The 72,089-nt window shown below is 31.8% G+C and overlaps 4 protein-coding genes across 4 annotated transcripts; all 4 read right to left on the reverse strand.

Annotated features, from left to right (window-relative positions):
- Window positions 1–23,127: 23,127 nt before the first annotated feature.
- On the reverse strand, window positions 23,128–29,788 carry LOC119834353 (facilitated trehalose transporter Tret1-like). The gene is made up of 9 exons (XM_038358695.1): window positions 29,607–29,788; window positions 29,084–29,193; window positions 28,481–28,600; window positions 27,916–28,071; window positions 27,211–27,378; window positions 26,842–26,974; window positions 25,135–25,364; window positions 24,389–24,583; window positions 23,128–23,394 (listed from the first exon to the last, which is right to left on the reverse strand). The coding sequence occupies exons 1-9, from the start codon at window positions 29,668–29,670 to the stop codon at window positions 23,128–23,130; spliced, it is 1,443 nt and encodes a 480-aa protein (XP_038214623.1). The 5' UTR covers window positions 29,671–29,788.
- Window positions 29,789–31,406: 1,618 nt separating this feature from the next.
- Window positions 31,407–38,078, reverse strand: LOC119834354 (O-acyltransferase like protein-like). The gene is made up of 11 exons (XM_038358697.1): window positions 37,889–38,078; window positions 37,435–37,786; window positions 37,063–37,245; window positions 35,731–35,881; window positions 35,339–35,456; window positions 35,050–35,198; window positions 34,254–34,547; window positions 33,588–33,774; window positions 33,077–33,219; window positions 32,504–32,612; window positions 31,407–31,555 (listed from the first exon to the last, which is right to left on the reverse strand). Exons 1-11 carry the CDS (start codon window positions 38,076–38,078, stop codon window positions 31,407–31,409), a joined length of 2,025 nt encoding a protein of 674 aa, XP_038214625.1.
- A 3,212-nt stretch (window positions 38,079–41,290) lies between these two features.
- On the reverse strand, window positions 41,291–51,820 carry LOC119834355 (O-acyltransferase like protein-like). The gene is made up of 13 exons (XM_038358698.1): window positions 51,643–51,820; window positions 50,819–51,089; window positions 50,308–50,493; window positions 50,109–50,185; window positions 48,612–48,805; window positions 47,303–47,417; window positions 45,695–45,909; window positions 44,902–45,095; window positions 44,307–44,442; window positions 43,650–43,836; window positions 42,747–42,889; window positions 41,572–41,680; window positions 41,291–41,361 (listed from the first exon to the last, which is right to left on the reverse strand). The coding sequence occupies exons 1-13, from the start codon at window positions 51,818–51,820 to the stop codon at window positions 41,291–41,293; spliced, it is 2,076 nt and encodes a 691-aa protein (XP_038214626.1).
- A 4,452-nt stretch (window positions 51,821–56,272) lies between these two features.
- Window positions 56,273–70,581, reverse strand: LOC119834356 (O-acyltransferase like protein-like). Its single transcript, XM_038358699.1, has 13 exons — window positions 70,392–70,581; window positions 65,091–65,376; window positions 64,115–64,294; window positions 63,045–63,124; window positions 61,926–62,119; window positions 60,196–60,310; window positions 59,052–59,266; window positions 58,667–58,860; window positions 58,336–58,471; window positions 57,966–58,152; window positions 57,178–57,320; window positions 56,578–56,686; window positions 56,273–56,376 (listed from the first exon to the last, which is right to left on the reverse strand). Exons 1-13 carry the CDS (start codon window positions 70,579–70,581, stop codon window positions 56,273–56,275), a joined length of 2,133 nt encoding a protein of 710 aa, XP_038214627.1.
- Between the last annotated feature and the right edge of the window lie 1,508 nt (window positions 70,582–72,089).

The following is a 72,089-nucleotide window of genomic DNA, read 5'->3' on the forward strand; positions in this document are numbered from 1 at the left end:
CGAGTTTAAAATCTAAGCAATATTTCATCGAAATCCCGCGCTTGCATACTGGGCTTAACTTGACCTCCGAAATATGCGCTTCTCTAGTCCATCTAGTGAATATTTCATGAGCACGCAACCGGAGCCACGTAAAAATGCATCTAAAATATGATGAATTTATAAAATTTGGGCTTGAAACGGTGAAGTTGAAGCCATTTTGTTTAAATTTGCGTTCATGTATTACAATCAGATTACAAAGAAACAAATAAAAAGAGAATACAATCAGATAATTAGTTTATAACATAACAGATACTATAATGTAATAGATAACTCGCTCTATGTCATTTTGATTGCATGAAATTTTTGGTTTAAGGTAATTTCTATTTTGCCTGTATTGTCTTCTATACATAAGAAGTCGCATTTAAATCGATTAACAATTCTTCATAAGTATTTATGTCGTATAACAAGCAATAAACAGTTAAGAAAAACATGAAGTTTTCCTACATTTTTTTGTTCAAATTGTGGCGGTATGAATTTTAGTTTTTCGCCTACCATTTTCACGTTTATGGATGTATGGCATTTCATTTATACAGGATTTTCGTTGAAATTTTATTTGTAGATTTTGTACCGATATTTCGATAACCGATAGTGGCATGTATCGAATGCCTGTTCTGTGATCGATACCAATAAATATGTTAGCAAAAACTGCTAGCAAGTAGAGAATGCCTCTGAATGTTTACATTTTATTTCAGTAAAAGAAACCTTTACTTCTAGTGGGAATACGGTAAATTGTATTTGCGTACGTTTGAATATTGAAATACCGGTAGGCTCAAGCGTCAACAACTGTCAGGTATTACTGATTTTTTATCGGTTCTTTTCATCTATCTATAAAAAATGGAGCAAAAGTTATCAGACTTTAACGATTCTCAGCTATTTGGATCATCTTCAGACGCTTTCTATCATTAGTATAGATTTGTAGGCAGCCTTCCGCCCACGGATCCGCCTGTATAGTCAAAGATAAGTACAGACCCGGGGTTTTACCTGGATAGCTAACGTGACCGTGGGATTTCCGGGATAGTACTAACTACTATTTATGTAAGGTCTCAAACTATGTTTGTACCAAATTTCAACTAAATCAGTACTGTGGTTAAGGCGGCTAATGGGCAGGCTAGGCTTAGTAAAAATAAAAATCCAGTGTCATGATGTATGTTCCCAATGAACTCTTCACCAACTCAACCGAATTTGATGAAATTTTTTACGTGTAATTTGGTCCAACGTAAGATAAAGGATAGTTTTCATTTCGATTAATCATCCCAATAATTTATAATTAACAATAATTTTAGCCACAGCCGCGCAACGATCGATCAAGCTGAGTCAACTGTTGAGCAATTCGTTACCGCCGATCGCTACATTTTCCACTGCGGAACAAAATTTATTGATATCCCGCGTAACTGCGGTACCAGCCAGCGACATTTCACTGTATTACACTTTATTCCGTAGCAAATATTTCGGTTGTTGTGTTTTTATACTGGCCATTGAGCACGTGTTTATGGATACATTTAAACCAATTGCCTCTTCGAGGGGTCTTGTGGTGAGTCTGGTTTATTCGATACCCAATAATATCAGGATTTTGGTTCATATTTATGTTAAAGTAAGAGGTTTATTAATATAACAATTAATCAAGATTTTTAACAGATCATTTTCAAGGTTATTACAGAAATTCATGGAATACGTAAATCCTGGAACAATAGTTACAAATAAATTTATATATCTATAGTTGAAACCGCGGCATCGCGTGGTACACGGGTAAAGTAACCTATGTACTAATAAAGACTATTTATTTATTTCTATAGAACAACTTACAAAACATACACTTAAAGATTATTAAACCAGGAAAATATAAATAGATATGCCGAGTGTAGCTTTAATTACAAGTGTAATCTATCTCCGTATCAAATTTCATACATATACGATAATTTGTTTTCGCGTGAAAGAGTAACAAACATTTAAGAATCTGTCCATCCATCCGTACTTATAAACTTTCGCGTTTATAATATTGGTAGGATTAATCTAATCGTGTACTAAAAACTCAGTGCATTTAGTAGTACTAGCATATTAAATTACAAATTAGATCAAGGTTCCAAGTAGTTATGTAACACCTCAATCGCAGTTAAGTACCGATTAGCATGCAGTCAGATACTTAATTTTTTCCAAGGAACATAATTATACATATTTTATAATAGTCATTATTATAGCCATGCAAGCACGACAACCAATAAATATATAAAAATTACATATTTTTACAAATACATATATCATACTAGTCTTGCTATTATGTTGCTTGTAGTAGCTATGCCTTGCAGCTTCATTCGCATTTTTCTACCTGCCTCGCTGCTGTATGTAGTAGTGTGATGGTAGTTTATGTCCTATGACCGTAGCGACACATTTCTTAATCGTGCAAGCGAAATGTTTTCACTACAAAGACATATATAAAACTTTGCAACATCATATAATACCGGTCAGCCGGGTAGACTGGTCGAAGATCCAACTTCCTTTCTCCTATTTCAATTCGAATCTGTAATTGTGTGTTACATAAATATTTACCTACTACAAATGCGAAAAAAACGTGACATCAGAAGATCATAAGGGCTGGAGGCAGTTCCAGAGATTAGCGCGTTTACGCGTAAGTATAATTGAAAGATCTCATAATATACATAATGTTCATATATAAATAATGAACTATCCGATAAAATTCAAAGGTATGCTAAATTATATTAAATTGAGTCTTTTTTAACAAACTTATCTTCTTCGTCTTTCCCATTAGAAATCCCACAATTTAAAAGATCGACTCGCGAAGTGTGATATTTGATTACCCTTCTAGGTACTTTTCTCACACGCAATCTAAAAATATACTAAATAAAAAAATGTTCTAAAATACACAACCTAAACTGCCCCGACTTCGCCCGTGGTATATACATAGCCTATGTCACTCAGTGAAGGTGCAGCTTTGTAATGGTGAAACAATTTTGGAAATCAGTCGGTTTTTGAATGAAAACGTTACAAAAATAAAAAATAATAAGTTCCTCAGTATAATACCAGTATTAGTGTAGATGGACATAAGATACTTATTTATGTTTGAAACAGTTTTATAGATTTGTAATATCCACGTCTAGTAGCGATATTGCTTAATTATATCTTACAATATAAAATCTCTGTTTATCATACAATAATTCGTGCATTATGCATAAAGAACACATATTGAACTAGAAATTACTCAGTTAACATATTCGTTTTGTTGCATTTTACTGCCGCTCGTAAAGTTTTCATTTCCTTCGCATAATTGAATATATGAAAATTTCACGATAAATTCTTCAGTCTAATTATTAAATGTAAATAACAATATGACTAAATTTTTATAAAACATTTTCTTTGAGCACTGAATAAATGATTAGACTTCAAATATGTACCCATCTATTATACCCTTAAGCTTTGAAAATGTTAACCAAAATTGTTTGGTTCAAACACATATATTTTATATCAGTTTTCATTTTATATTTTAGGTGATACTTAAATACGTGTCTTTAAAGAAACGCTAACTCAACATAATGAGGAAGCATTGCCTATTCACGTAAGCAATTAATGTATACTAATATAATAAAGCTGAAGAGTTGGTTTTTTTGTTTGATTGAACGCGCTAATCTCAGGAACCTATCTCAGGATACTGGTCTGATTTGAAAAATTCTTTCAGTGGTGGATAGCCCATTTATTCAGACAGGCTTTAGGCTATATAACATCATTTACTATGTGGGTAACACCGCGGGGCACAGCGAGTGATTTTCTAAGAGAAAAGGCGCTGTTGTGTATGGGGCAGTGGTATCACTGCAGATTCAAAAATGGAACCAAATGACAATAATTTCCTATCAAACACAAAAATACAGTAGAATATAGAATCTCGGAACGTCAGTTAAAAATCTGCCTTTCCAAAAGGCGAAACTAAGCTTAAATATGTTGTATATTGTGTATATATTTAATTAGCTGGGTGGGTATATTCCGTAGTTTTCTATTTACGACTGAACCATAAACTATTTTCGCAACCTACACGCAAATGGAATACTAATAGCCAACATTAGTGTTGTTTCTAATATTTAACAGTTGGGTATTTCTTAGCCCTCCATGCTTCTGTGTCGTAAATCATATGTTCTGCTAATAAACTATGTTTATACCTGCTTTATTTGATTTTCATTAGGGAATAAAATGTTCCAGTTAATTAATACGTTGCTGTAAGTTGGTTTTTAAATTGTTTGTTTATGTGAGGTTATTAAGCCATTTATGAGTATTATTTGGTTAAGTGTTATTTGATATTGTTTATGAGTTTTTTAAACTCAATAATTAAATTGAAACATTTATTTATTCAATACGACGTCTTCTAGAAGCATTTTTAAACGTATGAAGCGTTGTAGTACAGTTTTATCACTATTCGCAAAGCAGTTTCTTCTGCTGGCAAAACTTGCTCTTTTTATGTCAATATTAATTTAAAGACTACGAATTTCATCATAATAAAGATAATAAAGAACTGTCCTGAGGTGATTAAGCGATAATATTCCATGGATTTTCGTAATTGCTTAAAACCTTTTAAAACCTACATTTTTAATATAGTTATTAGCATTTTCCTAAACTCTTTTAGACAATTTTTACATCTTTTTAAAAGTGAAAAACATTTGAAAAGTGCGCAGCAATTTTGAAAAAAAAAACACGCTACTTCTGCATAACATAGAAATAACTAAAAATCCTTGTTTCTCCATGTCTAAAGTGTATATGGAACAGACAAGACACAAAAGCAATGTAAAACAAAAGAATATTCGAGATACAAAAGTTGATTTCCGTCGCGCTGTTGAGAAACGCTGGTAAAAACCTAGTCATATTTTGTTCGCGTCCTTTGTAACGAATGTGAAAAGAACGGTAAATTAGAATATATCTCCATGTATCCATAAAGGGTAAATGGCTTTTCAACTGACTTCAAAAAAGGAGGTTATAATTAAATTTTTTTTTTTTTTGGATTTGTTACAACACCACTTTCGACTGGATAAACCGAATTTAATAATTTGTAAACGAGAGCCTCCCGTGAGGTCCTATTTCAATTTGGTCTAGTTATGACAATTTGAAAGAGGTTAAGTTTTGTTGTAAATATTTATATTTTCTTATGTATGCACAAAATAATATTTTACGGGCAATTAAACTAATAGAACTTAAGATTTTAGAAAAGTATGAAAATGTACTTCAGTTATAAAATGGATGTGGGCCAAACATTCAATTAATTCTTGTTAAGCTTGTTTGAATTTCAAAATTTATATTACTTACTTCGAGAGTCTTTAATCATTATATTTATTTAAATTTCTATTGAATCGTTCACAATTTACATAAATATATATTTAAGTAGGTCGGGAAGTGCCTGATACGAAACTTTTACAATGGATTTTAAAAATAACTGAAAGATACTGAAATCCTAAACGTTCCTTTACCTTTTTTGACCTCATCAATACCCCATCCCATACAGAAAATTAAATTCATTTCTCTAAGAGGGGTCAAACCACTAGAAGAAAAGGACTTTATCAAAAGAATAAATTTTTGTATGGCATTTTCCAATCTATTCACGGAAGCTTTTTATAGCATAAATCATTTCTTAACAACATTGGCATTTGACTGCACCGACAGAAAAAAAAATACATAGTAATATATATTATTAAATTGTTGCCAGATCAAAAACGTACTTACATATTTTTTATGACAAAACACCGACAAACCTCCTTGTATCTTAATTTTCTATAAGATACAAAAAAAAAACAAAGTTAACAACGCGCGTAATACAGGCAGAGAGCGGAAAATTCAAACTATTATTACGATATGCTATCTAGTTCTAGACTAACTTTTTCCATGTAGGTTTTAAAAATGTAGATAACGAGACGTAGGTAAAAAAAGGAATTCAAGTAAACCTCATTTATACGTTATTACGTTAGTATTCTAACAACCTGTTTTAAGAACAGATACAGAACAATCTTTATATGATCATTTATGCGATAAAATTGACAATTTATTCACGATTTTTTTTTAAGTCTTACTACAACATTTAATGTTATTTAAAACTGAATTGAGTATTCAAGATTTCACAATATTACACCGGGTGATGTTTTGTCTCCCAATGGCGGGAAATCCTATCTGAGGGGAGAGTACATATAGAGGAAGCTTTATTCAAACAGAACATTCCATTATTTTTGAAAAGAACGTAAACTGCATTCAAAGATTTTTGATAATTTACTTACTACTTTCAAGAATCGAATCGACTAAAAACTTAAAATTGCGCTTTTCGCATCAATTATTAGGGACAATTATAGGGATGAAATCTCTAACAAACTAGGTCATCAAAATCATAAAAGAAATTCTCCAGCTGTCATTATAAAATTATTAACAATAAAACAATTAAATCAATAACCATAATTGTTACATAGGAATGCTATTTGACTTGAAGACAAATTAAAGGAATAATGGCATATATAAGGACACTCAAAAATTCAATATAGGTACATAATTATAATATGTTTTTAAGCGCCTTTGTATTGTAGAGAGTACAAAAAAATTCAAAAAAAGTGTGGCTTTGAAATTTTCTAACAATGATATTTACTTTTCTTTTGTGTTTTTCCGTTAAATGTTAATATATCATGAACAAAATTTTTTTTCCTGATTTCCTGTAATTTTTTCCATGTCATTTTTCAGAGAAAATACACTGAAATGCTACGGATATTTAAAAACAGCTAAATTGATGTCAGTTTTTAAGTTTATTTTCAAAAGTATAAAATAAAACTTGTAACTAAAGGCTGATGTGCTTCAGGTCTTTTGTGTTTGTTACCTCATAACTTTTTACAGGATGAATCGATTTCTATGATTCTTATTTTATTTGAAAGGTGATGCCTGCCATGTCATCATCATCAGCCCAACCACAGGCCTCCTATGAGGGTTCAGGCCATAATCCACCACGCTGGCCAAGTGCGGGTTGGCAGATGTCACATGTCGTCGAACTTTTGATTCTTGGACATGCCGGTTTCCTCACGATGTTTTCCTTCGCCGTTTTAAGCAGTGGTGATGTTACCTACATGCGCAGATAAATTGAAAAATCTATTTATTTCCTGCACGCTCACCCGGCCTCGAGCCCCGACTTATCGATTTTGAAGTCCGAGGTTCTCACCACTGAGCCACCACTGCTTTTTTTGCCTGCCATGTAGTCCCATTTAAATTTGGCTAAGCTCTGTAATTTAAAGACGGTTAAGTTTTTTATTAAAAACTATTATAATTCTGTTACTATTTTATACTGGCTGCGCCCCGCGGTTTCAACCACGTAAGTCTGTATCACATATGAACATCGGGATAAAAAGTTGCCTATGTATTATTCAATCGGTTTTGCAATCAGTTTAGTAGTATTTTCGTGATAGAGTAACAAACAAACACATACTCATACATCCATCCTCACAAACTTTCGCATTTATAATATTAGCAGGATAGACCAATAACAAACACATAACTCACCATTTCGTATAAAAAATAATATTAACAATTAGTAAGTAATAATATAATGAATAAATCGCGTTTAAAATCCGTTAAAAAGTCTTTAATTTCTCAATGTATAATACTCGCGTAAACTCAAACACAAGAAAATTAGTAAAGGCTATAAAAATTAATGTTTAAAAAGTTCGCTCCAGTCAACTGTGGAGCAATCTATTAACTATATTGCTACATTTCTATTGCGGCGGAACAGAATTTATTGAAATCCCGTGTTAATGTATTAGAACCGTATATTTTGTCCACATAATGCCTTTATAAAACATTATTAGATATAAAACTGCATTTAATAAGTCCAAAAAAAGGGAACTATATTTATTGTTATATTTAGTTTTATATAATTATATAACTATGGTATTATTTAGTTTTATAATTTTTTAAAACATTTAAAAAATTACACTCATTAGATATTATAATAACGTTTCAACACCAAAACCAGTTTAGTTCTAAAGTCCCATTTTTGTGTAGCATTATACTATTTTAAAACAGTTACAAAAAATGCATTGAAGTTTTATATAATATATAGATCTATGGAAAGAAATTTCATATCTATTTTTTATGCATCGCAAAGACGCGTATAGCGTCTTTTTCTTCAGGAACGCATTGATAATTTTTGAAGTGGCACGTCTTTAGCTCTGAATGCAACCCTTATAATGCCAAGTATCTAAAGACCGCTCTATTTTCCTTAGAACACAAAATGTTGAGTTTATTTACCCAGCGAGTGTCTATCCCAGTTGCTAGAAAAATACTGCTATCCCAGTGGAAAATTCAAATGTTTTAGAAGCACTCATGTTATTGGAAGAGTAGAAAAACAGTCTGCTAATTTATGGAGTGGATACAATGCTATTATAAGCGTAGCCTACGGCATTATTATCATGTAATTTAGTACATATTTTATGTACCCGCTTTTGCGCTAACAAACATATAAGACTATTGTTTTTGTATTTGTGCACTTATAGTAAACTATACAATCATTAATCGCTAGCGGCTTAGTGTTTATAAACATAATATTTGAAGCTTAACTAGGTTAGACAAGGTTCAACCAATATTGGCATAAAATTTACTCCAAGTAACTCGAAATCTCATATGCCAAACAACATAGCGGAGTCGAGCCAAATATATAGTGACAAAAAAGGGAAGCATCTATCAAAGAATACAGAATGTAAAAACTTACACAAAATCATAACTCCCTTGGGTAAGTGAAATATAGAAAAGGATCGTAACAGGGGATACGAGGGGATAACTGGTGCATGATTTAGTCCCTAGCGCTACACAATGAAATGGTATCAAACACGCACCTAGAATACTAAGTATTAGGGTTCCAATATTTATAACAGTAAGTTTTCGTCGGCAATTTGTAGGATCTGTACCGAACTAGAGCAGTTAGTAAATCAAATAACTTTCTGCTTTATGTGCTATGTGTCTGGATTTTAATCAAACATATTGTTTTTATATGCTGCAGCATTATTTTAGTTAGCACACAGATAGGACTATTTTGGAAACGTAACTTACTATAATTATCGAGCAAATTAAATTTAATAATAGAAATATGTGTTCATGTTTAATTTGAAATTAGTTTACGTTATTATCCTTTCTTATATATCTTCTTATTATTCTTTCTGTTATTCTACTATGTAGAGTTTTCTTCGGTGAGTGGGTTAGCCACAGGCCTGTATCCTTTTCCTTACCATTCCCAAACCTTTCCTTTAATTCCATCAATTCTTTTCTCATTGCTTATCCAATAAAATTTCCAATCCCTTTGCAGACGCGTAAGGCTTTTACAAATTTATTCGTGCTGTTCGCTTACCATCACGCGACCCACCAGCCAGTTCCTTTACCAATATCACATAAAAATCTGTTCCCTAAATTTGAAACTGAATTCTGTACAACAATAATAAATGAACTTGCTTTTCTTTATAATACATATAATAAGCTGAATACATCAAACATTAACAAAACTGCTGTCTGTTTATCAGGTTGTTGTGAGTAAATAAAGCGAGGGTGTATAATTTACGGTAAGTTAGGCAAGTGTTTATTAGCTGTTACCTAAGTTAGGTGTTTAACTAGGGCTCTTTAAGATCCTCACTGCCTGGTAATGAAATCTCGACGCTTAGTTAATTTTCGGTGTAATAATAAATTGTAAAAATTGTTAAATAAATTAAGTGTTGGTAGTAGTTATTGCTTTACTGAGAAATAAAGATATTGAAGCATCACTACATAGTATAAAACAAAATCTCTATATCTGTCCCTATGTATGCTTAAATTTTTAAAACTACGCAACGGATTTTGATGGGTTTTTTTTAATAGATAGTGTATACATACAATAACATCTATTCAACTACACCGAATTTAACTCGTGCGAAGCTGCGAGCAAAAGCTAGCGTATGTATTACCTAATTTTAGGATTCTATGCTTACAAGGTTAGTATCATATTATTGAGGACTCATTGTCCGTCAGTCCGTCAGCAAGCCTGTTACAAAATTCGGTGTCAATCTATCCGTCTGTCTTATGAACCGTGTTGATTATGTTATGTTGCCGCGATAACAACAACAACATTATAAACAATTGATACTGAGTAACGGTTGGCACGGTCATAAATCGGATGGTTGACCAATTTTTGTATTTATTTTTCGCTTGTTTGTGCTCCACCAAAAGATTTTCGCTTAATGTTGCGAATTTGCCTAGTAATTTTTTTTTTATTTATGAATTTATTACAAAAATATGGTTACTTAGTTTTACATTAATTTAATCGTTGTTATATATATATTGTGTAATATTACCCCAGTGAGTTAGCTCTATGTCATTCTATTTTAAATCTAAACTGTATTCGATACTCCATAATTAAATTCTAATCAAGAATATTATATATTCAACTTATATAAATATTTACCATAAACTAACTAATAAAATTATTACATCAGCAACATTTGCACGCAATCTTAACTTATTCTAGGAAAACGTGGAAATTTGATAATAAAGGAATATACATTACCCAAAGGAACCTCTTCCTTGGATATTATTTGAAGTTGAAGAAAAAATCAGCCCTTGTCTTTATAACAAGTTCCCTGGGGTAGCGTAGGATGGTGATGTCATCATTGCTTCAGATATTCGACACTTTTAAACCTTATATTCTGAACAATGTAATTACGTTTTTCTTTTTTCATCCCAAAGATTTTTTTTTCCTAGTTTCCAAACAGTATTAGATCACAGTAATATTGACCATTTGTATCGTTTTAGTCTGCTCCACGCTTGTCTGAGTCCAGATAGTACTTATAACGGTAGCTCTAATCTATATATTTCATGTTATTATCATTATTTATGTTTACTTCCTAATAAGACGATTCATTTAATAATTTCGTACATTCAACTTCTTTATTATAAAATTACAAATAAAGCAATATCTTCTTTATACCATAAGAATGTCCTGCTATCAAGAATTTTGTTCAGGTATTCCAGGATAAGGTACAATAATGCTTATCGTTAGTTAAATGCAAATGCTAACACTCAAAGGAATTACAAATCAAAACGGAATATCGTTGTAATGTACGACGTTTGAAAGCGAAATAAAATACAAAATATCGAAATTTCCATCTTTATTTAAAGTCTGACGAATCTCTCAACTGTAAACTAACTTATTAATTATTCAGTAATAAGACTTCTTGAATTTGAATAACGTTTTAATATTAAAAGGTCTATTAAGTCTCTTAACTAGGTTTATAAAAATGTTATCGGCCTACGAGATCTCTATAAGGGAAAACATATTTAATAAAATGATTATAAGAATCCATGTTATTGTTTTGATAATGACTCCTCCAGCGTCTGACACCGTCGTTTAAAATCATAAATCTTTTGTCGAAGTCAGCATTCAGCGAAATATTGAAAATTTAAGCGAAATAATTCGACAAGTTGCTTATTCGACAAAACTTTGGTGTTTTACAAACGACGGAATTTTCAAAGAACGCGGGCACTGAAGAGGCCAATTTTATCTTTGATGCGGTTTCATTTGAGCCCTCTGTAATATCTACTCGGACATTTTGCTTTTAAGCATTTTAAGGTAGAAAATGTTTGACTATCAACATAGGTAATAATTTAATGTAGAATACATCCAAAAATCAAATGGTCTAAATTATCTAATACTACCTGTTCGTCCCAGCTTCGCCCGCTGTACATTTATAACTCACGCCATTGAGTAAAGTTGCAGCTTCCGAATGGTGAAAGAATTTTTGAAATCGGTCCAGTGGTTTTTGTGTGAAAACTTTACAAACATACAAAAAAAAAAAAACAAAAGTTTCCTCGTATATCTATATTAGTGTAGATTGTATTTTTCATTGGTTGCGTAAAAAGTTTATCATTATATTGTGGATAGTTTATTTTCAAATTTATGTATTTTTTCACAGCTCTGAAATGAAAAAAATATGTAAAATGTTTATATTTTTTAAATAGCGAGCCCCATAATTTTTTATACACAAAATACAAATCAAATTTGTGGTATTTGTTAAGGAATACGAATTTATTTATTGAATAAATTTTTATATATTATAAATAAATAACAATTGATGATTGTACTTCTGCCAAGCGCAATTATGATATAACTAACAACTATTTGGATAAGATAAGGTTTCCTTAGAAGCATCGAATATCCTAGCCAGAGATAATACATTTAATATACACCCTAGCAAATAACATAGCATACAATCGCAACTGTGTCAGTAGTTTTATAGGAACCGGAATTTAATTTCGCGAGAGCGTTTTCTTAATTCGGTTCGTTTTCCCTTTATTCTCATCAACAACACGATTGTTAAATACATTAACAGACAATTAGAATAATAAGTTAATTACAAAAAAGGCATATAAATAAAAAAATAAATGATAATCGTTTATTGAACATAGATACACTGAAATTACGCAATTTAATCACGACGATCGCCTCGCTTTTTTATAGTAGTGATGCATAGAAACCCACATACCAAGGGGAAGAGGTCGTGGGTTATGTCGGATTCTTACTGACTGTGTTTCGTCGAGCCACATAAAGCAGGTGCTACGGGTGCTTGTTAGGTATATTGTCTAATATTACCCCAGTGAGTTAGCTCTATGTCATGGATATATATATATATATATGGATGTACTAATGTTGATCAACGCCTTCCTCACTAGATAATATAATACCTAAATTGAACAATATCACAAAAAAAGGAATCGTTTGTGACACAGGCGACCTTACTGTTTAACACGAATCTCTAGTACCCAAACATTTACGAAAGGAAATGTATTTTGTTCATGCTATAGTGCAAAAAATAATAACTTTGATTTTAATATTTTATTTTGATTGATATTATTAATATTTAGTTTAGCAGAATTGTCGGCCAATAAGTTTACACCCAGCTTCGTTTGTGTAGACGTTATTCGTTTGTGTGTTACTTACTGCAATGTAAATTTAACCCATACATACGTTGATTACTCTTTGCATTTTTGATTAATGTAATGATTGAACGATACTTACTATGTTTTCTCTTATGAATATAATTACTACATTGCCAATATTATCTTAAAATTCATATATTAAGTTTCGATAAAATGTAAACATGTAATATATTTCATACAAGCCTACCCACGCTTTAGTATCTCCCAAATAGTTCCACATAATTAAGTTCGCTAACATTGTGACAAGTATCAACTTCCGATTACATAATTTATTACCCCGGGGAGTGCCCCTGAAATTTGTATGCGCAGGCAGCGTTCAGTCCTATCTATTCGACACCGTTTTCGTTTGATCCGAGTTCATGTTACTTTCTGATATACATTGCGTATTATATTGCACTAATGGGTTCCATAACTGATCTATACGAACAATGAATACGAAGCTATTCAAAAATTACTGAAGCCCCCATATTACTTTTGGGGACGGAACCAGTTTTATTCTCTAGCGAATGTGGTAGAGCGGAGTGGATACTTATGGGCGACGTGGGTCGTTTAACACCAGGCGACACGTCTGCTCGTTGGCTATCCTTCATCATAAATAGTATCTGTGATTCTTCACATAACAATGTTTCTTTGGTAATTTGGACGGTCATGACTACCTGCTATGTTTATTCACTACAAACTTGTATTTTTATTAAATATATGTTTATTCAATACATGCTTAAATCTTTTAAACCACGCAACCGATTTTGATAGATATTTTTTTTAAATCAAACTACGTGTGCGAAACCGCGGGCAAAAGGTAGTTTAGTTATATGTCAGTTAAAATCATAAGTCAAGTAGACTAGAAACATGATCAGTAAGCGATTACATCGGCCTGTAATTTTGCAATGATACAGTCAAGCATTGCAAAACATCACGTCATTATCATATCTTATTCCCTGATTCAGTTATATCACAAACTAGCTTCGCTCCGCGGCTTCACCCACGCAGCTCGGTATCCCGTATGAATATCAGGATAAAAATTTGCCTATATGGCATTCCAGTTGTCCAGCTATCTACGTACCAAATTTCATTGCAATCGGTTCAGTGGTTTTTGCATGAAAGTAACAAACATACATATACACATATATCCAACCTCACAAACTTTGTCATTTACATTATTATATATATGATAACATAATACTATTCTAGGTTATATCTAGTCAAACCACGTTTCAAATATATTGGTCCCATGTCCAGATCCTAAAATGCCAAACGCTAGTTGCGACTAGGGTACCCCACATGGGAACACCTTAATCAAATCAAACCTAGGACCTTAGAATAATAGTTATGACATCAGTTATTATGACAAAAGAATAATAAGAATATAAATGAATTGTCCGTACAATATTTTTAACGTATTCTAGGAAGGTAGGTATTCTTGCAATGATGAATGATGCCCTGAAATGAGCTAGTTTTGCAATCACGTAGCTTTCCGCCAACGGCTTTGCCTTCCAAGTCAAAGAAAAACTCGCATATTTACCGGTCTCGTGGGATTTCCAACATAAAACCAATATCCTTTCTCAGACCTCAACCTCAACTCACACCATAATATGTCAAATATGGTTGAGTGATCAAGAATCAAACGGACAAAGTTTATTTATCGTTTACAATAAATATCACCAGGGATATTACTAATTGTTTTAAAGTCTTTGCACATTAACTATATGATCCCATCACTGTCCTAAACTACCATCATCTATAAATACCGCAGCAGGAATCCACACAACCAACCATTTAGTCAGCAATAACTCAACAGTGTCATAAACGGTCCATATCAAAACCGCTATAACAGGAGATAGAAGGTTGATCTGATGCGATTACATATTCACCCACTCCGCTGTTCAGGTTTGAAGCTTATAACTCGGCTACAACTCTTCGTACGTGCTTTGAAAACTTATTTGATTTATGGGCTACGGTATGACGGTAAGAAGGTTAAAAGATCAATACCGAATGCCTCAGAATAATATTCTTGTGTATGATGTGTTTTGAGGTAACCATTTCAATTTTCAGCTGTTTTTTACGACGTTTTTGTTGATTTTGATTTGAGTGCAATTCTGTTGGCATTGTATGGTTAATGTGTAAGTGGGTGAGTAGGGTATCATTATTTTAAGTTCAATGTAGTTTAATAGATCATGTGGTTTTATCTTTTCTTCAACAGTAAATGTCGACGAAATTCAATAAATGTAATAGGTACACTTACCTCTTAAAAGTACTGCAAAATAACTAAATAAACAAAAACACATTTATATATTACCAAACAACAACATTTCACTTTTTGTAGTATGATGTAAATGTAAGAACAGTAAATTTCGTATTATTGTTCCAAAAACGATTCTAAATTTTATGCAGTTATTGTTAAAAATCCGAAATGTTTATTTGATTTCAAAAATAGAAATTGTGAGGCGTTTAGTAGGAAATAGCACATTTCAAAAACATCACAGAGAAAAAGTAATAAAGAGCCGTGAATAAATTATTATTTTTAAAAAAACATCGAATTCTTCAAACAAGTGTCCCTTAATTTATACGGACTCATTTAGAAAATCAATTATAAAGCAAGCCCGTTGCTTGGATGTTTAAAAAATTTCATTCACAGCTGAGAGAATCAGAACGCTATCAGCGTAACAACTGCAATATTTTTTTCAGTTTTAATTTTCTCGTCGAAATAAGAACTCAAAGAAAGTTAATGGATTTCATAGTAAGAATTGATGATCGGTATGCTAATCATTGCGAAGCAATTAACGCGGGCAGCGTTTTAATATTTGTATTAATTTGAGAAAATAATCATAGCATTTAATGAAATACACACATATATACGATTCGTTCAAAATTAGTATTCTGATTTCAATTGCAGCTCATTGAGATTGTATATAACGTGGGTTTAGAACTAGAGCAGAAGAGCTTTTCAGTTTTGTTTTCATCATTATTTAAAATCCGATATTTTCATGTGCATAAAAGGAATGTAGATTGCTTAGTTAATAGTACAAAAATAACAAACACATATAAAAGTATTTTTGTTTATAACCTAAATAAAGTGTTTCTGGCATTATATAAACGTGGCATTGTATTGTTAATATATGAGTAAAAAAACGAAACTCGATTTACAGGGCGAATAAGACACAATTATAACTTGAAGTGATCGCTCAAAGACAATATAGTGTCATACGTTTTAAACGCTGAAGGTTTGATGTAGCTTAATTTTGTTTCATGCAAAATAAGTGTAGTACCGTAACTGCTCTAGAGTCCTTATTTCCTAATTTATCATCAGCATCATAAACCGTCAACAGTCATCAATATCACCTTTTAGTATGAACATCCATTGGCGTTATCATTGTGGTTTGTTTTTTAATTAACCACAGTCTTAACAAGCCATAGGTAATTGCAATACCCAGTTAGAAGGAACATTGTGAATCATAAGGTTGCTAACTTTATGTTCTGTAACCTCTGTACCTTTAATCACGGAGCAGCTATTTAAAGTTTAAAGACCCTTTCACGAAACGAGTTATTTTCGGTGCGTATTTACACTTGTGAACCACTTGCGTTTAAATAAGGCTCAGACCTTACCCTTGCGCGCAGGGGCGGATTCGAACATATTCATAGTGGTATTATTTACGAGGCCATGTGTAGGTATATACCCAAATACCCGTGAATTGTTTGTATTCCGGTTTTTTATTAAGGTGTTTATTGCACAAGAAATTCCTTAAGATTAAAAAAAATGGCCATTCAGCGGGAATTGGAACCGCGTCACCCGCTATGTTTATAGGCACTTTGTCAAAAAGTTGTTTTTTAAATGATTTTTTTAAATTAAAATTTTGTTCGGAGTTGTAGACGATCCAAAGTGTATTACATGGAAACAATATTTATTTATAAAATCCAAATTTTTTAGACGTAAAATTACTTATTATTTTATAGATGTTAAAGATTTTAAGCCTTATTTCAAATGAAATGAAATATATCATATGAAAATTCGCAATATCGTTCAAGCAATTACTATTATAGCAACTAACACAAGCATTAGAATGCATGCATGCATGCAAGCTATACATGAAGTATCTTTTATATGGTATTGATTTTATAACATACTTATTAATTTATCAAGTTCCTTCCTGTGCAATAACTATATTAAATTACCTACGTTTCATTTTGCCGAATCTGGCACTGTCCTTCGTAAATCCGTTATCCCGTTCAAATACGTGAAAGGTATGTGTTGACTTACAAATGGACTTACTTGATATTTATTCGCTACTCCAGTTGCACGAATCTGTTGATCTCGATATTTGCTCTTTTATATAACAGCTATATGAAGTCTGTGGCGATATTCAATTTGCTTTGTTGACTTCAACTCAAAACGACCGCTTTGTTGTAAAACTTTACAGGTAGAAATTTACATTATGTGGTAGTCGAGCACTGTATTGTGGCCAGCTTTGTATGAGCACTGAATTGTAGCCAGCTTGCATCGGGGCAGTACCACACCCCCACAGAAAGCCGCCATGAAATAGCTTACTGCTATATTTCGTTCGGTGAGCGGGGGAGCCGGAGGCCAATATCTTTTCCTTACCCTTCCTAGTCCTTTCCTTTAATCCTGTCGTCAATCCTTTTATTAAACCTTGTTCAATTTGAATTCGGCAATCCATTTGTAGAGGCGTGAGGTCTGCAATGGACCTTATGCCTCTCCTAATGTTCATGGGCGGTGGTAGCGTTTACCATCAGGCGACCCACCAGCACCATTGCCAACGACGACACAAAAAAAAACACCTAGCAAGCTTATTTGGTGGGCACCAAATATAGTTCCCTCTATAGATGCAATTTCATAAAGCATCTTTAAATTAAAGTTTTCTTAGATCTATTCTATCGTTGAGTCATATTATTTTGCATTCAAGATGTATTATAATCATTCAGTAAGGTCATTGTTTCTGGTCAATTAACATTGTATACGATTTTACTGTTGATCAAATACTCTGACCTATATATTACGAGGTATATATGTAAATAAATGAACCGGTTGGTCAAGAGCTTTATTAATTACTTGTTATGCAGCGGCATTCGTCAATTTCAGTGATTTCCCGGTAACATGTTTAATTGCAGACCATTACTACCTAGCCCCAATGATTGGCCTAGTTAGATAAATTATTGTATTTGGATGGAAACAAATTGTTTCATTTAGGGAATTAGCTGTCGCATAGAACTTAGATTAGTCACTATTTACTATGTAATAGAGTTTAAATCGAATAAATTTGACTCTGTTTTAGGTTACCTCGCAAAACTGTGATGTTAGAAGTGATGAAGGTAGTTTTAAAGATTGATATGTAACGATCAGTAGTAATTAGTTAAAATAAAAGGTACCTAATCTAATTTAAATCTTTTAAGAATACGAGCTTTCATAATTCTTTTTAATATATTCAACTTTATTGATGGGTAACTACTTAGGTTGCAAATAGTAAAACTTTACTATTTTAACAATATGAGCAATCCATATTGTTAAATTGTAAATACATACATTTTGGTCATTAAATATATAATTAGTGATATAGGTAAAACGAAATGCATCCATCCATAATTTTACGTTTATCGCATAAAGAATGCATCATCTGTTGTTATGTGGAAAATGATTTTGTTTCGATTAATTTTGATTATAGCAGTGTTATTTGATTTTGACATGAAGTAAATACATTAAGTACTTTACAAAGCGTGGTTTTGGTCATCGCTAACCAATAAATATAATGTACAACTATGACTAAATAAACAGTTATGTTATACCACTAGCAATGGGTCATGAGTTATATTGAAAAAAGTGATAAACGACTGTCGATATAATACCAGGTACTAAATTCCAGCTCGCAACTGCGCTCTCTTGCTCTTTACTCGTGTCATCCCCTGACAGTCGATCACGATACTGCCAGTTTGGTTTGGTATGGTTTGGTTTGAAACAGTCTGCTGCTATTCACCAATATCGCATCCGTCTAAACAAATATCGGCGTTTCGTGTGTGAAAACGTAACAACACACGGACAGATTCGTTGAAATAGAAATTTATTGCAATAGTTTTTGTAGTTACTATTTAATGTGCTTATATTTTCAATAATCAAAAATGCAAAATTTACATTATGTTGTAATAGACGCTCGTCCCGGCTTCTCCCGGATATCTCGACTCAGGGATAAGATCCCAAGGGAGTATTTAATTGGGATAAAAAGTATCCTATCACCCAAGTCAGCTCATACCCTCACTCTATACCAAATTTCATCAAAATCCGTTCTCTAGGTGCAGCGTGATTGACCGACAAACATCCAAATAAACAAACTTTCACATTTATAATATTAGTGTGATAAAACATTATTAGCAACGATATTCAACGCAATCATCATCAACAACAAAGTAATGTTCAACTCATCCGTGCCCCTTTGCATCTTTCCTTATTTAGTAATCCAACTTATGCCTTTTGTTATGGTAATACGTAATCCTAAGACCCTAAGCTTACCCAGCCCCTCAGTGAGTTGTAATCTCACTCCTGTTATAAATAAACCTTATTGCATTACTTGCTCGTTGGTCAACTTGAGGAGTTGAGAATAAATCAAATTGTGATTGTCTTAATTTTATTAAAACAACATTCTACTCGACGGTTTTGTTTTTGTTTGAATGTGAAGAAACGTTTAATATTTTATTGTATTTTGAATCTTAAGAAATACGAAATAATCTAAGAATAAAGGTTCTTCAACTCGTATATTATTTATTTATTTAATTAAACTCCAAAACGATATATGGATACGAATGACCGGATGGACATGCAAGTAAAGGAATTTTTCATTCATTAAAAGCCTGTAAACACCATACTTAAAACTGATTAATATCTCTCAAATTTAAATACTTATCCACCGACACTGTACATTTCAGGGGAGGTTTCTCATATAAACAACATGTTTTATCGAAATTATGTAGCATATACAAAGATATATAAATATGCCAAATTCATTCCTATTAAATTGATTATGCTACTTCTTACTAATCCTACTAATATCCTACTTAATATTATAAATGCGAAAGTTTGTAAGGATGTGTGTGTGTGTTTGTTGCTTTTTCACGCAAAAACTACTGAACCAATTGCAATGAAATTTGGTACGCAGACAGCTGGAGAACTGGAAAGCCAGCTTTTTATATTCCTACGGGATACGGACTTACGCGCGTGAAACCGCGGGGCACAGCTAGTCTTGTATAGTTCAGAGAATCGACTCGACATACCTACCCATCTGTAGTCTACAAACGTATGAAAATGCGAGTGTGACTTAACTTTAAAAATACGTGATTATGGGCCATCCTCATTTCAAGGATTAAGAGTATATTCTTAGAGTTATGATATAACTCTGGATTTATTTATTTTGACTAGGGAATTTGTCAAACAATCAAGCGCATTAATATAGTACAGTATAAAAAACAGTATCAAAAATATGAACACAATATGTAAGAACAGAGGCTCTGATATTTCACGGTTCGATGAACAAAAGCGAAATATATTTGACCGTTAAAGTGGCTTTTAATAGTCGTTCGAAGTACCAGCTGTCGTTGGAATAAAACATAAATTGGAGCGCAGAGCCGATTTGGCAAGTGTGATTCGACGATTCTTCGTACAGCCATCTGAATACGCTATAAGTTACAAAATATTACTATTATTTTAAGCGTTTTAACTAACGACACGCTTAACACGCGAATGAGTGTCCATTTTGTATGTAATGTAAAGTATAGACCAGTGTGAAACTCAATGAGTTCGATTTACTGATAACGGCCATTGACTTTTACTTTAAATTCTGTTTATAGCAAATGTTTTTTTTATAAATAAATTACGGTTATTTATGACAAAGCTGTTAACATTGTCTGGTAGGGATGGTTCATATGCACTTAACGTATTTAAGTTGCTTGTTAATTAAATCTGTGGAGTATTTATTGTAAACAATAAGAAATAAATCACACTATCACACTAATATTGTTATGAATGTGAAAATTTTCTTTATTTGGATGTTTGTCCGTCAATCACGTTGAAACTACTAAACGGATTTTGATGAAATTTAATATACAGACAGGGCATGAGTTGACTTGGGTACGAGGATACTTTTTATCCCGATTAAAGGCTCCCTTGGCATGGCAGGGATCTTAATATCCTGGCGCAGTACTAAATTAAGTAAACATAATACAAAATCAAAAATGGAAATGCGATCGAAAATAAATTGCATGTCAATTTATCACAATAACATTCCCTGTAATAAAATAGCCTTCATATTTTATTTCGGTCTGCTTAGGTTATTACTTTAACGCTTGATACGTATATCTAGTAACCAACCACGACTATAATCCCCTACTAATAAAAAAGAAAGATCTGCCAGGACACACAAGACTGATCACCGACAAGACAAAACAGAATCGATGTATTAATTTAAGTACATATCCACCTGTCATTAATAATGTTGTATCTATAAATAAATTGTATCAACTAACATCATGACAATATTTTTCACAAATGGCAAACATTTTTCTAAATAACAGACCGTAAAGCATCAGAGTTCTACCACTGAAATATAACTTAGATTCAACCATTCAGGAGTATAGTATAATGATATATGTGGCTCAGGATATTAGCTAATAAACCTTTTACCAAAATTTATAAAACCTTTTAAAAAAATGGGAGACTTACACCATCCGTATACCACAGCACCATCTATATGCCTAACCTAACAACTGACAAAATAACATGCTAATTTTTATTGTTGTAAAGCTAAACATGCATTTTTCATTATACAAGAATCAACGTTATCTGTAGAGGCATGTTCTCGAAAATGCAAACTCATTGTGATAGAATCCATCGTATTTCCGTCCTCTTTTTAGCAGGAGAGGAAACGCATTACCCTTTGTAACATTTGAGAGCTCTGAACCCTTGTTTGAGGCTTTTTCCATACACTTAAAAGGACGATTGAAGTTTTAATGGACCGTCCTGCCTTTGTCTTCGAAGGATTTAAATGTGTATTTAGTATAAGGGTTAGGATTATTTAAGATACACAAATGAATAAAGAAATAAAAAAATTGGTTATTGATAATCTTTGGCGTATCTCTAGTGAATTTAACCTAGTGTGAGATTATGATTAATTGGCTGCGCCCCGCGGTTTCACCCGCGTAAGTCCGTATCCCGTAGGAATATCGAGATAAAAAGCTGCCTATATGTTATTTCATTTGTCCAGCTATCTGCGTACCAAATTTTATTGTAATCGGTTAAGTCGTTTTTGCGTGAAAGAGTAAAAAACACACACACATCCTCACAAACTTTCGCATTTATAATATTAGTGTAGGATAGGATAGGATTATAATATTAGTAGGATAGGATAGAATTAGTAGGATTTACTTCGTATAAAATGTTTACTTAAGAAATTTTGTCTTGTACCTATCTGTATCTAACTATTCCAAGCAAAGGACCTAATTAATATCTATTTAAAAAAATTCCTAAAAAATAGATTTTATATGTTCTTCACACCTATTGCGTATTCTTAAGCATGAAATTATTATTCTGCTTAAATTCTCATGCGGTAATGAAATATATAATTTTTATCAACGCCATCTACCTGAAAATACAGCAACCTCTGTTGCTGTTTTAATTTGTGTTACGACACAAAACGTCCAGCGGGAGATTCAATGCCACCCTATAAGTTTCCATGATACCTTAGCAAATGCCTAGAGGGCGTTAATAGCAAAGAATAAACCACTTCGGTTGAACTAGTATAGTATTATGTTAAAATCTATCATCGTACCAAATTATGATAATGTTATATACTGTCATGTATTATATAAAATATACCCACATAGGAGGCCTGTGTCCCAACAGTGGGAACATATATATATGGGCTGATGATGATGATGATGATGATATAAAAATAATAACCAATCACAGAAAATTATTGTTTAAACGGGTTCTTCATATCATACCTTATACGAAATAATTTTATTATTATAACCAAGAAACCTAGTTGGAACTCTAAACTTTAACAAAATACAACGAAAAATTCATATAGTGAATAAACACACACAAATATTAAAAGATTTATTTTTTTACAATCTGTATTCAGCGCACGACGAATTATCTTTCCGTTTCGATTTCACTTTATTCAAATCACTGTAAATATCGTCTAGACATCTTGCTTTTGTCTCTGGCACCCAAAACAGAACATACACGGCGTTCGCGACACAGATAAAGCCAAAGAAATAGAACGATGCGTATATGCCAATTGCATTTGCTATAGGTTTGAAGAAAAGCAATTGTAAGAAGTCCGCGAATGATGCTGCTGACATTGTTGCGGCCATGACAGTGCCACGGTACTGAAACGGATAATGTTTTATTAGAACATTAATAATAATCTGTGGTGAAATATATTATATTTTGATTTTTGTTTGTTTCTTTGTACCAAGTGAATTACGTTAAATTAAAATTTAAAAACCCCTGACTAGATTTTGTTTTGTCGGCCAAATTGAATTTGAAATTAGGCATATATGTGTATCCTACTAATATCATCAATGCGAAATTTTGTAAGGATGTGTGTGTGTGTTTGTTGCTCTTTCACGCAAAAACTACCGAACTGATTGCAATGAAATTTTGTAGGTAGATAGCTGGACAACTGGAATAACATAAAAGCAACTTTTTATCCCGATATTCCTACGGGATACGGACTTACGCGGGTGAAACCGCGGGGCGCAGCTAGTACAAAATAATAGTATTTTATTTGTCAAGCTCTTTCGTTTGATATCTACGTTGAGGGGTGTGTAAAAGCTTAATTATGGCGTTAAAGAATTGCTAAATGTGTGAATACATAGTACAGTATTAAAATATTTATTATCTGTGGTGGAGACCACTGTCCTTTTTTAGGATGTGATCTAGAGCAAGTTTAATATTGACCTGTTAGAATAGCTTTGTCTTTTGTTTTTTTTACAAAATTTCATAAATACAAACAGTAATGACTAGAATCTATACTAACACTAGCTGCACCCGGCAAACGCTGTTCTGCCTTACTCTTATCATTTAGGGGTATGAAAAATAGATGTTGGCCGATTCTCATAGATACCGGATAAACACAAAAAATTTCGTCAAAATCGGTCAAGCCGTTTCGGAGGAGTATGGCAACGAAAACTGTGACGCGAGAATTTTATATATTAGATTATAAAGCTGAAGTGGTTTTTTGTTTGTTTGAACGCACTAATATCAGGAACTACTGGTCCGATTTGATAAATTCTTTCAGTGTTAGATAGCCCATTTATTTAGTTGCCTATTGGCTATATACGGACCGTTTTAAAAATAACGATCTATATCATCGCTCACCTTAAACGAAAATATTTCTCCCAGTATCACCAGTGTCATCGGCGCCAGACCGGCTGAGTCGCAGAAGATGCATAAACACAGAGTCACTATGGGAAGCCAGTTCGGCAGCACCAAGGAATAATCCGTTGCGAGAAACCATGAAGCTAATGCGAACATGCTTAACCCAGATATTAGTGATGTTGTGAAGAGTACAAACTGAAAATAATATAATCTTCATCTGTAGCCCTATTAATACGATAGTGCGATACTTTGAAGGTGGATGTATATACTATGTCTGATATTATTATCTATCTGATACATTGAACGGAATTTGGCTTTAGAAATACTTACTTGCTTTTGTTTTTGGTTCGTCCGCGGGTTACTGCCTAATGTTATGAAAGAAAGAATTGTCTCTAACTGAGCTCCAAAGGCTCGAATTTGCTTGGCTCGCCGGTAGATGGCTACATTATTCCTATGTGACATAGATTTTATTTCAGGCGGTTTGATAAGTACCTATGTATCAACTTCTCTCATATAAAATCAAAGATATCAAAATAGTAATATAGTTAGACAAGTCACATTTATTTATCAATATCCTAAATTATAAAAAATCCTATCCAAAGGTGGCAGAGATCGCTTATAAGCGATAAGGCCGCCTATTTAATCTTTAAATGTTTCTTTCCTTTCTTGATTTCTTCATCTTCGTTTGTTCATATTCCTCATTTATATGTGTTAAATAAAGTACATTGTATTGTATTGTATCGTACCTTTCTTCCAGTTCTTTCGATGATGCAAGAGGCCAAAGCCGAACCAGCTACTTGTATAGCACCAAGAAGCATTGCTTGCTGATTCGGCGTGAGAACAAGACTGTTTTCCTTGGAAGCGATTGAGAATATTCCACCAGCAAAATTTAACACTGGGTTTGCTCCACATACTTCGCGCGCTAAGCTGAGTACCATTGCTATACGGAACGCGTGGAAAAGCGTCGTGTCTTTAACTGAAATGTGGGATAATTAATGATATTTAGATAGATAAGATGATAAAAATTACAACTTCTGGTTATTGTTCTATTGTTCTTTTGATTTAGCTCAAAATCGAGAAACAAAATTGTAGGAAATTTCGCAACATTTTCACAAATCTGGTGTTGGTTAAGGCATACACCCCATTTTTCTAAGGCGTAAGTTATTTAAGAAAGTATTCCAAAATAACGATTTCAAAGAAGATAATTTGTCTTTTAATTTTGTTCCTGTATTTTCTACAATAGAAAAAAAAAACTTTCGAAGAAGGTCGGATCCGCTTGAAATCGGGTACCAATATGAATCTATATTGGTTCCCTATTATAAGCCTACATTACTTAAGCGATATCATTATTACTCTGGTGTTTTAAGTATTAAATTTTTACGAATACAATCTACTATACACAAAATATGTACCATATACTATATCTGCTTATTTATTTTCATAAAGCACTGTTAATCAGTTCTTTATATCATTCGGAATGTTAATTAATTAAATAACTATAATATTTGTCAAATTAATATTTGCATGTCGTTGTGTAACCGTGTTATCAGACATTAATCCTTGTGTTGATTTAAATGTTTCGCTTGAAATAGAAAATATACGCAAAACGGTTGTTAATTTATCATTGGCTTAACTTTTATTGCCGTAATTTCCTCTGACTGTGTTGTGTGATGTGTATTTATGAATGGGTCACCTTTCGACATCGTAACCCTACTAGAACTCTACCAGTTTTCTGTAGATAATTATAGTGAATCCATGTGTGGAGTATGTAGCAGACGATATACACCTGTATCTCTGGTCTATTTTCTTACACGCGTAAGTCCCGTTGCAATATCGGGATAAAAAGTTGCCTATATGTTATTCCAGTTGTTTAGCTGTCTACGTGCCAAATTTCATTGCAATCGGTTTAGTAGTTTTTGCGTGAAAGAGCAAAAAAAGCACACACATCCTTACAAACTTTCGCATTTATAATATTAGTAGGAAGGATTAGGTGATCAGCCTCCAGTGTCCTGCAGTACGAGACATTCTTTTGTGAGTAATCAAACCCAGAACTTCTCGATTTTACGCTTAAGCGGTAACCACTATACCGAAGACGCGGTCAAAGTTCTTTGACTGACGTTTACGATAAAATTTGTTGGGATCTTCGTTAAGAACAAATCGCCAACTTCTGTTAATTTCATCAGTCAGATAATGTATGAACGTTAAACGTAACACGTTAAGTAATGTTTAATATGCTATCAGGATGAATAGCCGAATTGCTCTCCAGGAAAGCAATTGTTGAAATAAAATAAAATTTTGTATCGTATCCTATAAGACTATTCCAGTAGTTTTTTCCGTATCCTTAACCCATTTAAGTCAGGCCTTGCGTTTGCACTGGCCATTCCTCTGCAAATTTTCATGGGTTTCAGCTGGCTATTGTATAAAAGATGATGGCGTATAAATGAAATACTTACAAATTGCTTTAATAAGAAACTTGTTGCTGCCCTCGTCATTTCTCTGTTCCTTCTGTAGCAATTGAATTTCGTTTGTTATTGATGAATGGGTCTCCTTTCTACCTCGTAACCAAGCTAGAACTCGACCAGCTTCCTGTTGATGGTAATCATTTTATAATTTTTATTTTAGTACTTATTTTACACGCTTCGATGACAGAATCAACTAAATTGTTTCACTTGCTAGAGTTTAAAGTGTTTCAACATCGCGCCTGAAGGATTTAACTATATATAAATATACGATATTGTTATAATAGTAAAAATATAAATGAAGTTAATAAAAGTGTATTAAAAATAAATGTAACAGACAAATCACTTGTTTTAAGCAATTACCTCAGTTTTTCCGCGTTTGATTAAATATGAGGGAGTTTCTGGCATCATCATGAACACAATAAGATGGAAGGTGGGTATCATGAGACATATCCATAGAATAGTGTTATAGCTCAATATATCACCTATGATGTATAAAAATAAATTGCCGGTTGTATGGAAAAGAACCACCTGGAAAATCAATTATAGACATAACAAGAATTGAGAAAAAATGGCATAAAGTGACTTCATTTGAGTTCAATTTTGTTGATAACGCAACGTTGTTCGCAACGCTTCGGCACGAATTGGCCCACCCGGGAAGGTACCCCACTGCCACAGATGGGAATGAGATAGTAGCATACTACTGACTCGTTTGGTGAATGGGGGAACCGGAGGCCCGTATAATTTCTTAAACCCTCCCAAGTCTTTTCTGTAATTCATCTCATTAATCCTTTCTTTATCCCTTTTCATTTAGAAACGGCAATCCATTTCTAGATGCATAAGGTATGCAAACTCCCTTACGCCTCTGCATATGTTCATAGCAATTACCATAAGGCGACCCAGCTCCATTGCTGACTATGAAATACAACAACTACCATTTATCTAAACTTTTCCTTTGTGTTGTTATAATACATAATTTCTGCGATCGAAATTTGTGACACCCTGTATATATTCGGTATCAAATCACAGTTACATTTTTGATCTCATATATAATCAATTTTTCCTTACCAAGGAACCCAAAGCACCTCGTATATTGTCGTCACTGATCTCCTTCGTATATATGGGACAAGTGACAAAACACCCTGCCATTGAGAACCCAACCAGAACCCTGGCTAATATAAGAGCCCATACTTCCGTTGATGATAATAGTACAATCCATGTTAACTAGAACATAAAAGAAAACATAACAATCCTACTCCTGTTATATAATATTATTAATTTTTCTTTTTTTTCCTATTATTAATTAATTCTACTAATATTATAAATGCAACAGTTTGTAAGGATGTGTGTGTATTTGTTACTCTTTCAGGCTTTTCAGTTACTGAACCGATTGCAATTAAATTTGGTACGTGGACAACTGGAATAACATATAGGCAAGGGCGCAGCTAGCTATTTTGTACAATCAAGCGATCAAGGGAAAATGCTTTAGATTTTAGATCGAATCATTTTAAAAACAGCAACTGGCTTCACATCACAATCAAAACATATAGAAATATACATTAGAAGCTACAATGACAAGCATTTGCAATATCAATGCATTTAAATTTGCTTTATTATAGTTCTTGGAACTTACAGCATTAGCAAAAGAAATCAACATTAAAGTTCTCTTTCGTCCGATATGGTCTCCCAAGAATGCCATAATAAAGTCGCCCGGGATACAAACTAAGTAGGCAACCGCAGCCATCCATGATACCTGAAAGAGAGAGAGATAAGAGTACCTAACGACTTATGTCATAGTATTTTCTTGTGTTTGATTTTACGCGAGCATATATTTAGAAATTAAAAACTTCTTAACGGATTTTACGGGGATGGAGGAGACTGCTCCCGTGACCACGCTCGCTGTAAAGTGTTCGAAACGTCGGGTTAACAATATAATGAATAAATCGCGTTTAAAAAAAAAAAAAAAATGAGAATATTTTATTGTGCTGTCCGTTATTGACAGAGAAAATCGATAATAAAGCTCCTATTATATTGTATTAGCCTAGGCAATATTTTAGAAAAAAAATCACATACTGTTTTCGACCACCAGATACTAGTAATACATTAATTTATTATCATTTTACATTCTAATGTGTGCATCCAGTTCATTATAAAAGTATTGTTATAGTTACATCCACGAGACTGAGCTTTAATAATGGCAGGCTGAATAGAATTTTAAATAATCAATCTAAATTACCTCGAGGTCCGTGAGAGGGGTACCTCTGGGAGATTTATCTGACTGCAAAAGCAGAGTCATTGGGGACATCCATCCTATACTCGCTCCGTACGCGAATACAGGTAGGTTTACTAGAAATACAAATATTTTGAATGTATGCGAAGCGGATAAAACTTCTTTAGCTGTGAATTTATGTGATGTAAGTAAATGGTGTCTGCAAGTAACAGGAACCATTAAAGTATCCGCTATAATATGGGTTTGTATTGTGGTGGGTACTTGCATTTTAATCCTTTGTCTCGCACAAATTTGAAAAAACAATTAATTATGGTTAGAAAGCAAATTAACTACCATTTTATCCATCTGATATTACGCAGGTGGTGTGGTATTTCTTATTACTAAATAAAAAAATATGATTTTCAGTTTTAAATCGATCATTTTTTTTGGTAATGGCTTCAACATATAAAATTTTTCGTATCCAGGTATTGCACAATAAAAGCATGTGATTTGTCGCTTCCAGGGATTAATATAAAAAAAAACTACTCACTGAATAATGCGCATATTACTTGATTGATTTGACTCCCTTCTCTGAATATTCCATACATTCTCATATTTCTCACGTGTAGTTAGTACATAAAAAAAATCTGATTCTTTTTTCGAAATATCATCTGTTTTGATAACTTCCTTACATTTCTATAACCGATTTGTACGTGTATTGAATGGAGCTCAAACAGAATGATACTACGCAACCATATTTAGAATAAAGTGATCTTAATGAACGCAATAAAGACGCGTACACAATAGATATTTGTCATGTAATTTATTTGGTAAATCTCAAACACACAGTTATTATCTAAACACGTGATTCAATATTTATATTAATGAAATATTTATTTATTTGTTAGCTATACATATATGCATAATATTTGCAGCCTTCGGCACTCACGGCGGTCTAATAGATGAGGATATGATAAGCTCTCTTCGAGATAGTATATCTTATTCGTGTGTCTGCAGACTCATATGTATATTGATTGTGGCTGTATAATTAACAGGTTTCTACTCAAATTCGAGTCGTTCTCGTACGATTTTAATTAACTAGTTTTGTCAGTTAAAATTATCTATACATTATGCATAATACTAATATTATAAGGAGGAAACGGCAGTTTGTGAATTTGTGACATTTTAGACCGATTTTTAAATCCTCAAATATAAAAAAATATGTATTAATAACATTGTGAACACCATAACAATAAAATAAGTTTTGACACTTTCATCAGGTAAATACTTCGGAGACTTGGTCTGTAACAATTGTACTGTACATAATATACAGATGTTCTATTGTCCCTACTGAATAGTGTGACCTTCAATTTACTTAGTAACGACTGAGAAAACATTGACTTCCCTTGAGCATTTCTTTGGTATATCTAATTGTATGTGAATTTTAAATTAAAAACCATGTGATTTCTTATAATTTCTCGTTTCTTACAATTAGCCCAAATGTTTGCACCACATCCAACAAAAATATTTAATAGTTTATGGAAAAGCATTAATATAGATAATATGTAATTTCATATTCGCATATACATTTAAGTCATTATTCGAAATAAAACAAATATTACACAAATAATTGTTTTAATAGTGAAATCTTACAAAATATTATAAACACAATTTCACAATGAAAATTATCACTATCAATATAACATTAACTATCACTACATTCATTATGTAAAGTTATAATGTTGCTAACTTGTATTATCTACTAACTAATAGGCTGGTAAAATGTATATAATATTTTTATGCCATGAGATCTATATAAACGATTCATAACTTATTATATTTATATGACAATAAACATATTATTATCAGGAATAAATAAGATACATTTATATTATTCAATATTTACAATTATAACCTGATATTGTATTCTTTAAATAATTGAAACAATAATGTATAGTTTATAGTAGGGGAGGCCAAGATGCAAAATGTGGAATTAATAGAGCGTCTCGGAAACACGAAGTCCAAATTGTGTTAATCTGACGATTTCAGCGTAAATTTAGAGAATTGTCTATTTTTTTTTTTATTTTCTGCGACTCGTCTGAACAAACCCACCAATATTAACTGCTCATACTTTCTGGACGTACTAAATAATAGGTAAGTTACCTTCCCTTATAAAAATTATGAATTTTTTGAGTATTATTATGGGATTGTAATAGGCATATTCCTATTTATTAACTCATAAAGTATAGATATTTATATCTCGATGTATTTAAATTGGCGATTGAAGGTTTCCTCATTTTCAATTCAATATAGTTTTGATTATATCTAAATTAACATTCAGTTATGCCATTCAAAGTTTACTATTTTCCATTTTAGACTTTTCAGCTTCATCCACGACCACACCGTTGCTATTTGCGCCGTTTTTATTAATATGTTTTTCATTTATTTCACTATGAGGTATTATTGGTTCTTGTGATTTTGGTGGGGGTTTTCTTTCGCCTGTAAAACAATTTTTCGATATGCATAACAATGGTAACAAAAGTTTAAAAATTTTAATCATTAGAACAAGTAATATAAACAAATCTATAGCATATTCATTATTGAATTCTTATGCACATATGAATAAATAATATTGTCGAACTTGCTACCGTATTGACTAAATTCAATTATATTACAAACTCAAATCTAAGTAAAAGATGATTTCGTGACCTATGAGCATGTTTTATTATGTCTTAAACTAAAGGGAACAAAAAAGTGTATAATAATTATAAACGTAATACTACAAATTTGATGTGATATAAAAAAATCAGAAAGACTTAAACGTCTTTTAGGTACGCAAAATCATGTAATAGGAATAAATAAGTTTGTTAAATATGCGCTAGCACTATTTTCATAGAGATTTTAATTTTTTTTATTTCATTCATTATTAATTATAATCGTTCATGTAATGTACACAAATCTACGTCACAAAATTTCTGGCCGATTAAACATTTCATATCTGATAATGAATTAAATAACACCGCCATAAAACATATTGTTAATGAATATTATCATATATAAATTATTTGATAGCGTTTTATTCATGTACGCCTGACCAAATTTCTATTGTGGTAATTAAAAGGGAAAAATTCGATGTATTTTCTACTACCTTCGAAAAAGTAGATAGAAAATTGACTATATTGTTTTGCCTGTAACCTCAGAACAATAGACTGAGCGATACGATTTCAATAATTCATTTGCCATTTGAATGTTGGTGTCTCCCGTGCAATCTCTATTAAATTGAGTCAAGTTCTGAATCATTGACAGAGGTTCAGTTTTTGTTAAATAAAACAGTTAATTCAATTTGTTATATGTGTTTAAGATAAAACCCGAATAAATAATGGTGCAGTATTAATGAATAAATGAAACCGAATAATGCAATAAAGATATACATATATATCTTATTACCTCCTTCAATTATAAGTTTGAAGATCACCGAAATTGGTACATCAACAAGGGCGGTGATAAAAATAGCTAACACTATGGTTATTAAGAGAAAACCACAGAATCTAAAGAGCTGAAAACAACAACATCAATATTAGAACTCACCAACAACAAGTCATCAAATAACAAAGCAACAATCGTTGTAGTACGTTTCATTATATATCCATTTCACAAAGAGATAAGAACTTTATGCAAATTCTAGGACGATGCACTGATTTTACAAAAAAAAAATGATAAGCATTTGTTATCAATACTGAGAAGTGTACATTTGTACCATTGCAACATCAAAACAATTTTTTTTTTTACAACAGACTGAAATATTATGGACATCAGAGTTGACATTATATTGAAAAAAAAAAAATCCTTTAAAATAAACTTCCTTTAGAAGAAAATTTTTAAAAACCTTTTTCAAAAAGTTTTGTCAATTTTATCCTTATATGCCACAGTATGCCACTGAATTTTTATTTTCTTACATATAAACTTTTTCTACATGTATACAATTCTCCAAGCAAATGTTGCATTATTTTTAAATCTTACCCCAGAACTGATACTAAAGTAAACCGGTTCCACTTCAGATGCATAATATGCGATCATCATAGAAAAATGCACTAAATACATTCCATAGGATATTCTGGAAGGAATCTTCCATAATCCCATACTTAGAATGAAATTTATTGGACCTGTAAACAAAAAAAATTGAATATAATTAATGTTAACATAAAGAGATAGCAAGTAGTTTTAACATTCATTTAATATTTTCTTGATGTTTTGAACATGTCTCAAAAGACACTATTATCCAATATTTAATCTATGGTCCAATATATTCTATATTGTAATCAAAATAAAGCATTAAATTTCTAATTCGCTTTTTCGCTTAGTCATTAATATCCAAATACGAGATGATTCATACAACAACAACAGCATTTTACAATGAGTAATCAAAATAATCATAACAGCGATTTACCTAGACATTGAATTAAAAAAAACAAATAATAAAGATAGTCCAAAATATATGTGTATAGGTTAATATGATATAATTATTATTTACCTCCATATCCATTAACACACGCAAATATGATCCAGCCCAAGCTCGCGCACCACACTGAGCGAGAAAATGCGTCGATCAAATTGCCAAATACTTCGTGATCCCAATCGCTTAAGCTTTTCAAGAAATTCAAGTACATAGCGACAAACGTTAAGCCGATTGCGATAATTGTGATGATAGCACTGAGTATCTAGAATTGATGAAGAAATATCACAATCTGAAGCTTTGGGTATAGACTATAAAGTCGCTTTCCCTGTCTTTCCCTAACATGTCTAAGTACGCTTAAGTTTTTAAAACTACGCAAACAACGCAAGGGATTTTTTAATAAATAAAGTGATCTATTAAGCTACTTCGAATTTAACGCGTGCGAAGCCGCGTGCAAAAGCTAGTAAAGTATAAAGTAATCGGTCTTTACTATCACAACTCTGATGTATATGCATTAGTTCATACAATGGCCTACAAGATACGAAAACATTTATCTTTATTTTTTTCATATATTGTGATTAACTTTCTGCTTCTACTAGATTAAAAAAATTCGAAAATCTTCAAGAATTCAACCTAAACTTACAGTTATTCAGAACCACATAAACCTCAAACTGTCCTTACCAGAATATAACGCTGTTCTATTATATTTATTATCTACAATAACTTAACAATCATATCACTTACCGCTGACATTTTGAATTCTTTATTCCGATACACACGCAAGCAATATCCAACAATCATACCCACAAAGAACGGCGGGCATCGGGTTAGAATATTCACATAGTATTCCGTGTAATAATCTACATAAATATCCACTAAGAAGATATAGCAGATAGTTATAGTCAAAGATGCAACCATGGCAAATATAAGGGCTGACCAAGTAGACCGTTTACTGCTTCCTAACATCCAATACAAAACTAAGGGTGATATTATATGCAGTTGCATGTCAATTGCTAAGTACCACGTTACTCCCACACACTGAAAGGTTAAACAATGTTATTTATTTCTATATCTGAATTTATTCTGTGAAGGAACTTGTATTGATGACATTTTAATGATCCAAGAAAAGACTAAGAAAATGTTTTGATACCAATAGAAGGAATATAATTCCATTTCATTCCAAATTCATACCAAGGAATATTATTTATTTATTTATTTATTTATTTATTTATGCTTTATTGTTTTGGAATAATTACAAATTGAGACTTAACCTAGGGAACATTATCACAAGTGGCGGTCTTATCGCTAAATAGCGATTTCTTCCAGACAACCGGTTGTACTGAGAGATTATTTCTATTTTATGAAATAATAATAAAAATTAATGTTGCTAAAATATATTAAAAAAACTACAGCTGTGTGTGTTACGATCGGTATTTACTTTCTCTATATTTTATTACGTGAATTTTTTGGGTTAATCATATTGGAAAATGTCCAATTACGTTATTTATAGCAATAAAAAAAAGGTTGGATAAATACTAACCGTCTCGTGCGGATTAACAAAGTTCTGTACATACAATAACGTCGTCCACCAAAATTCCCTACACCTGTGTACATTAGTTCCAGCCAAGTCCCATAAAGGACCATCTGATATTCTGTTATACAACGATGCTTCGAAAAGTATCACTGTCGCTAATATTGGAAACATACGTATTAACCTATTTAAGTAAAACACATGGAGATTCTTTAGTAATGCCACTGAAAAGAAAATTCAATTATTTCACAATAAAACAAGAGGTAAATCATGGGTTTTGGGTTTATTATATACTTACCACCATTCTTAAATTTGGCCACACTAATATAAACTAGAAGGAGACCACTGAGCATAAAGAATGTGTCTACTGTATGAAGAGCGCCTGTTACCCAAATACCTTTAATATTCTCTTGCCACTGAAATAAATATAACAGTAAAAATTAATAATATAAGAATAAAATTTCTTCTGACAACAAATCATTTTTTTGTATTTATTGGAAGTAACTAACTTATTTCATAGATTAGTGATCACATACTCATATAATGAAACCAACTTGATAAACTCAAGAATCCACGTAGACTTTACGAGTTGTGTTTGCATAGTTATTACTGAGTAAGCATTAATTGACTTCGAAGTGATTAAACGACAGAAAACAAAACGTATTTTCTAAATAAATACTACAAGTTTACCTCAAGCAGATCTAAAAGGTTGGATCCAACGAAGGGTATAATGTAGAATGTATGCCCAAGAAGCACCCAAAACATAGCCAGAGCCCTGACTCCATCTAGACATTCTAGTTTACCTGGCTTATCGGAAGTGTTTAACAAAGTTGCTATATTGCTGTACGCAGAAAATATCCGTAGTGGATGCATTTGTTTTGGATCTGGAATGTTAGTAAAAAAACTTGATTTTAAATATTTCTAATTTTATAAAGCCTCATGGCAAACATTCGTTTAGCAATAGATCATGAGCGGCGATATAACAAGATTTGAAATAAATTGGAAAATGGCCCCTTGGGCGAGACTTTTTCATATGCGCTATCACACACGTTATTAACTTTGTTGCTAAACATGTTTTTCCACACAGGATTTAAAGGATATAGATTTTGATAATGAAGAAACTGATTGCTTACTTTTTTTGAGGTAAAACAGATGGTGTATATCGTAACATGTGCTGACCAAAATTATAAATCCAAGAATTGAAAAAAGGGCTCTGAAAATAATTAATATTATTATTGCATATTTTTAATTTTTTAAGCTGTTGTTATTCTATCTGTTTCTAAGATATATAGGTGATAAGATTAGAAAATTAAGTATATCCAATTAAGGATCATAGATAATGTCAAGTTGAAAATGTTTGATTTACACTTTAAAGTAATATTCTGGGTCGATATCAGAACACTTCATCTAAGTTGTATTGTGTACTTTACTGCAGTTGACCTGATTAACAAATGCTTCCGTGAAAAGGTTTTATACATGAATATTTATGGCTTTTACAATAGGTTTATATATAACTTTCAGCAATAAAAATACATTTAGGATATTGAATTTGAAATTAGTCAGGATCTGAATCAGGATCTTTAAGAGACAAACATTTTACAATTCAAAAGACATCGAAATAAGAAAAAATATCTCAACCAAAAAAAATTACAACAAACTATTATTAAAAAAACAAATTAGTAGCAACGACGAACTTTTTTTTTTTGCTGACCCGAATATGAAAGGCAGATATAAGAGTTTTTTTATGTAAATTTAACCTCAGTACCTACATATTAAATTTGGAACAAATTTCTTCGAGCTTTCCTCGTCACAGGTATACTAATAAATAGTTTTGCGAGAAAATAGATGCATTATCTCCGATTATTTGATGACTAATAACTGGTAATGTATTGATACTAATTATCCAAGTCCCATTTTACCAATGAAGCCAATATGATATTTAAATTGAGCATTTATATGGTATAACATCCGCGATGGTTATGGATATTTTTACATGTCGAGAGACGCTTAACTGGAACTCACATTGCAACATAATCTGCAGTAACCCAGTTCTTATCGTTTGGAAGACGACATAAGTTCTCCTTATAGTGTATGATGCTGCTAATATTCACAATACTATTAATTGCCTCATCTACAGTACAAGCTTTTGGGATACATATTCCCAATGTAAATTGTAAGCCAGCCAGTGCACTTGAGTCACCAAGCCTAAAAATAATTTTATAGGATATTATTCTGCATAATATTGTCAAGAAAAAGCAAATAATTTAGTTCTTAGTTACTTAGGAGAAAAAGAAAGATCTAAAATGAAGCAGTTAAAATCAGGTAGGTTATAAATACTATGGCATTGTACTCTTCTGTTAATATATTTGATATCTTCTTCATATTAATACATACCTAGAATCTAGATCATTTCTTGTTGATCCTTCAATATCAGGCCCAAAAAATAAATAATGTTTTAGACTTGATTGCTTTTGTACAAAGTCTTTTAAAAACTCTTGATCGTCTAATAATAAGGTTTGACCATAAATTTGCCATTCTTTAATCCTCTCCTGCAACCAGTCAATTTCTGGCACAGAAATAGCATTAACATTCTGTTGCAGGCCAACGTTAATTGAGCAATACTTTCCATCAATTGTCGTCGCTTCATCTATCGATCGTCTGATTCCCAAGCATTGGTAGTAATTGCCCAAACTTTTCAAATTTCCAGTCAATACACCCTTTGGTATTCTTGGGCCAGCATCAAAAACTAGAATGACGAAAGTGTTGAAGTGTTTTTAGACAACGGATATATCATAAACAAAACACTTTTATTTTAGATTTATAGAAAAGAATCAACACATCAACTTACACTGTAATAGCAAGGTGGTATCATCAAACAGTATATGATTCAATTGTTTTCTGCACAATTCTGAATCCAAAACACTTTCATGTAACTCTCTGTCAAATGCATAACCGCTGGGATAGTCACTTAAATGTAATCGAGCGTGTGATTCAGAAATAAATAATAAACTTAAAAAAATAATATGGAGAGCCTCCATCGTACACGCGAAATATTCACTACTGGATTAATTGGCGATGCCCCGTATCGAACGAGATAAATTATTTATTGAAGTGCTTAATTTTTGTATTGCGACAGTAATACTGACCGTATCTTATCATTCATAATCGTATGGTATACAGCTGTAGCACAATTTTTTAATTTTTTATTTAAATACATTGATTTTATCTTACTAAAATGAGGTGTTTCCTCAAGTATTTCCCAGTTTGAGAAGGTCAATTGTAATTGTTAATATAGACTAACTTCTTCGGAGCTAAAATATTTGACACAAACTTACTTATAACGTAATAATCGTTTACGCAAATATCGTTACGTATTTATATTTATCTGTCTGCAGCATTAACGTATAGCAATATCATAATTATTTCCGCCCAATTATCTTATTCTATATTTCAGTCTGAATGGCAAATACTTTTTTCTTCTGTTCTTTATTAAATTACGGCACCTGTAAATTTTGTTAGAGACGCTAAATAACAATAACCATACCTGCGTTTTCTCATTTAATGAGTTTAATCCATAGAAATTTCATAGATAGGCTACATTGAGCAATTTACTAGTACATATTTAGAGATAAGCAGTTCGCCCCGGCTTCGCCCGCGGTAATAGAAAGCCTATGTCGCTCAGTGAAGGTGCAGCTTTTTAATGGTGAAATAATTTTTGAAATCGGTCTAGCGGTTTTTGCGTGAAATCGTTCCTAACTTACAAAAATACAAAATTTTCCTCTTTATAATATTAGTGTGGACATAGAATTTAAATACTATGGAAAAATACTGTTACCAAACTAAAACAATGACTATTTTTTTTAATCAGTTAGTTCTGATTGTCCGTTCGATAAAATATTCAAGTAATTATTATTAATCCTTAGATAAGGCAGTGATTCTTTGTTAAAACTAAAGTATTACCGGACGTGATTAAGTTGTTTTCGTTTAGTTACAACAACAGTTATTGGGAAATGATTTCATAAATGATAACTAGCTTGCTGGTAGACTAAGATTAGACAATGTATTAGATAGTATTTAATTAAAAGAAAAAAAACTCAAAATTTAGGGGTTATTTTATATTCAAGAAAACAGATGGCTGTTTTTATATGTAGCCAGTTAAATAATTAGCTATTCTATATGTATTTAATGTGTAGTTTTTGTGAGCAATTTAACAATAAATTATATACCATAAGGTGTATCCACCATATGGCTCTCATTTTCTTACTATGAAAGAGATGTTTTATTATTCATCTATAATATAAAAATTTATTATGTACACGGAAAAAAAATGTGAGTGAACTACCAAAATATCTATAATATTATACTTGTTACTAAATTAAAATAAGTACCGACCAATTTAAACAGTATTTAAATTTGTGGTGGGCAGATAGATTGATTTTGTACTAGCTAACATACCAATATTTTTTAGAATTTGTTAATGGTCTATACAATTAAAACAACCTTTCGATTTAACAAAAATAAGCAACCTACAATAGTAGTTCACAAAGAATAATCTAGTAGTTTGACACTTATAAAACTGTCTGATTATTTGACATGATAAATGTTATTCGTACAGTAGGCGCAGTTTACACGTGTTTGTTTGTACTCGTATTCAAGTATTGCCGATAAACATTGTTAATGCAAAGATTACTACAAGAGGCCATTAATCGTTAAATAGAGCACCTCTTTTAAAAGCTTTATTTATTAAAAATAAGCAGGATCTCCTTGAACAGTATTGAATAAATACTGTACGGATAATACGGTCCGTTAAGATGACCATCTTTCGCTTTCATAAGAAGCTCAAGTGGCTCCCAATCCGCTTTCGGCGGAATGTTCATTACCAACAACTATTATATCGAATCCTTTTCAACACCAAAACTCCTACATGTCTAAAATATCTGTCAAATTGTTGCACTATGATAATTCTTTGCGATCTGTGGATTAAGTAAGTACTATCTTCGCACCGCATACACTTCTATGGTAGCTCATTTTCTGTCTAGCCTTGGGTTTGTAGAACCCTCTGCCAGGTAGCGTTCGACAGGCACAAAGTTTTTCTATATTTGCTTAACTAGAATGAAATCACTATTTGAGCACTATCGAGTTCAATCCTGGAAATACGAAATATAAATAATATTCTAATATTTATTTGCGTATTTGATTAATTTTATTGGGCTGTGTTTTCTATTCTTTTCTGTGTCTTTAATTATAATATAGCTGTATTTTCTGTTATTATGAGTGCAATTTAATTTATATTTGTATTAAAAATAAATTCCACTTCTTGTACTTAAGCATACATGTATCCGTATTTATATTAATTAATTGTTATATATTGATATTATGTTATATATATATATATATATATATATATATATATATATATATATATATATATATATATATATATATATATACCTATGTGAGTATATTTCGTATTTATCTACCTACCTTGTTACCTACTTCCTCCTTTATCTACTACTTACATATAGTAGTTTGCTTGGAAGAGATCACTCTTAAGTGATGAAGGCACCAGACGTGCTGGTTTGGGTGAGGTTGTTTACGGTAGCACCATAAAGTGTAATAAAAAAATAATAAATATGTAAATAACAGTAGGAGAAAATATATTAATCATACCACAGAAATGTAAAAAATAGTGATAATGTGTTTTGTTAATGTACTACATAAATTATATGGAAAACATTTTTTAATGCCATAACAGGCAACCGAGCTGATGGTTCGCCTGAGAGTAAGTGGATCACTTCCCGCCATGAATATTTTCAAATGTAGGGCCTCCGCTAATGCGTAGTCTATTATCAACGGGTAAGGGATCAGGAATAGATTGAAGAAGGGAAAAAGGGAAGGACTGGGAAGTGTAAGGAAATTCGGCCCAATTCGTATCGAAGCCTGCTCGACTCATATAAACTTATTATTATAAATTTTCTTTCAACGTTTTTACCAAATTATTCGAACTATTGTGATGCCGTAAGTATGTAGGTTGTGTAGGTATATTTTAAGAAGATAAAAAAGAACTTCTGATTAAAAATCAACCTTATTCTATGATTGATTGATAAATATATTTAAATAATCTACTAAATGTTTGTCTGTATATTCAAGTTGTGGTGTACGTAGCTCATTTTTGAATACAAAATGAAAGTTGATGATAGGATGTTCATACACAAAATAAAAAACAAATGAATAAATATAAACATTTTATTCAGTCTAAAGTTTTATCATTTTTGGTGGAGTCCGGTTTCAAGGGTTCGACATTGTTTTTCTTTGGCATTCCTAAAAAAATTATATGATTACATTATCAAATTTTTGTTTGAAATTTAAACAGAAAATAATAAAAAATTGGGTTAAAAATCAATTGATAAAGTTAAATATTACGTGAAATCTTGTCAGAATTACCTAATTCGTTTTTATAAAATCAATTATGAATAATGTCAAAGGGTTTTTGAGCTTCAGAAACCTGAATAATATCGATAATCGACTTACCTCCACTTAACATAATTCTAAATAATATAGAAAACGGCAGATCTACGAGAATACATGCGACAATCGCAACAAAAACACATAAGGCTAGATACCCAAAGAAGTAGAACATCTGAAATTAAAATGTACATACCATTAATATTTTCAAATATAGCAACCCATACTTTTTGGCATAATTAGCAGGAAAAACTATTTCTTTAAAGATGCTTATTATTTTAATCATACTCTCCTTGTAGCGTAATTTAAAATTAAATAATTAATGTACAAACTAAAGAAAATAAACCCTTACAAAATTATTGCCATAATGTAGGTATTTTTTTTTTCACTTAGAAACAAACATGTGTGATTCTTAGTATTTTCTTGTTTGATTTAACGCGAGTATTATACATTACCCGGGACCACGCTCGCTGTAAAGTGTTCGAAACGTCAGGTTAATAATATAATGAATAAATCGCGTTTAAAATCCGTTAAAAAGTTTTTAATTTCTAAATGTGTGATTCTTGCTAAAAATATAAATACGTAACAAAAAAGTTAATATTCAAAAACATCACGGTATCTTAATTCTGTTATAATCTTCGGATGTACTTTCTGTAAGGCAATGATTATACAATATAATCCTATAGTTATTGAAAAACCTATTATTGGTATATTCGTAATGATAATAGCAATTTAATATGTCACAAAAATAACTAAAGTGAGATAAAGAGACACTGCTATAATACTTTCTTGAAAGTTTTCAAGCTATAGGAAGCATCGCTTTTTAAACCATCATGAAATACTAGCTAAACTGGTCAATTTCCGACAAATTTTAAAACCAATCTTAACAGCTCCTAGATATAAATCTAAAACTAGTGGTTTACGCGGCTTCGACAGAGGTACTAAAATGGCCCTTAATTCTCAGAAATCACGTAAGAAGGAAATTATTTTTGAATGAACTGATTTCCAGATTAGGATGATCAAAAAGCAAACTCAACCTTACATATAAATAATGATCAAACACTTCTGTAACTAAGTTAATAAATAAATTAGCGATTCCTGCAACTCCCTTTCATTTCCCCCCCTTTCTACGTCGCTGGTACATTTGATATATTACTGCTGTGTTACTAAACTAATATAAGTCGTTCATTTACTACGCTTATTAGTTCAGCTATTGAATAAATAAAATAAAATTAACTTACAATATTTCCAACTGTAAAATATATCGGGGCCACTCTGCTAGCATTTATGACGACCATAATTGAATAGTGCATTATGTACAACGCATACGACAAACGGGCTGGTATCTTCCACATTCTTAGAGATAGGAACCAATTTATTGGTACTGCAATTTAAAATTCTTTAAATGACTAATATATGATATGAGTATAAATATGTGGTAGTTGCGCACGCTTCGGCACGAATTGGGCCAGCTCATACCGGAAAAGTACCACAACCCCACAGAAAACCGGCGTGAAATAGCGTTCTGCTGTGTTTCGTACGGTGAGTGGGGGAGCCGGAGCCGGAGGCCCATTTCCTTTTCCTTACCCTTCCCAGTCCTTTCCTTTATTCCTATCGTCAATCCTTTCTTAATCCCTTCCTAGTTTAACGTCGGCAATCCATTTGTAGAGGCGTGTAAGGTCTGCAATGGACCTTATGCCTCTCCAAATGTTCATGTTGTTGGGCGCTACCACGTTTACCATCAGGCGACTCACCAGCTCCATTGCCGACGATGACGTAAAAAAATAAATAATAATAATTGTACTCTTAGAATCAGATGAGTTGACTATTACATTGACCTATATATAATGCTCCGACTATAACATATATAGTCATATGAATATATGAGATACCTATTACTGATGCTTCGTATATCTATTAAATGATTTTTCCCTCACAATTTTCCGGAAAATCTTTGAATGAAAAGAAAAAGAAATATGAACAATCCTACCAAGATATATTCATAGTTACTTATATAACCATTAGCTAATTCTTATTCTGACTAAAACTTCAAAATTAGCTACCGTTACGAACTCTTAAATGCAATCATGCAAATATATTACACTAATTACTCTTTGTACACATGAATAATTAAATTATCCTACCTGCATACCCCTGAACACAGGAAAATATCACCCATCCCAAACATAAGGCCCACGTTGGTCTAACAAAGGAATTGATCAAGCTATCAGCGGTTTGATTGTCCCAATCCATTTGCATGATTGGATATGAACTATAGATGATTAATGATTGAGCAGCTAGTACTAACATCCAGATTATTAAGTTTATAATCTGTGAAATAATAAAAAAATAAGTGTAAATAATGAATAATATTTTGCGGAAATAAACATTTCAATAAATATTTGAATTAAACCCACCACCAGGTAAATGTACTCAATTTGTCCTTAAAAATTTACAAACATATGAAACTATCTCATTACACAACATAAAAACACTGGAAGTTTATTCTGAAAGTATATTAAAGAATCTGGTTTCATATTCATTGGATAGTCATCAACTTTTCCCTAACAAAACGTGACGCATTGGTAGGGATGGTGTCTTAGTGTTTATACGTTGTTTATTCAATATTCGACCTAACTACCCTCAATTTGTTAGTAATTTTTGTGACTGGCTGTGGCTGAGATTTATTATCAATTGACCACATCAATAGAGCAGTTTTGTAGAATCGCTGTACTTTCTTAATACAAACAAACTAATATACTCCACCCCATATTGAATCTTAAGCCACTAATAATCCTTACCTTTGATATTTTCAATTTATCTTGACGCCACACATGCAATAGATAACCGAACACCATACCCACAATAAAGGGTGGTGCTCTTGTTAGCGTATTCATATAATAATATATCATGTAATACATGAACTCGTTACCACGACTGAAATATATGACGTATACGTAAATTCAATAATATATTTAAATTAAAAAAATATTAAATAAAAGATAAATTATTATTATTTATACGCCAGGCCTCTTTGTGAAATTAAAGCCAATCACACTAATATTATGTATGTGAAAGTATTGTTTGGATGTTTGTCCGTCAATCGCGCTGAAAATGATGAACGGATTTTAATTAAAATTGGTATACAGACAAGGTATAAGCTGACTTGGGTGAGAGGATACTTTTTATCCCGTTTAAATGCTCCCTTGGGAAAAAGGAATATTGATATCCGGGCGGAGCCGGGACAAGCGTCTAACATTTGATATAAACAAGCAGTCTTTATTACTAAAACTATCAAACAACTGTTTCACTATCGTAAAATGTATGTATGATTCGTACTTTTATTAAGAAACTACAATAAGGTAATAAAAAAAAAACAAAATAGAAACAACATACTTAGGCGTCATCATGCTTGAAGGAAATTTCTTAATGAAGTTATAAATAGTGGCCGCTGCTATAGAACCAAGCAGAGCGAAGGTAAGACCACCCCATGCTATTTTGCGTTTACCACTCAGCACCCAAAATAATACCAGAGGTGATAAAATATGTAATTGAACGTCTATAGCCAAATACCATGTTATACCGACACACTAAAAGGAGATTAAAAACAATAAACGCATATTTTTATCATTTCACATTCCATAGATTATTATTTTGTATATATTTTACTGCCCGCGGCTTCGCATGCGTTAATTAGTAGTTTAATAGATTTTATTATACATATAAACCTTCCTCTTGAATCACTCTATCTATTAAAAAAACGCCATCAAAATCCGTTTCGTAGTTTTAAAGATTTAAGCATGCAAAGGGACATAGGGACAGAGAAAGCGACTTTGCTTTATACTACCTATGTGTGATTAGTGATAGGTAAAATGAATGCCATTTAGCCGTATATTGCGTCATACAAATGGTGCAATTTACACTCGTTCTTACGAAGTTTATTATCGATTTGTTTAATACATAAATAATACTCGTCTCAATAGAATGTTGCTTTTATAGTTTGTAACCTAAGCGAAATCAGACAAAAAACAAATTTTCCCTCTGACGCATTATCATATCTCTGAAAATCCTACTAAAATTATAAATACGAAAGTTTGAAAGGATGTGTGTGTGTTTGTAACTCTTTCACGCAAAAACTGCTATACCCTTTGCGGGGCGCTAGTCACTCACATCGATATTTAATACTCACGACATTTTCCGCGTTCAAATAATTCTGAACATACAACAAAGTAGACCACCAGTAAGTTCTACAAATCTCCGCGTTATTGACCACAGATTGCCAGAATGGTCCATCGGATATATGATTGAATAAAGTCGCTTCGAACAAAATCGTTAAGGCTAGCAACGGAAACATGCGCAAGAGACGATTGAGATAGAACTTGTGGAGATTTTTCAAAAGACCCACTGAAACGAGAGATAAGTAATAAGTATTAAAAAAACTGAGCACACAAATTAGTATAATATGCACTAATATATTATCATATTAAAAGCAAAAGTTGTGGCTCAGTGGTGAGAACCTCGGACTTTAAAATCAATAAGTCGGGGATCGAGACCGAGCGAGCGTGCAGGAAATAAATTGATTTTTCAATGTATCTACACATGTGTAACATCACTGCTGCTTGCATCGTGAGGAAACCGGCATGTCGTAGAATCAAAAGTTCGACGACATTTGACATCTGCCAACCCGCACTTGGCCGGCGTGGTTATGGCCTGAACCCTCATAGGAGGCCTGTGCCCCAGCAGTGTGAACATATTATATTGACCGATGACCGATATATCATATTACATAATAAATTCAATGATAAAAGTCATGTATTATTGTCACACAATGTGATTTATTGTTCCATAAAATCACAGAACATGTATTAAAGCATTACCTTAAAAATTGCAACACTTTTATCGTGTGCATTAAAAAATGATCCATGATAATTTTTTATAATTAACTTATTACTTATCACAGATTGTTATATTTTATAAAATAAATATGTGGTTTTGAATTTTATCAGAAAAAAAGTAAGCAAAAGGAAAAAAAACTAATATTAAAACAGCGAGTACAAATAAAGGATAAATTAACAAAATCACAAGAAATTCCGTTATCTGAGATAAAACATTCACTTTAACATATTTACCTACTGAAATTCTCAAACATAAAGCCTATCGAGATAGCGAGAGGAGGTAATAAAGATTAATTTTATGACTTTAATACTATGTGAACATAAACACTTATAAAATTATATGCCACCGGGTAACATGCTGGTAGATAAAAAACCTATAAGAATAATTACGTAAAAGTGACAATAAAGCGAAAATTAATTTAATCTTCGTAGAAATTTCAATGCCATATATTAATTTTTCCCTTTTCTAAGTTATTATAAATACTGTATTTTTATTTTGAACGATTTGGTCATTACTAAAGCATTTACAACTGAAGCAAAGCGTATGAATGGCAGGCTTTCCAAATATTAATAATTACCTTTTTTCCACGGCTTCACACGCATTAAATTCGTACTTTACTTAATACCGTGAAGATTTCCTACTATATTTGAAAAATCACATGAGATTAGAAACCTCAAAAATATCAATATTATTCCACTATTTAATGGATATTATCATACATATAAACCTTCATCATAAATCACTCTATCTATTAAAAACCCCATCTAAATCTGTTTTGTCTTTAAATGTATACACGTACACAGACGGGGGAAAGCGACTTTGTTTTATACTATGTAGGTACTATTGGAATCCTGTCAAAAAACCTGGGTATAAATAGAAAGGTACCTATGGATATACTCACAACTGTTAGTTCTACCGACATTACAATAAACTGCAAGAAGACCACTGAGCATGAAAAACGTGTCAACAGCCAAGTGCCCTGCCACAACCCACAATGCTTTCGGAGACGACACCCACTGCAAGGAAAATCAATATTCATGAATGAAATTTAATCACTATTTGACTGAATTTATGTAATAATGTAAGGCGTGTTTAAAGTCCATTCTTTATCTTCTCTTAGTAATTGATTCCATCACATAAAGAGACTCTGCCAGTCAGGACAAAAATTTAGTAAGTCTAACTGATACGGTCGTGAAATAATATCTAATATCTTTAATTTAGATCTATAAATATTTTTTATAGTTTAAGTGCAATTTTTAAATGTTTGCAACATATAATGAATAGTAAGAAAAAGATTATGAGGCAGGATTCGAACCTGCGTCTACCGTCGTACAGTTTTTTTCCTTAATGTACATTTTCTTAATTACGTTGGTGATATTTTTAAAGCATGTATCAACATTTTTAAAAAGATAAACACCAAAGAGATTAGAAAACTTGATCATTATCAATTATACATTCGACATATTATCTTATCTTATTTCAAAAGTAATTGTTGCTATAAGCATTTAGATACATTCATATCATCTTGAACATTGCTCAGTCCTATTTGTATACCTTGATTTTATATCTATCAGAATCGGAAATTGAAACGTAGGCTATTTAAGTTTTACCACTACAGAATTTCAAATAAGATCCACGTTACATCCCAATCAAGTACACTCGGTTCTCCACAGTAAATTCATCAAAACAAAGGGTGGCGCATTAGAATTATATAGGACAAGCGGTCTACCCCAACTTCGCCCGTGGTACATATATAGCTTTCCTCAATAGATGGGCTATGTATCACTGAAAGCATTTTTCAAATCGGATTAGTAGTACCTTAGATCAGTGCGTTCAAACAAACAAACAAACGAACTCTTCAGCTTTAAAATATTAGTAGCTGATAAAAATGTTAAAAACTATCAAATAACTACCCCGAACGACCAGCTTTTTTTTATATAAATGAGTAACGCCTAACCGCGTCATTCAACCGCATTAACTTTATCCAAAACGATATTGCTTATATATTATTATTCGGTCGGTCGTGATTATCACGCATTTAAGAAAACAATTTTTAATTAAAAATTAAATTTACAAAAATAGCCGATAAAGTTACCTAAAAACTATAACTATAATTCTAAGCCCATTTGGATTCGCAGCAAAGCAAACTCATGTACAAAAACAGGCAAAAGTATTCCAGCTACTTATGGTAAAAGCAGATATTTACGCACCTGGCCAGCTTCAAAAGGATTCAGAGTAAACGGTTGGGACGAAAACGAATGACCCAAAAGTACCCACAACATGGCTAATGCTCTTATACCATCTACACATTCTAAAGAACCAGGTTTACTCGATATAGCGAAAAATGTTTTGGAGTTTTTAATAACTGAGAACGATTGTAATATCTCATTTGCTCGCTTTGAATCTGGAAAAAAGATATTAATAAATTGTTGCAGCTAAGATCATCACTTCTGCTTAGAAAACGAACATTCTTATTTTCATTCAATTATATATCTATTATGTATCCATATGGAAGGATAAAAATTGTTACACGTATTATGACAGTCAAAGAAGAACGTAATAAAAAGGAAAATTAAATATTATACGTTCTGAAAAGAGAAAGATTTCACAGTGAACAGAACGAATTTGTTTTCTGTATGCTACCGAAATACGCCCACACAATTGCGATGACAGGACGCTTATTTGTAAGAACATTCTATACAATGCATCTGGAGTTAAAAAGAACACAAATTAAGAAACCCTTAAAAACACACGTTAAACCTCATGTACATAGGTAAAAAACGTGAAAATAAGAATTAGATAAAATTTAAATTTTTTCCTGAGACTGTTTGTAATATTTTCGCGAGTAAATTAATCCCGGATATTTGAAAATCTTGAACGTTGTGGTAACAGATAATTATTTTCACATTAGATGTCACTAGCTGTGACCCGCGGTTGAAACCGCGTAAGTCCGTATCCCGTAGGAATATCGGTATAAAAAGTGCCTATGTGCTATTTCAGTTGTCCAGCTATCTACGAAGCAAAATAGTAGTTAAAATAGTAGTAGTTATTATTCACTAATAGATGTCAGGAAAAAAAAAACACGAATAAAACACGAATATGACATTTTCTAAAAAAATTCCTAGCTAGATCGATTTATCGCCCCCGAAACCCCCTATATACTAAATTTCATGAAAATCGTTGGAGCCGATTCCGAGATTCCAATTATATATATATATATATATATATATATATATATATATATATATATACGAAATATATACAAGAATTCCTCGTTTAAAGGTATAAGATTGCTGAGATTAGGTTAGTAGACGTAATCTCTTTGTGGCAGTTATAACTTATTTGATATTGTTTCATTTCATCAATAAATAGGTACTCAATGCTAGCTTATTTTTGTCGGTTTTGAGAACGCGTCTTTAATCAAGAGAATATGTTATCATTACAATATTTTTTATTTATACACATGACTATTGACCCTATAATCCAAGCTGATCTATTTATTTTTTTATTATGCTATTATCTCTTATTCAATAAATCCATCTACATAGGTAAGTACTAATTCATTCATTCCACTGTTTATCAGACAGTCGTCATTAATTTATATAAGTATAGACAGATTTGTATCAATGGAAAATCGATAAGGATAGTTGTATAAATGGCGTTCGTGATTCCTATCTAATAATGCTAAATTATTCTTTTAGGCTTACCTTCACTCTTTCGGCTAATCACAATATCGTAAGTTGTACTGATAATTGTCAAAAAACCAATAAGCCCTAAAATTGTACTGAAAAGATACATAAATAAATTTTACACAGAGTATGTGAGGTCATAATAAAAAATTATCGGTAAAAATTAACAGAATTTTAAATAGGACAATAATAATTGAAATATTATGTAAATACGTACACTGCAACAGTATCTCCTGTAACCCAAGGTTTATCGTTTGGCAAACGACAAAAATTATCCTCATACTGGAATCCCACAGAAGTAAAATTGAATAGCAATCCATCTATAACCTCTCTTGTTGTGCATGGTTTTGGTATACATAAAGCTAATCTCAGCCTAGCGTTAGATAAAATAGATATCATATTCCTGAAACAAACACATTTTTACAAACTTTTTCCTGCCTTTGTCTCAGTATGACACATATAATAAATAAACTGCCGCGAGGCACTTTCGTAGTCTCTTGTCTCTCATTTAAAAATGTTACTTCTCCGACTTGTAACATTTATATAAAAATGTATTTATTTTCTGAATTCATGTTTCATTTTAATATACTTACCTACGTATTTTATATTTAAGATAACATCCAATTGATGTTCTTTGCTCCATCTATATTTTATGCTTCGTAATTCTTCCTACAAAAGCTAACAATAATTAACGCTTTTCTAAACAGTAAATAATATCCACATCTTACCTGTTACCAAGCTCATTATTCATCTCGTATTGTTCGATGTATTTCCATTCATTTTCACTTAATACTTGCTCCACCGGATTAAGCCACTGTGGAATATGCCTTTTACTTCTAGACTCAGAACGGGGAGTTGTTTGTATCACACAGTATTTTCCACTTATGTCCATTTCGTCATTTACACTTTGATTTATCTCAAGACATTGATAGTAATTTCCCATATCTAGTGTATTCCCTTTTAATAGACCTCTTGGGATTCTTAAACCAGCATCTAGGACTAAAAAGAATAGGATGCCTTGTATTTTAGGATATTCATTCTAGAATTCATCGTGTGTGAAAACATATTTCGCTACACCTACTACTGTACTTTTTGGGTTTATTACCTCAGAACTTTAGTCTGGTTGAATTAATGTTGATTCTGGCTGATCCGATTTTGATGAAGCCGGTGCCTCCCGCGTGGTACTATTTAAGTTTGGTTTAATTGTAACAATTCAAAGGTGAATTATTTTTTGTTACACGCTTTATATTAGCTTCACCTGTATGTTTGTTTGTAACCGACTTCTTTGGGCGCGATTTTGACCCACTTTAAACGGCCAGATTTCGTTCAAACTTTGTAGATTTATTGAGGACCGATGACAATACACTAATTTGATAAAATTATTCCAGTTTTCAATTTGCAAAATATGATTTTTTTTAATGCGTGTTTTTTAGTTTTTTTTAACTATTATATTTTTTAGTTCGGTTTTCTATAAAAAGCATGTTTTTTAGTTTTTTTTAACTATTATTTATTAATAATTATCATTTTATTTGATTTTGAAAAATATACTTACATTGCGCCAACAAAAACGAATCGTTCCTGACCAGGTAATTTAACTGCTTCTGACATTCTTCCGAGTCTAATGCGTCTTCATACAAATGTTTATCAAATCCCGTTGTAGGAGGATATAAATTTAATGAAATATGAGCACTAACAATATGGAACATAAAAATTACAAATAATATTAACATTTTGACACAATTATCACTTTGTATTGGTTTCTAATTAATGTGAGAAATTCATTTATACAATTTGGGATCTTTATCGATAATAATGACGTACTACAGATAAGTTTATAAATATACAATCGATCATTTCCTTCCATCTAAAGGGCAGATCTCTGTTACTAATACGACTAAATTAATAATCCCCACAATTTATATAAGTAGTAGTACTTTTGTAAAAATATAAAAAATAAAATTTAAATTTAAAAGCCCCTGACTCCTGTTCTTTCTACAAGTAGGCTAAAGATAACAACCAACTTTCTCATTATACGAAGCTATTTGAGACCCCATCCTAGTATATTTGCAGACATTCGGTTAATATACCCACTTTCATCCCCCACAACTTTCAAACGGCTCAACCGATTTTGATCAAACATATCTAAGAACACTCGCACATAAGTCACCTTTAATGCAAAAAAAAAAACTAAATTGAAATCAATGTATACGGGAGGTATGATGCCACAGACAGACGTACAGACAGACACACACGTCAAACTTATAATACCCCTCTTTTTGCTTCGAGGGTTAATCATATAAAAGTTAAACTTCCTTTAAATGTTTTAAAACTAATAAGAATACAACCTAGATTTAGAAGCGAAACACATTTACACAGTGATGAAAATATTATTGAAACATAATTATTTTTAAATATTATTCTGTTTATATTGCGATATTTTTTATTTTCAAATTATCATAATTCGGACCCAAATACTGAGTGTCATTCACGAGTAGGTGAGTTACTATTAAAGTGATGTCCCGTGTCCCCTAGTGGGGTATGGGGCAGATGATGTACATCTGTTTCGCTGATCGATTTTCTTCACTGACAATTCGGTGATCAGCCGTCTGTATCCTACCAGACCGACACATTCTTTTTGTGCATCCCCACCGGGGATTGAACCCAGGCCCCCTCGGTTCTACGCTCACGCGTTATCCACTTTACCAAGGAGGCGGTCAATCAGAATTACTATTAAGTTTATTATAAATCAATAAAATCAGTTAAAAAAAAACGCTTTGATTATTTAATCAACTAAACTGTCTAGTTGTAATCATTTGCTCTTATAAATAAACCATTTAATTCTGTAATTATTGTATTGTCACCGACCATTCACCAGTGCATAAAATTTAATAAAATCTTTCCGATTAAAATGAGTTAAAATCGAGACTAAAATGGCATATATACAAACATACCGCCGAAGAAAGAAAACACGATAAGAACGTACCAATTTCGCAGCTGCTGATGATATCTGCCACTATTGTTTACAATAATTGCAAATCATACGATTCTTTGTTTCCGTATCTCACAGATGTGGTAGGTACCTAAAGCAATTTGTAATTTTATTATCATCTAAGGGCATTGATGTAATCGGAAGATATGGCATGTTCTTATTAATGAAATTAGCCTACCGCATAACTGCATGCATGCAAATATACAACTGTACTTACATTTTCTTCATAACAAACTATATGTTATTATCGGACTTCGAACTTCATTACTCGTCTCATGAATATTGAAAAAGTTCCATTTTAGAAAACAAAATTTAGAGGAATGTCTAGTGAAGTTTTGGACTTAAGAGCGTATTTAGTTTTAAACACAATAAATAGCTAAAAACTGAAATAATTTTTCGTGCGGTGAAACTTGTAGAAAAATCAACTTCAATAGTTACACATCATACATATAATACACATGACGTCTTTGGTTATTAAGGATCCTAACGCAAAAAATACTTTATCGTTAATTATAACACTTAAAAAGAGGTTTAGCAGGTTTATTTCGTTTCTTCATGAATTTTTATTCATGAAGTTTTTAATGCGGTTAGAACAAAATTAATATTAGATGGGTATCTAATAAATTTCTGCATTAAATAAATTAAAATAGGTTCTGTACGTCGGCTTCCGGCTTGTTTTTAAGGTTTGTATAACTTATATAAACACACACAATAATTTTTTGTATAGATTGTATGTTTCTAAAATTGTAAAAGGATTTAGAAACACAGAATCTACATAGGATCTCTATCAGATCGTCGCTAATAGCAATAGCGTATGACGTAGGTGAACTACCGCTATTAAATGCTTTGAAATGCTTTGAAACCGTTTTTTCACAATAACAGTTTAAATATTAACAATAAATCAGCCCTGTAATGTGATGATGATTTAATATTCTTCAAATTGTTACACCCAGGCTCGTTCTTCTCGAAAATGGTTATCAAAACATTTACTTATATTTGTATATTATAGTCAGCAATGGAGTTGCATAGGCGAAAGATTTTGTAGTACGTAGATACGCTCTTATAAATAGGTTGCTGACTTGAAATGCATTTCATTTAATGATATATGAAGGAAGGATTGTCAAGAGTGATAAAGGAAAGGACTGGCATAGGTAAGGAAATATTGCTAGGAAAAATAGTATAGAAAGCGATTTGAATTAAGTTTTCTTTTTGTATTAGAGGTGAGGTTTGAAGATCTCGGCTATTTTCTAAGCGATGAGGGTATCTGCTTAAATTTCTTAGTGCACAAATCTCTCAATATTGATATCAAATGATAGGATATCAAATTTGAAATTCTATGTTGCCGACAACATAAAATTAATGGTTTTGTTTAATTTGAGAACATTTAGTTTTGATAGCTACCTGCTATAGAGCTAAATGAAATAATCTTGAAAGGTGATGTCAAATAGACAAGAAATATTTTCTAAACTTACAATCCTAGTAGTCTAAAACTTCCTAGGTAATTATGAGATTGGCAAGAATTAAATAATTTTAATTGCATATATAACGACAATTAACTTACCTACTTAGGTGAGTTATATTGTCGTTGTATTTTAAATTTAAATGGCTATTTACATAAAATCAATCAAGTGACTCGCTGATGTATGTATTCTGAATATTTTCTACACTGAATTATAAGGTATAGATAATTGATAACGACTAAAAGTTAATACGCACTTATAGAATTCAGAACCAATTTCGAATTTAATTTCTAGAATAAAAACAAATTGCCGCCAATCAGAAACATGGCGCTTTTTTTATGTGCCAGTAGTATTTTCAAATTTTGTTAGAACAAAGAAACTTATTGCGATATGAGAACTTATTGTATTAAAATAAGCATTTATAAATAAAATATAGTTTAAAAAAACTAAAAAAACACGCTTTTCAAGCACATCAAACTAAAAACTATAAAATAAAATATAGTTTAAAAAAACTAAAAAACACGCTTTTCAAGCACATCAAACTAAAAACTATAAAATAATTTTTAATATAAGCTGAAAACAATAATGAACGAAAAATACTAATATTGTTGTGAATAATTTTTAATACAAACTGAAAATAATAATGAATGAAAAATACTAGTATTGTTGTGAAAAAAGCGTGGGGCGCTTTGTGCCATATTTTTCGTGTACTCGATTGGAGTTATATATCTATCATACAAATAATTTTTAATATATGCTGAAAACAATAATGAACGAAAACACCTTATTTCTCACTTTAAACATGCAGATTTCATTCAAATTTCGTACACTTATCAAGAACCATCATTCATCCCATCATCCCATTGCTCAATACAATTTGGAACTAAAACAACACAATAGTATGTTAATAATTAACGTAGTTTGTATTAATATTAACAGATGTCACTTATGTATAATAGCGTGAAACATTGGTCATAAAATATATTCAGTCACAAATGACTTTGTAAGCAAAAAAACAGGTACTGATTCAAATTGATCCAATCCATTCAGTTAAAATGTTCTTCAAAACTCATAAAAGAAATTAAAATAATATAAAAATATGTTCACTTTAGTTAAAGAAAACATCAATAGATGTCACTATAATAAAAATGTTATGATAGTAACCATGCGAAAACAAAGATGGCGTTTTCACAAAAAATAAAAAATACAGATTTAATACAATAAAATATTAAATATTATACCGATTAAATAAAAGTAAAATGTTTTGTATATGTAACACTTTATTTAACGATTACAATAATATTTATAAAGAGGTATGTATATAATATTTACAAAAACAGAATATTGAGATTACCTTAGTCAATTTGCCCCAGTAAACCTTCTTAAAGATTAAATAACAATTTGTACATCCTCCGTTCGTTAAATGAGTAGTATAATCAATATTTACCTACTAGAATTCATTAGACAGATTACTTCGATGGATATATAATTGAGCATAAGTTTCAATTGATAATTAAAAGAAAAAGCTCACCAAGCAAATATAAAAGTGTTAAAGTTTACATTTGCTTGGTTAATTCTCTTATGTGAGATAATAAAATACACTGACAGAGAGCAAATTTTCCCTATACAAATTGAAATTAAATATTACCTACCCTAATGGCATTTATTCCACCAATAATCCCTAAGATTAGTAGTTATTCATAAATTTATATCACTTAATCTTTTAAATTCGGTTATTCTTTTTTGTCTGTGGCATCAACTTCCGTTCCATTTTCAATTTGAGCTTCAGTTGAGGGCTTGGCTTCTATTGGAGGAGGCGGCCGTTTCTTCTTGGGTCCTGAAAAAAATAATTAATTTTTGTTCTTACAAAAATTGTCAATGCTGTTTCAATTATCTTATGACGTAAAATTAGATATCAAAAATACTTTAACATAATATAATATTTGTTTATTTATTTTTTCATATATTTCACCAAATTTCTTTTGTTTAAGTGTTTGTTAAATAGCTAAGTTTGTATAAAATTCTTATTTTAAAATACCTCCTCCCATGATGAGTTTTGTAACAGTTGAAAATGGAGCATCGATGAGAACCGTTACGCAGAAAGATACCACGAACGCCAGTGTGAAGTGCCCGATGAAATCAAACAGCTGAAATTGTATACATTTTTTATATCCTTTACAAATGGATCTGTTATTATATACGTCTTTTCCTTCTCTGTTTATGTGTGTATATTACAATACGATGTTATTTGATTTGTCTTCTCGGAGGTAGAAAGAGATGGTGTGCAAAACATATGTTTAAAACTAAGAAAAATCGTCGCAATTTGTCACTATCACTGCATAGTAAAAAGCAAAGTCGCTTTCCGTATGTGTGTATGCTTATATATCTTTAAAACAACACAACGGATTTTGATGGGTTTTTTTTAATAGATAGTGATTCAAGAGGAAGCTTTATGTGAATAATAACGTCTATTAAACTACTCCACATTTAACGCGAGCCAAGCAGCGGGCAAAAGCTAGTAACTTATACTTAATCAACTATTACTAAGTTAACTTATACTTAATATACGACTAAGACGCGGTTGAAAACCATCAAAATTTCTAAATGTAAAAATAGGTACATAATAATAGATACATACCGACTGTGCTGGTGTGAAGTAAATAGGTGACAGTTGCATTCCCGCGGCAATAAACATGAAGGAATAGTGGAATAGATACATGGCATAGGAGATGCGGCTAGGTAGCTTCCACATCTGATGCGAGAGCAACCAATTTACAGGACCTATGAACGATTATTTATTAGACTGTATTTTTGTATATTAGGTGCTCTGCTATAATAGGTAACAAGTCATTTCATAACCAGTAAAACATTATCATAAGCTAATATCAGAAGATCTAGTCCAGGTAAGACAATCCTACTAATATTATAAATGCGAAAGTTTGTAAGGATGTGTGTGTGTTTGTTGCTCTTTCACGCAAAAACTACTGAATCGGTTGCAATGAAATTTGGTACGTAGACAGCTGGACAACTGGAATAACATATAGGCAACTTTTTAGGATACGGACTTACGCGTTTGAAACCGCGGGGCGCAGCTTGTACCGCATGATACATTGATATAAACAAGGAAAAAATTTGGACCTAAGATTCTACCTAGTGGGACGCAATATGTTCTCTCTGAACAGTCATTTTCATAACCTTCTACTTTTACACTCTGCATCCTACTTGTGAAGTCTGATAATTAATCTATATATGGGTGAAAGGGGTCTGTGAAGACCCCTTTCACCCATATTCTCCAGCTGTATCAGGAAATTAGGAATGGAGACTGTATGGAAAGCCTTCTTTCTTCTCCCGCACATTAATAAAAATTGTGGTTATGTAAAAAATTCAATACATAATATAAATAACTTTACTTATTCTATATCTCACCTCCATATCCATGGATGCAAGCAAAAATAACCCACGACAATGCTAGTGACCAAATTGGTCTACCGAAGGAGTTGTAAAAATTGTCAAAGATTTGATTATCCCAGTCTAATTGCATTATCTCATAGGTATAGTAGAAAATAACAGCGAACATCGCTAAAGATAACATCCACATTGCAATAACAACCACCTGAAATATTAAAAGTATTACTAAATATCTCGAAGAAACAATACGTAAGTGGCGAAATTTCATAGAATTTTTTGTTGAGTTAGACGTTGTTAATTCCAATATAAAGTTATATTAATTAGGTAATTTCATCTTGTTAAATATTAAAGTAATTGTTATTATTTACATAAGTCTTGAGAGGCTTACCCAGTTCATTTTTATTTTCTTTCCCTTTGTGATAGTCAGTAAATACCCGAGTGCCATACCGAAGAAGAACGAAGAAGCTCTTGTAAGAGTATTTTGATAGAAATTGTTCATGTAATAGCTTTGTTCATCTAAGCGACTGAAAACAATTTCGAACACAGTATTAAACAACTGATAAGTTTCCTGAAGAAGGAGAAAAATTAATATAGCAAAGCAAGTTACTTTAATAACCATTTCTACATCAGATTATGTTATACATGTCGGCGAAAATTTTATTTCACTGTTTTCACTTGATTGGCGATTGTTTTAATGTAAGAATGTAACTAATACTTACACGATACTAGCGTTACTAGACGGCATATCCTTAAAGAAGTTGAATATGGTGGAAGCTGTCAAGATAGTCAAAATTCCTCCAAACAGCGCTGTCCATGCAACCTTCTTCTTTCCAGACAAAACCCAGTATAATACTAGAGGTGATATAATATGGATCTGCATATCTATCGCCAAGTACCATGAGTGGGCGATGCACTGAAAAATACATTATTAAATTGTAATAAAAACGAATGAAAGATATCATCATTTAGACTTGAAAATACCCAACATTTTGAGCCAAAAGCAGTCTGTCTTAGCGCATAAACTAATTATTTTAAATCCTTTATAGTCTATTAGCAACATTTATTTTAATCTAATAACTTTTTGTGATGGATATTACAACTCACAATGTCATCTGGGTTCACATAATTCTGCACATAAAGTAATGTTGTCCACCACCAGGTTCTGCATCTCTCTGTATTTCTGGCTACAGTCAGCCAGTAAGGCCCATCCGCTATTCTATGGAAGAAGGAGGCTTCCAGAAGGACGATTGCCGCCAAAAGTGGGAAGAGACGAAAAATTCGATTCAAATAAAAAGCATGCAGACCTCGAAGAAGCGACCCTATAAAAATTGTTAAGATTTAATCAAATTTCTAATTGGTCGTCATTGTTTGGTATTAACTTATGCTTTTGTTTTATTTGATATTTGATGATTGATGATACAACATTCTTTTATTCTCATTTTTTTATAATCATAAACACTCTTTACTAAGTAAATACCCATATCCTTTAGTATCAAACATATTCAATCAAAGCAGTTAATAATACTGTTATCTTTTTTATTTTAAGGAAAGTCTATATTAAGTACTTACCTAAAAACCTTAAATACTATAATCGTTTTATCAAAATATGAGAATGATGATGTTAATCCCTTAATCATGATGGATATAATTAATCTACGTGTTTTAAGTATCTTATTTTACATTTTTCCTTTTTTTAAAGGAAGTTAATATAAATCAAACATTTCGGATGAGGTGTTGAAACCGTATAAATTTGATGAGAAATTTTGAAAGATTTGAAAAAATTTGCTCACGAGGCAGGATTCGAACCCGCGTCTTTTTGCCTAATTTATACGTATACGTATAAATTTGAGAAGATAAAACCCCGCTTTTGCAATATTAATCATCAGCTTATTTTTCAAGTTGAACCAATAGTTTTAGACATAAGCGCGTTCTACTAAGGTTATAAATCGTTCCCTTTATAATAGGTTTGTTCAACATATTCTAAACAATAGTATGCTGACGGATCTGATTAAATTTGCATTATAAAACTATAATTTGAAAACACAATAATACTAGCTGCACCCGGCAAACGCTCTTCTGCCTTACTCTTATCATTCAGGGGTATGAAAAATAGATGTTGTCCGATTCTCATAGATAGCGGATAAGCACAAAAAATTTCATCAAAATCATGTTACAAATATCGTAAAGTATGGCAACGAAAACTGTGACACGAGAAATTTATATATTAGATTTGTATCGTTAAACTTACTTGAAGTCATTTTCCCAACTGACGTGTATACTAGAAGAATGCCGGCTATTGTGAAAAACGTATCCACTGCGTATACACCGGTTTGAATCAAAGTAGCGGGACCCGAAACCAGGAACTAAAAATACATAAATAATAATTGCCACATTAAAATACGTAGAAAAATTTCAAATTTTGCCATCTATGGATAACTTAATCTGGTGTTATGGTTAAGAATACGATAAAATATTTGTTTGTATCTATTTTTTTTAACAGGAGCTGAACCACAGTATAATAAGGCTCAATAGTGAATACTAAGGTTATTATAATAATAGTAGCTGAACCGCCAAAAACTGTTTTTACTGTTTCGATTTAGGGGTATGGAAAATAGATTTTAGTCGATTCTCAGACAGAGAACAGGATTTTAGAGGAGTATGGTAAATAACATTGGAATGAGAATTTTATATACACATGTAAATATATATAATGGGCTTTACAAGCATATCACAAATCAGAATTGTTATGTGTATGTTTGATTTAAATAAAAAATGGAGAGGAAATGACTAATATTATAATTTAATCTCTTTCTTGTATTTTACCTTTTTAAAATATGTCATTATGTTATCTTACAAACGTGATCATTACTCATCATAATTAACGTACATGAAAAATGTTTTAATAAAATATATTTCTAGTATTATATTATTGCAATACATATATCAATAAAAATGATAATATAGATAGCTATCTTTTAATCCATCATACACATGATTTCCAAAAAAAAAATTAAATCCGGAACATACTAGTTTTCTCTGCTTCAATCTTATTCTATATAAATTATTCAAATTTGTGTGTCACATCGTTTGTCCGTAATGGACTCCTAAATTACTCAATTTCTTTTTATCAAATTTGCACACCATGTGCTGTTTGATTCGACTTAAAAGGTATGATAGTTTATATTATTTCAATCACGATAATGACTACCCGGTTGGTGTCGGGGTGTGCAGTTAGTTTTGTATATTTTCCTTAGGTCGCACAGACGGAGGCATGAAGCGGCTTGCTTCGTGCCTAGAGCCTAGAGAGTCACATAGGGAGTAGCTTAGTAAAACCACTGATAACATAATACTGAGTTCGTGAGCGACCGCACTACGCGCTTGTGTTGCAATTGCGATACTTTGTTGAAAAGAAACAAACATAATCGTCTCGTTCGTGGCTTTTTATACATCCTTACCACTAACTTTTAGTACAAAGTCGTACTTTAGTTTCATAAATATATTATTATGGCAACATCATATTCTAGGGCCCTCATTAGGAGACCTGGGTCACTGCTGTGGGAACACTACGAGTATACTGATTGATGGTGATGATATTGCAGAAAAATATGCTCTTACAACTATATATAAATATTGTCTCAAATATTTTATAAAAAAATAGCTTTTGCCCGCGGCTTTGCACGCGTTAATTCGGAGTAGTTTAATAGATGTTATTATACATATAAAACTTCCTCTTGAACCACTCTATCTATTAAAAATACCCCATCAATATATGTTGCGTAGTTTTAAAGATTTATGCATAGGAACAGAAAAAGCGACTTTATTTTATACTACGTAGTTATTAAACAACTCTATTTGATCATATTATTAATATGACAATTTAATAGCAAATCCATTCATTTTATGTGCTATATCTGTAACTTTAGTAATAGTAAACCAACGCTAACTCTGTAGACCTTGAATCATTCAGTAAATACTTACATCTATAACATCTAGAAGGTTCGTAAAGTGATTATACATGGAGAACGTATGTCCAATGATGACCCACATCATGGATAACGATCTTATACCATCCAAGCACTCCAGAGCATCGCTGCTCTTAGTGAATGTTGTGAGTCGACGGGCGTTCGTGTACACGGAGAATATTCTGAAGTAGGGATTCATTTGTTTTGGATCTAAAAATAAATACAGGATTAACATTTTTTAATCAAATCCTACTAATCCTACTGTATTATATCCTTCCTACTTTTATAAATTCTACTAATATTATAAATGCGAAAGTTTATAAGGATGTGTGTGTGTTTGCTGCTTTTGAAATTTAGTACGCAGACAACTGGACAACTGAAATATCATATAGGCAACTTATTATCCTGATATTCCTACGGAATACGGACTTACGCGGGTAAAACCGCGGGGCGCAGCTATTATATATGTGCAACTTTGTAATTTCCCCGCTCGAAGCATTATAAAGTTTTGTAATGTTTGTGGCAAGATGTTTTTGGCAACTGAGCTGGTGGTTCGCCTGATGGTAAGCCATCACCAGCGCTCATGAATACTCGCAAAGGTAGTGCCTCTGCGAATGCGCTGCCCTTTTTAGGGTAAGGGAAAAGAAAAGGATTAACGACTGGCAAGAAGGAATGGACTGGAACGGGTGAAGAAAGGAAATTTCTGATTTCATTGTCCTTAAAAATTACCATTCAATATGGAAATTGCAGAATTATAATCAGCACACGCTTAAGGATTACACCTTGATATGGATTAAGCATTTCGATAATTGCTATCATCATCGATCCACGTGTATTTACTATAATTACAAGAAAAAGCCTCATATACAAGCGGATTGAACTGGTTTGATAATCAGCATTTTCAGCTTATTAAGATTAAGATTCAGGGTTTATTTAAATTCAGGTTTGAATATACCAGGCTGAATTAAAAACGGTTCAATGGATAACAAATCACATGCCGGTTTCCTCACTCCTTCACCAATTCAATGCAGTGGACCAATGTTAATAGAAAATTCTGATTTGTATGTTTTTATTGATTCTGATTTTAATGCATAAAAGACGCTGACATAGTGAAAAATCTAATCAATCAAATTACCTTTTTTCAATGTAAACGTACAATGGAGGTCATAGCATGTACTCAATAGTGTGATCAGCGTGAGCAATGAGAAGATAACTCTGAAACAATAACATACATTTGAATCCCTTTGTTTCATATTAGCAAAACACTTTTTGGACATTTTTACAATCATAATGTACTCGGTCAATATATTTCACTTTAATATCACTCTCTCTCTGTCTTCTGTTGAATAACAATCCTTACTAATTCACTTATACTAATACATATTATATTTGCGGAATTGTTTTGATTTATCTTAATTTCACGAAGGAAGTACTTTTTGCTATGAATTTTGGCTCTGGAGAAAATTAAGAGGCAAGAGAGTGACAGAGGCGACTATTTACCGTTCATTCCCATAGGAATTTCCTTTGACTACGCGGGCGAACACACGAGAACAGGCTACTAAGTAGCTGGTGTAGTAGCACCCGTAACATTTTTATGATAATGTCCAATAACATATTATATAGATGAAAAAGAGCCCACACTTCGAAGATATAACACAAGAAAGTCACCAATCTGTAGTCTCGAAACAGATAATCGTAACATTACCCATGTTACGTCTATCATAAAGTGTGAGATTTATACAAAGAATGGTATATTTTTCAGTATTGTGAATTTATTTTTATTGTTACATGAATATAAGATAAGACAAAAATTAAGCATCTAATAAATAATATTCCATACTATACAAAACTTCATTTCATACTCTTATAAACAAGGAATATTTGTATTTTTATAAATAAGCATTACGATTAAAGTTTTAAAATAATCAATGACCGTCTGCTGATAATACAAATTTGGATTCTGTTTAAAAATAGTGATTTTTAAAAAACCTGATTTGATTATAAAAATAACAGTTTTTGTATGACTCGTCAACTCAAACAATATAATCAATAAATCACTGTAAAGTGCTCGAAACGTCGGGTTAATAATATAATGAATAAATCGCGTTTAAAAACCGTTAAATTTCCAAATATTGTTTTACCATCATACGTAGGCTAAATTACCCACTGTACACAGACCATATATTATAATGCAATGTAACTTACGTGGCGACCCAGTCCGCAGCAACCCAAGGCTTATCGTTGGGAAGACGGCAGTACACCTCTTCAAATTCGAAACCAACAGAACTTAAGGCACTCGCTACCCATTCTTCTGTTGAACACGTTTGCGGTATGCAAATCCCATATCTATATGATATAGCGGACAGGAATTCTAGGAACCCAGTTCTGAAAATAGAGAGATCGTTAGAAGTTTGTGTCGTTTGTAACTATAGGTATCATTGTAACCACACGAACTGAACGGAAAGTATTAAAGTATAATTATAAGTCTTTTATATTGCTACAATTAAGAAATGAATAGCTGTTGCTATTACGTCTGCATTTATGTGTGCTTCTTTATATTTACAAAGCAATAAAAGCAAAAACAGCGTTTCTACTAAACCTGAATACTCAAATCATTTCATGCAAACAATGAAATTTCTAGAAGATATGCAGGGAGTGTGATTTAATAATTAAAAAAATGATAATTTCTTACAAGCAAATTTAAATTCTGCAAAAATACTCTTTCCTATATAAAGTAATGTTTATATTACTTTATATAACAGTATCATCAACATAAAAATTTTAAACATTTAAATATCTTTTTTACACACTAAAGGGATTAAGATAATATTCTCATTGATGCGTTTATGACCCAAGAATTTTCTTAAAGGATCGATAGCTCTGATAGCAAATGATTTATCGCATTAAATCTACATGGAATTTATTTCATGATAATGAGAAATATATTACTGTACTATATACCTACATTATAATAAAATTGTAACTATGCGACCGAATACGATATACGATCGAATCACCTAACCTAAATCACTAATGTCTAAATCCTATTTTATATTTATAATTTACTTTTATAATTATTCTAAATCACCTTAATATATAAAGGTTGTGAGCATAATACTAACACAGTAACCACCTATACTAGTGCAATCCGAGAAAAAAAAAAATCATCTTTATTACTCACGGTCCATTCTCTCCACTTTTCTCTAAAGCTTTCAGTAAAACCTCTGGGTCCTTCCCTCTTTTCCGTATCTCGTCCGCCAGTAATTGCCTTCCATTGACATCACCATATTCCGAACCGGGGGGAAACTCTAATGATTGATTCAAAGGTACTTTCAACGAGCAATATTTGCCCTGTATAGGCGGGTCTAGAGATTCTTCTCTTATTGATAAACATTGAAAATAATTGCCCAAATGGTTGGTACTGCCTTGGAAGACACCAGTCGGGATTCGAGGCCCAGCGTCCAGAACTAGAATGAAATATTTTGTGAATTATCCAATGAAATTAGGCATGGTGGTAATTTTGACGAAGGCGGATTTCTTTATAAGTTTCAAATAATCCAACTTGCTTGTAGTTTTTTTTCCTTACTACCCTCACTTTGTGGAATATTTTTTCACCTATTTTTGTTGTAAGTATGTTTTATGGAGCCTTATAATATTAATTGAGATTCTTTATAAGTGGTTTTACGTGTAATTTTATTTGTGAAGTAACTGTTGCCATATAAGCTACAGCATTTTGTGCAAATAAGTATTGCACCAATACGGTTACTGTAATCATTGAATAATTCGTGATTTTATTATTTGGCATATTATGATTATATTACTAACGATGATTTTTAATAAATGTTAATTCGGCTTAAAATGTTGGTGTTCATTTTGACATTGATTTATAGCTAATATTTTCGATACAAAATCGAAAATCAAACTATGATATATGATAAGGTTTGATTGTTATTACACAACACCTATTAACGTTGGATAATATACAGTAGTGAAGATACAATCTATGATATTCACACTATCAATACAATTTTATTGACGTGATCAATTTATGATGTAACAATAAATAGAAGGAAAAAATATCTGTAGGTTTTCACAAGGTATTATTAAATTCTTTGGGATTTTTATTCATTTAATGAAATGCGCAATTGTTATAGATTAACAAACTTTTTCATGTGAATAGGCGTAGGTGAAAGCTTTTGGAATAGATTTTTGAAAAATAATCTAAGTACTAATTATTTACTTATTATGCTTTTGAAAGGAAGAAAGAATGTTTATTTAACATTATTTAATGTGAAATTTAAATAAAAAAATGAACTTATGACTAATTGGTGTGGTGCTAAAAAGAGTAACTACTCAGCATGTGTTACGCGTAATGCGCAGCGCTGATTTTCAGTAGTTCTTCTTTTCATTCCTAATATGAATTTAGTTACAAATGTATAATGCTAAAAATACAGATGAGAATTTCTTTACATAGTCTATAGTTTTTTTATTCAATCAATGTAAACTACATGGAAATGTATAATAAATAAATAAAATTATTTATAATTTATGTAATCGATGATTTCACATTATATCTAATGAATAATAAAGTATTTAAATCCTATATTTAACGTGTTTATTCTAATCTAGCGGTCCCCCCCGGTTTTGCCGGAGCCGGCCGCCATTATTTATGAAGTACATAATACTCAGGGATCACATACCTATATGACTAACGTTGAAATAATTTTTGAAATCGATTCATTACATCCAGATACTATCCCTAACGTGACCAAATACTAAAACTCACAAACTTTATCCATTTATAATATAAATATATACAAAGGGTTGGCCGAAAATATTTTCTCCGCATTTTTTTTTTAAGAAATTCATTTACGAACAGTGTTTCAAATGAGTTCTTAATTACCTACGTCTGTCACATACTTATAATTATTAAAACGAACTAATTTCGGACAGTAATCTTATCAAACATCCCAATGTCAGCAATCGATAGATACTCAAAAATAGACCGGAAGACGATAACACAAAATTTTGGTGATCTGTTGGATGGCGATTTAGGGGTCTAATTACGTAATGACGAAAAAAATGGTTTTTTCGCTGATACCAGCGACTTAACAGAGTGGGAGTTAATCGAATGTGTCGCAAAAATAACGAATATTAAATGATCCTTTGTTTTATTTTACGCGAATATTATACATTTAGAAATTATATATTTTGATTTATTAGTCGATTTTAAATGTGATTCGATTTTCATTATATTATTTATTTATTCTTTATAGTACATATTACCGAAAATTAAATTGACATTGTAAAAAAAAGACCATGTCGGCACACATGCACTATAAGGCGGCCTTATTGCTCAAGAGCAATCTCTTCCAGGCAACCTTTTTGTAAAGGAATGTTTAACGTGTACGCGATGGCACAAAGCAATATTACTTACAACGTTTCGAACACTTTCGAACACTATACGAGCGTGGTCGCGAGGAGATCTCGGGTCAAAAATTAAAAAGTCATATATTTCTAAATTAAATAATCTGTTCCAAACATTTAAAATGAAATAGGTTATTACGTATTTCGCAATAAAATCTACACTAATATTATAAAGAAACCTTTGTTCAAAAGCGTTTTCACGTAAAACCTGTGGACCGATTTCAAAAATTCTTTCACCTTTAGAAAGCTGTAGCTTCACAGAGTATGTTCTATAGGCGAAGCCGGGCGAACAGCTAGTAAATAATAAAATTATTTTGTACATATCTAGTTATAAAATTATTTTATAATTTCCCTGTTTTGTGTGTATCGAATGTATTGTGAAGACAAATCATTTTGTACGAACTGGATTTTTCAAAATGAGAATCGAGTGTTTACAAAATGATTTATGTATTGGCCCATGCTAGGCATTATGTATTCTGCACTTACATTCAAGCAGTAACATTTGATTTTGGAGCAATAGATACGCAATATCCCGTAAACATAATTCAGGATCAATAACCGACTCGTACCGATCATCGTCGAACAACGAAGAAGGCAATAGTTTTGAAGCCCCAATTTGATTGCCTATGAGACTAAAAATAAAAATACTTAAGAAATATTTGTAACCCATTTTTCACAACACTTTCACTTTTAATTGCAGATGGTTTTCATGTTCACTGTACGGTACGCGATTTCGTCTTGTAATGCGTATAAAAACTGAGATTTAATAAAAATAGCAATTAGTTCTTATCTTATCTAGGGAATTGTAAATTATCGATATATGTGACACGCCAGAGTTCCGCGTGAGTGTACGATACAAAGGATAAGAGATCGAATATCTTTTTAATTATTCGAACAGAAGTCTATTCACTCTGAATTCGAAGAATGCCATTGTTATTAATCGTATTATTTATTAAAAAGGTTGTACACAAAACTATGTTAAATTTCGTATATAGTCTGTGCAGTATAAAAACATTTAATAGTTAGGTGTCCACCTGGCGACACCTTTTTTTGTTTAAAGCGCGATGTTAATAATCTTTCCCAATAAAAAAAATTCGCAATCGACTTTAATAGATTGAACAAGCAATCCATTTTCTAACAAAAGCTTGTCAGCAATCAACCGAGGGATTGCTTTTGTGGCATGCAGATTAGAGAACGATTGAAGAATATGCAACAATTGGAGATTGATGCTAATCCCAGCAATGAGATATATTACTTATTTGGGGCGTTAATGTTATCATAGTGTGTGACGTAGAGATAGTGGAGCACCGATTTTATGGTAGGACCTCTTCAAACATTATACCGCGACCGAGATATGGTTTTGAACAAAGCTTCAGTGACATCCGTTGAAAATTATTTCATTTCAAATAAATACACCACCCAACTAGCTAAGTTATTTTGGGCTTTCTTAAAAAGGTACAAGGTTATTACATCGATTTTATTTTGGGATGACATTTAGTACGAAAATTATCGACCCTTGTTTAAATAGCTAATGCACTGATTAAAAAAATAGTTATTAGTAGTGTCATCAATCTTGTGAAGAATGCGACATAAAATTCGCATTATAAATGAAGATAATATTATCAACTGTTGAATTTATGAACATCATTTACGTTTTAAAAAGGCGTTGTAAGTATTATAATTTTACATCAAAAGGCTTGTACTTTGATAATATTGGTAAAAATCTTAATTATCTATTCTATACATTAATATATTTAGAGTTATATGCAAATAAGATAAGATTATGCAAAAAAGATTATGCAAAAAAATCCGTAATTAATTAGAGAGTTTTATTAGCTATATAACATTCCTCTACCAAAAAATAATATCTAAATAATTCGTAAAAACAGCAAAAGACTACATATTATATTAAAGATTATTACACAGATTACTATACAGATAAAGATATACAGAAAATATATACTATACAGAAAATATAACTCACTCACTCAAACATGTAATGCGTGTTTAAAAAAATATGTTTAATTTTTGCACTATAAGATTAAGAAATAATAATTATTTCCTTTACATGAACCCTTATCGAAAAAAAGCGGGCAGCGCAGTCGCAGAGGCACTATCTCTGCGAATCTCACTCACCGGCACGCTATGTTACGCTTTTTTTATGTCATAATATAAAAAAAGTCACGAGTGAAAAAAGCATATTATATTTCGACGTACGTTAATATTTTAAAGTTTTTATGACATGAAGGTGTGGTGAGCAGTGGTGGCTCAGTGGTGAGAACCTCGGACTTCAAAATCGATAAGTCGGGGTTCGAGACCGGGCGAGCATGCAGGAAATAAATTGATTTTTCAATTTATCTGCACATTTGGATAACATCACCACTGATTAAAACGGTGAAGGAAAACATCGTGAGGAAACCGGCATGTCCAAGAATCAAAAGTTCGACGACATGCGACATCTGCCAACCCGCACTTGGCCAGCGTGGTGGATTATGGCCTGAACCCTCATAGGAGGCCTGTGTCCCAGCAGTGGGAACATGTATGGGCTGATGATGATGATGAAAGCAAAATAAAAAATTAATCACATAATTATGTTTATAATTATTAAATATAATTGCAAAAATTATACTTAATGTCAAAGTTTCCATTTCAATTTAATTTATTTATATATCACCTTGCAAGCTAGATTAAAAAGATTTTTTATTGTGAGGAAACTAGCTATATAATATAAATCCGTTCAACACGACATTCTTTTATGATACCGTCCAAAATTTAGACGCACATTAGACTTAGTAATCTTTACTTCTCTACTTAAATTATAAATGCGAAAGTAATTCTGTCTATCTGTTCTTGGCGTCTAAACCACTGAACAGATTTAAAAGGAATTTGGTACATAGATTTTTAGATTCGATATGATTTAATCTTGGAATTTCCATGGCAATGTGGAACGATGTGGAAATAGCTTCGGGCTGTCTATTTCCTTTATTTACGTGGGCGGAACACTAGTATAACTATCAATACTTATAGATATCACAATATATATACTCTAACTTACGTTGCAGCCAGAGCATCTGATTTTCCAGAACCATATGCAACATTTCTCGCCGACATAACTCAGGATCAAGCACTGATTCGTACAATTGCTGATCAAACGAATCCCTCGGCACCTCCGATGGACCATGGATTTGTGCTTTCACAACAACAATGAACCATAATATAAATCCACGTCTGATATAATTCCACATATTTATACCGAATTTACATACTGCTTTTACTACTAACGCTGCGCTTAAATACTGCTAAAGTACTGCTGTACTGGGCTTAACATCTGGTATATTAATCAAGAAGACTAATGCTGTTATCAATATATAGCCTTTTATCAAGAAGTCCCATAATTATCTGCGAACTGTACGAATTTTGATATAATGAAAATGTAGGTAAGTTCGTTTGTCGCGACGATGTTTAGAATGCCTTAAAGATATTTGCAGAATCTTAATATTTTTTGTTGAAGGAGTACAAAATAAAAGGAGTAGATTTATTATACATTATTTAATATTTCAAGAAGTTTATCAAAACAGCTTAATAACAGTTCACGAATTATATACAATCAGTCTATTATAAAACTATCGAAACATAAATATTATAGACCAGCTCCATTGATATAATCAAACGTTGTAAAAAGATTACCAACAGTTAACGATAAACTAAACAAATCGGCTAAAGGAAGTACCGGATTTTCATGATATCAATTCAAAAACGATTAAATACAACAAGAAGGATTTAATAAACGATAATATTGTATGGATTTCATACGTGGTAAATTAACAGGAAAATTTCTGACCAATGATTTAAATTCTGTTTGATTGTTCTGAATGGACAGAAAACTTCTAGAAGAGTATCAGTTTCTGCGGCTTTTCGAATCGCAGCAGTTAAAAAATAAAGACAAAGTAAAAAAATCTAACATATTTATAATGTAATTAAAATCAACCCACGTTGTGCTACTAGTTCAGAAGCAACCATAAATCATAATTATATCAGCAGAACGGTATCATTTCAATTGACGGAATTTAATCGGGTTGTATAATTTTTATTGCACTTCACTATATTTGTGGGCTATAAATAACTATGTGCTTTTCCCCATTGTTACTACCGTATTGATAAAATGGCCGTAAATTTCATTTCCTGTTTCCATATTTCACATTATATTTTAATACGTAGTGGGCACGATAAAGACATTATGAACTCAGAGATGTGCGTATTTATTCTTGAACTAAAATTGATCAATCCTCATGTAAAGATTCGCTTTGATAAAAAGGATTTAAATTTATGCAATAATACGTGTCAAATACGTAGTTGCCATATTATTTGAAGTTTTTTTTTAGGTTACAAAATATTTAATTTAACCTGACCGTAGGTTTGTCGACTTTAATAGTTACTTTAGGTAAATTATAGTGATGCTGTAAACATTTTTTGACGGCGTAAAATTGCGTTTTAATTGGTTCTTGACATCTTTTTTCAAAAATATAACTGCCACTAATTAATCATTATCTTTGTTTAGGTATAGGTAAGCTTATTTTTTAAATGTCACGTCATGCAAACCTTCCGCGAATTCTGCGTAATCTAATTACTCGTTTGTTTTTATAATCATATCTACAAATTTACAAGCTCTGATTTTATCACCATTTTAATACCAATAGGTTATTTTTCTCCCAGCCTTTTCACTTTTTGGATTAAAAACAAACATTGCGTGTAC

This window comes from Zerene cesonia, chromosome 19 (genome assembly GCF_012273895.1).
Source record: "Zerene cesonia ecotype Mississippi chromosome 19, Zerene_cesonia_1.1, whole genome shotgun sequence".
Lineage (NCBI taxonomy): Eukaryota > Metazoa > Arthropoda > Insecta > Lepidoptera > Pieridae > Zerene > Zerene cesonia.

What these genes read in the sequence shown, in the direction of transcription:
- LOC119834353 (XM_038358695.1), bottom strand. Translation starts at nt 29,670, where the DNA reads ATGAGAATGTATGGAATATTCAGAGAAGGGAGTCAAATCAATCAAGTA. An exon ending in TGATTTCTTTTGCTAATGCT is followed by an intron (nt 28,072 to 28,480) that starts GTAAGTTCCAAG and finishes TTTATGTTCTAG; the next exon opens with TTAACATGGATTGTACTATT. An exon ending in GAGAAATATTTTCGTTTAAG is followed by an intron (nt 23,395 to 24,388) that starts GTGAGCGATGAT and finishes TATCCGTTTCAG; the next exon opens with TACCGTGGCACTGTCATGGC.
- LOC119834354 (XM_038358697.1), bottom strand. Translation starts at nt 38,078, where the DNA reads ATGGAGGCTCTCCATATTATTTTTTTAAGTTTATTATTTATTTCTGAA. An exon ending in ACTGCAGATTATGTTGCAAT is followed by an intron (nt 35,882 to 37,062) that starts GTGAGTTCCAGT and finishes TTCTGCGTACAG; the next exon opens with CAATATAGCAACTTTGTTAA. An exon ending in AAGAATTCAAAATGTCAGCG is followed by an intron (nt 33,775 to 34,253) that starts GTAAGTGATATG and finishes CATCAATTCTAG; the next exon opens with ATACTCAGTGCTATCATCAC.
- LOC119834355 (XM_038358698.1), bottom strand. Translation starts at nt 51,820, where the DNA reads ATGTTAATATTATTTGTAATTTTTATGTTCCATATTGTTAGTGCTCAT. An exon ending in ATTTGAACGCGGAAAATGTC is followed by an intron (nt 45,096 to 45,694) that starts GTGAGTATTAAA and finishes ATCTCCTTTTAG; the next exon opens with TGTGTCGGTATAACATGGTA. An exon ending in ATAAATTGAAAATATCAAAG is followed by an intron (nt 43,837 to 44,306) that starts GTAAGGATTATT and finishes ATTATTTCACAG; the next exon opens with ATTATAAACTTAATAATCTG.
- LOC119834356 (XM_038358699.1), bottom strand. Translation starts at nt 70,581, where the DNA reads ATGTGGAATTATATCAGACGTGGATTTATATTATGGTTCATTGTTGTT. An exon ending in ACCTTCTAGATGTTATAGAT is followed by an intron (nt 60,311 to 61,925) that starts GTAAGTATTTAC and finishes ATGTATTTTTAG; the next exon opens with TTCCTGGTTTCGGGTCCCGC. An exon ending in AGTTGGGAAAATGACTTCAA is followed by an intron (nt 59,267 to 60,195) that starts GTAAGTTTAACG and finishes CAATTTTTATAG; the next exon opens with GGTCGCTTCTTCGAGGTCTG.